Source organism: Carassius gibelio, chromosome B18 (genome assembly GCF_023724105.1).
Source record: "Carassius gibelio isolate Cgi1373 ecotype wild population from Czech Republic chromosome B18, carGib1.2-hapl.c, whole genome shotgun sequence".
Taxonomy (NCBI): Eukaryota; Metazoa; Chordata; class Actinopteri; order Cypriniformes; family Cyprinidae; genus Carassius; species Carassius gibelio.
Window position 1 is genome coordinate 12,108,407 of NC_068413.1, and position 72,089 is coordinate 12,180,495.

At 37.0% G+C, this 72,089-nt stretch overlaps 2 protein-coding genes across 4 annotated transcripts in view; one reads left to right on the plus strand and one right to left on the minus strand.

Moving 5' to 3' along the window:
* Positions 1–9,322: 9,322 nt before the first annotated feature.
* On the minus strand, positions 9,323–48,004 carry LOC127977163 (RNA polymerase II elongation factor ELL2-like). 3 transcript variants are annotated; one of them, XM_052581877.1, is made up of 12 exons: positions 47,819–48,003; positions 43,219–43,266; positions 25,988–26,112; positions 24,091–24,254; positions 19,192–19,433; positions 17,302–17,426; positions 14,972–15,098; positions 14,294–14,714; positions 12,601–12,664; positions 12,106–12,277; positions 11,529–11,573; positions 9,323–11,048 (listed from the first exon to the last, which is right to left on the minus strand). In XM_052581877.1, the coding sequence occupies exons 1-12, from the start codon at positions 47,954–47,956 to the stop codon at positions 10,938–10,940; spliced, it is 1,782 nt and encodes a 593-aa protein (XP_052437837.1). In that variant the 5' UTR covers positions 47,957–48,003; the 3' UTR covers positions 9,323–10,937. The 3 variants fall into 3 exon arrangements, with proteins under 3 accessions (XP_052437837.1, XP_052437836.1, XP_052437838.1); XM_052581876.1 differs by having other exon boundaries at positions 14,282–14,714; positions 47,819–48,002; XM_052581878.1 differs by lacking the exon at positions 43,219–43,266 and having other exon boundaries at positions 14,282–14,714; positions 47,819–48,004.
* A 2,276-nt stretch (positions 48,005–50,280) lies between these two features.
* Positions 50,281–72,089, plus strand: part of fkbp16 (FKBP prolyl isomerase 16) — a 36,838-nt gene continuing 15,029 nt past the window's right edge. Inside the window, exons 1-3 of the mRNA XM_052581880.1 lie at positions 50,281–51,357; positions 53,678–53,847; positions 54,256–54,344. Coding sequence (XP_052437840.1) covers positions 50,766–51,357; positions 53,678–53,847; positions 54,256–54,344 — 851 coding nt within the window. The 5' untranslated portion in view covers positions 50,281–50,765. The remainder of the gene's footprint in view (positions 51,358–53,677; positions 53,848–54,255; positions 54,345–72,089) is intronic.

Below are 72,089 nucleotides of genomic sequence, written 5' to 3' on the forward strand. Positions count from 1 at the left end.
CACCACTAGGGCTGTCGCGGTTAAGAAATTTCCCCTGTGGTTATTATGAGTGGCTCAATAGCGATATATATATATATATATATATATATATATATATATATATATATATATATATATATAATTGGAACTGTAATTATAATTTAGCAATAACATCTAATTATATGTAGTGTTCTTAACACATGCTTATAAGGCCCCGGTTGTACATGATTATTGCGTATGTATGGTATAAGTTGTTCTTGAATCTTTTTGTACATTTAGAATAAATTTTAGTACGAAAATTTTTGATGAATCATGATTTATTCGTGAAAACGTCCGTACGCTCATTTCACGCAAAAATCTGTGCCTACGCATATTTAGTGAATGAGACCCACTGATTGGAAACTTTTCTTCCCTCCATCAGTCTGCTCTTATAATCTATTTAGTATGATAATGTTTTCACCTGACTAGTACTCCTTCACACTTTCACATGTGCTGCTGGTATGATTAGTCAATTGATGTGTTAGCTGGTCATTTTGTCTCAGGATCAAAAAACAGCGACTTCTTTTTTTTTTTTTTGTGTGTGTGTGTGTGTTTGAAAAGTTCATTATTTTGACCAATGAAACTTTTAGCAATTATTTAAAATGCACCTCTGCACAATAATCTAGAAACAATGGCGAATGAACAACACAAAAAGCAGCAAACTTTGCAAAACACAAAATGTATGCCACTGCCAAAACTTCTGGCCATGACTGTAGCCTAACTTGATTGTTTATATCAGTGCAAAATGTGAGCTGTATTATTGTTCAGCTCTAATCTGCTAAATATGACTATACAACATGAACGTATAAGTTATTTCAAACATTAAAATCATGATTTGTTTTTCTAAAGCTGCTTTGAAATAATGTGTATTGTGAAAAGTGCTATACAAATAGAACTGACTTGACTAGACATGTAAGTTGTCAGAATGCCAGTTTTACTAATAAGATTAATAATCAAAGATTAGAATAGTTGTTAGACAAATAGGCTACCAACTACAATTGGGATAGTAGCTAGCATGTGAGGATAATTACATACACTGATTAATTAAATAGATGCTAGTCACTAATGGAATAAAAACAAGTGAAATCGAAAGGATCACAAATGAATACTGGTAGAGTGAAATGTATCAGTGCACTTGTTTACATTACTAGTTTGGGGGATATGTACTTTACATGCGTTGTGTTAAAACTGAATATTTGTACATATACATTTACATTACATAAGGAAATAATGTTTATTTTTTTTTAATTCTCTCTACTACATACATGCCTAGCCAATGTTTGATATAGTGATGTACTTTAAGCAATAACTTTTTACACTCCCGACTTAAAGTTTAGTAGTAACATTTAGTAATTTTATGAACTCAGAAGAAATAAAAAGAATATCATCAGGAATGTATTTGTTTTTCTTTTTGTGTGTGTGTGTGTGTCAGTACTCAGGCTTGGGAACAGTCAACTCGATCCATGCAGCCAAGAGCACTCTTCATATTTCTGACCCCATGCTGCGCTTTTGCCTTACTTTTGCCAACCTCAACCGTGCCTTGTATTTCATCTGTGACAACTTACTGTGGGCCAGAAGTATTGGGCTAATACGTGACCTCGACAAGGAGCGGTTGAGCTTGAACTCCACTCGCTTCTATTTCCTATCATTGTTTATGAATCTCACAAGAGACGTCTATGTGATCATCCAGCTTATGGTGCAGAAGTCTCAGGAACGACACTTCCAGCAAAAAGTTGACCAGCACCTCAATGAAAGCCCGGATGTGGCTTGTGTCATAGTACCTCAGCTTGATGCATTCCTCTTCCTTCTCCTCGAGAGCCTCAGGAATGAACCATCAGTGGCTCTCGATACAGTTAAAAATGTTTGTGATCTTTTCATTCCACTTGACAAACTGGGCATTTACCAAACAAATGCAGGGGTGGTGGGCTTCTGTGGCCTCGTTTCTTCTCTTTTAGGTATATTGTCAGTTTTGAGGCCCAGCCTCAAAATCAAGCCATGATTTAGGGAATGAGGAACATCCAGAATATCTAGAACTTTTCTAACAAATGTTTCAATTTCATTTTAGTGTGGAATTAGGCTAAAATTAAGCTTACTTTTGTAAAGGAATCAACTTAATTGTATAAAGTAGAAAGGAGAACAGCACATAACCATAATGCAACAGTGCACCTGCAGGGCTGTTCTGCACAACATAATAATAATAATAATAATAATAAGCAATAGCATCTTTTAGATAAGATTTTACAGTTTGGGTTTGATCACATGCTGTGTTCACGCTTTCATTAAATAGAGTGCCTTGCTGTGTCTGTTGTTGTATTATGGCAGCCCTGCAGGGCTCCAGACTGCGACCAAATGGTCGCATTTTGCGACCAAATTTTGAGTGTGCGCGACTGAATTTTACATCCAGTCGCACATGTGCTACCAGTAGATTTGCACACGCACGCACGCAAACACACACACACTTGCACACATACTAATGAGACGCGAGCACACACTCGCGTCTCATTAGCCCCTTTCACACTGCACGTCGGACCCACAATATTCCCGTAACATTGCCTGGTCGCCTTCTGTGTGAAAGCAACCACGTCCCGGAATTGATTACCGAATCGAACCCGGGTCGGGGACATAGTAACATTGCGGTAATCGATCCGGAACGAGCGCTGTGTGAACAAAAGCCAGATCTAATTCCGTATCGAAGTGATGACGCGCGTTATCGCGTGACTTTTTTACCGGCTGTTTTGAAGGAAGATCAACATTCGCGACGAAAACATATGTGCAAACTGTAATGAAGCAGAGATCAGTTAGTTCCTCACTTTCCGCGCTGACGCCGAGACCGTTTGCTTGCTTCAGTTAAAGTATAATGTGCCAAGCGTTGTCGACTCGTACATTACACGTCACGCGCTGATGTCACGTGTCGTTACGGGATCTTCAAGGGTTGTGTGTGAAAGCAATCTTCCCCCGCCCATCGAGTGCTTGAAGTGCATCAGAAACAGAGCGCGTGCACGATCAGTTGTAGGTAATTTGTTGTGTAGCGTGCCCGACGCCGCATCCAATGTAGACAGCACTGCTTTTGTTAACACAAAGCTAGTAGAAACGGGCCTGGCAGCTCGCGCCAGTTCTAGACACGGTGAAAGTTTCCTGATTGTGACGCAAGGCCGAATTTACATGACACATTATAAATGAGCATAGTCTGCGATAGATACAGTGCCAAAAAGAAGAGAAGAGGATAAAGACAGAGGTAAAGAGATGTAGTGAAAGAACAATTTATTGCATAGGATTAAGATACTATAATTTCATGGCAGTTATTTTTACCTTAAACTTAATGTTAGCAGTTGTTCTGAGTTCTGAGTCCCCAGACTGTGATTTTGTACAATCATGTCAGTTTTAAGACGCATTTTTTATTATCACTTTTTTTATTAATGTTTTACTCTACAGTTGTGCAGTTTTGGGGGATACTGTACAGGCCAAAAGTTTGGAAACATTACTATTTTTAATGTTTTTGAAAGAAGTTTCTTCTGCTCATCAAGCCTGCATTTATTTGATCAAAAATACAGAAAAAATTTAATATTGTGATATATTATTACAATTTAAAATAATTTGTTTTCAATTTATTATACTTTAAATTATCATTTATTTCTGTGATGCAAAGCTGAATTTTCAGCATCATTACTCCATTCTTCAGTGTCACATGTGACATCCAGTCTATCACATGATTCTTTAGAAATCATTCTAATATGATGATTTATTATGAGTGTTGGAAACAGTTCTGCTGTAATGTGTGTGTGTGTGTGTGTGTGTGTGTGTGTGTGTGTGTGTGTGTATATATATATATATATATATATATATATATATATATATATATATATATATATATATATATATATATATATATATATATATGCTAAATCATGAACACAATGACAGGGTGAAATGGGCTGTGATGCATGGGGCGCCAGGTAAAATCTTGCCTAGGGCAGCAAATTGGTCAGGGCCGGCCCTGGTCCACACTCACCATTTTCGAGAAGACTGGCTGTAAGAATTCAGATGGCTGAGGTACTACAAGCATTAGAACTACCTTTCACCAAATACAAAAGCCAGCTCGACCTTCAAAGGAAGAATGGCTTAAAACTTAACGAAACATACAACAATGATACAGCATGCACACAAACTTTTTTACTAAGCACATTTTTTATTCTGAGTGTATGGAATTTTGTTTACTATTTGTACTGTCATGACAGCGATGGGGCTGTCAGTTTACCTTGTTGTTGCATCTTCAAAAGTGCAGAATAAAATGTGACACTGAATTTGAAACAGCACATTGTAATTTCTGCATCTATTATTAAAGTATTTATTAGTAATACAGTGGAAATTAGTAGATTTGGTTAGCATGTTGATTTACGGTGTGCGCCCCTAAATTTTCTGGTTGTGCCCCTAAAATTTTCAGTTGGGGGCCACTGTGCTCCTAGTGAAAAAATTTAGTCTGGAGCCCTGCCCTGGTGAAATAATACACCTGTATATTATGCAGTATTTTGTAGTTTTAATAGAGATTATATCACTTTGGTACTGACGATATTGAGATGAGGGTACACAAACACATTTTGGAACTTTCTAACAAAAGGATGCTCTCTGTGATGGCAGATGCTCAAATTTCTGAAATATGTGCTTAATATTCAGTCTCTTCTACATGGAAAACCATCTGTGAAATTAGATATTCTATCTACCTCATTCTGACAGATGCCATAGTTGTTATATTTTAGTTACCAGACAGAGTTTTGTCAGTTGTTATTTTCAATTTTGGTTTAGCAGGACAAAATAACTCATAAGATTCTGATTCCACATAATTGGTTGTCAGTACAGAGTGCTTTAAGACCAAACTGTGAACTTTAATAAATTAATTTTAAAATGTTGAAAAGGTTTTTTTTTTTTTTTTTTCTCACTTGTCTTCTAAGATAGAATTTCAACAGTGTGTCCTCACATAACACATTCAAAATGGCATCATTTATTGACACAAACACCCCTTATGAATCCACTACATGGATTTGTGATGGTTTAGTTTTAAACTTACTATGCCACAGGCCTAAACTAGATTTAGAGTAACACATACCTGCAGGAATCGCCATAGACATAACTTGGAGAAGTAGTTCCGGCTAGAATGTTCTTCTGCGGGATGCGTGCAGTTCTCTCAGTTCTCTAGAGTGACAAAATGTACATAGTGTTGCGTTAAGGTGATAAATTAGGTGTGAAACAATTTAGTCTCCAGGGCCATCCTTCTCTTTCAAGCATATGTTTTGGTGTCTCACTATGGGATACACCCCTTCTGCGTATTGCTCAGAAGCAGGCGGGTGGGGCACCATCCTCCCCGCTTATTAGTGTGGATCTGCAGGACATATGCAAACGCGCTGCGGAGAAACTCAATATTCCGTGGCTGTAGTAGCTGAGACTGCAAAGTCGCGCTATGAGGGTAAGAGGTTGCCAAGAGCTAAACGGGCTGCGAGACAACTCCTTCCAATCTTTCCAGAGCTTCTGGAAGAGGTTTCTGTCACCTGGAAGGAGAACCCATTTACTAGTAAAATGCCTGTGCAAGGGGGGGTTTGCGCTCAACGTGGAGGGCATTGCAGCTGTGCATGTCAAGAAAGACGCAGACTGCGCCCCCGCCACCTCCTCGGCAGACTTTTGCGCAGGTTACAGCTCGCCCACCCCCCAGCTTTTGCATTCCTAAGTGGCAGAGTGAATGTGAATGCAACAACAGTTCAGAACGGCGCACCAGAGCAGAAACCCGCCTGGTCCAGGAAAAATTATCCGCCCGCGACCGCTCAGATGGACCAGCCGCCCCCTCACCCTACCCAGGTGAAGAGGAGGAAGAAGGCCATTTGAGGGGGTCTTCCTGAGTGAAGGGGGCTCGCAGCCCCCCATTCGCTAGTCCCCGACTGTCAGTTGTTCAGCGTTCAGCAGAGAACAAGTTCAGATGTTTACAGATGACGAGAGACGATGTAGTGGTGTACTCCCACCCACGAGTCACAAGCACTTTACATACTCAACATTCAATAAAGATTTCACTGTTTCCCCCACAACTGTTGCAAAACATAATGCCCCCCAAAATGTTGCAAAACACTTTATCAGAACACAACGTAACACAACCTCGTAGAGTCATCACTCCGGTGAAGGTGGTGAGCCACGTAAACTCTGACCAAGTGCTAAATATTAGCACATGCGCAGTACAGACCACAAACCTGTTTTTGATTCAGCCATACGATGTTGTGGAACGCTGCAAATAAACTATTGGTGAGAATGCACGCAGTCCCGTTGGGTGCTGAGAAGTGAGAACAGTACAGTACGTTTACAGACTGCAGTTTGCCACTTCTCCACTGCAGTTCATAGGAATACATTTATTCTCGGGTGCGGGGAGCATTAGTACATGTTCTTCAGGACGAGATTACCTCCCTGTTGAACAAAATGGCAAGAGTGACTCCACCCAAAGGAAAGTCGCAGTGAGTTTTACTCTATAGATACTTCCTAGTCCCGAAAAAAGAGACTCAAGCTTTCTGCCCTATATTAGATCTTCGTGCACTGAACAAATACCTAAGGAGGTACAAGTTCAGAATGCTCACCCATTCTACACTTCTGAAACTGGAGCGCCCAGGCGATTGGTTTACATCAATCGACCTGAAGGATGCATATATTCAGATAAGAATACCCCACCCCACAGGAAATTTCTGAGGTTTACATTCCTTGGCATGGCATAGGAATATCTAGTCCTTTCCATTTGGCCTATCTTTCAGTCCAAGAGTATTTGTGAAATGTACAAAAGCGGCCCTAACGAAAGACTTTCGTCTCGCTACTTACATAGAGGACTAGCTGGTGACCGCTCAATCAGAGCACAAAGCTAGAGATCACACAGCCATGCTTCTAGAACATCTACAAAAACTGGGAATAAAATTAAACAATCGAAAAGTGTTTTAGTTTCCAGACAGTCAATAATGTATCTGGGGTTGTTACTGGACTCATTCAGAGCGCGACTGTCAGTGGAAAAAAAATAATACAATTTACGATATAACTGGTCGAATTTCGGAAAGGGAACAATGTTTCTTTTCACACCGCACACATTTGTGAGGTTCTTTAAACTGGATGTTGCAGCTCAAACGTTTGCACATGCCATTTTGAGCGTTGAATCTTAAGTGTTAACCTGCCCAATAATAGTTTCTATGGTTGGCAGGAAACTTCAAGAAAGGTTATCGGACAATACGGGAGTTAGGATATCCCATAGTGAGACACAAATATCCCACAAAAAGCTGCCCGTTTATCCTCCTGTCCTAGTGTCTGACGACGACGTGCTACTTCAGCTTCCTTCACATTTGCAAACCTGATCAGTAGCCTACTTGTACGCCACCCCATTTCATACATTACTTCACACATACCCATGCACGTTAAATTCCCATCCGTGCATTCTGTATGTTTTTAATTTTCATGATTATGCAAATGTTATTTTTGCTCTTTAAGACTGTTGTTTGATATCGTTTCTTAAATCTGAGTTTTATTTAATGTTTTCTCTCTCTCTCTCTCTCTTTGGTCATTATATGACCTACCTGTAGTCTCCAGAAGCTTGTCAGGTTCTCAGAGACGTAGATTCAATAAACCAAAAGTTAACTCCCAAATCTTTTTTTTTTTTTATATACAGTATTGTTCAAAATAATAGCAGTACAATGTGACTAACCAGAATAATCAAGGTTTTTAGTATATTTTTTATTGCTACGTGGCAAACAAGTTACCAGTAGGTTCAGTAGATTGTCAGAAAACAAACAAGACCCAGCATTCATGATATGCACGCTCTTAAGGCTGTGCAATTGGGCAATTAGTTGAAAGGGGTGTGTTCAAAAAAATAGCAGTGTCTACCTTTGACTGTACAAACTCAAAACTATTTTGTACAAACATTTTTTTTTTCTGGGATTTAGCAATCCTGTGAATCACTAAACTAATATTTAGTTGTATGACCACAGTTTTTTAAAACTGCTTGACATCTGTGTGGCATGGAGTCAACCAACTTGTGGCACCTCTCAGCTGTTATTCCACTCCATGATTCTTTAACAACATTCCACAATTCATTCACATTTCTTGGTTTTGCTTCAGAAACAGCATTTTTGATATCACCCCACAAGTTCTCAATTGGATTAAGGTCTGGAGATTGGGCTGGCCACTCCATAACATTAATTTTGTTGGTTTGGAACCAAGACTTTGCCCGTTTACTAGTGTGTTTTGGGTCATTGTCTTGTTGAAACAACCATTTCAAGGGCATGTCCTCTTCAGCATAGGGCAACATGACCTCTTCAAGTATTTTAACATATGCAAACTGATCCATGATCCCTGGTATGCGATAAATAGGCCCAACACCATAGTAGGAGAAACATGCCCATATCATGATGCTTGCACCTCCATGCTTCACTGTCTTCACTGTGTACTGTCGCTTGAATTCAGAGTTTGGGGGTCGTCTCACAAACTGCCTGTGGCCCTTGGACCCAAAAAGAACAATTTTACTCTCATCAGTCCACAAAATGTTCCTCCATTTCTCTTCAGGCCAGTTGATGTGTTCTTTGGCAAATTGTAACCTCTTCTGCACATGCCTTTTTTTTTAACAGAGGGACTTTGCGGGGGATTCTTGAAAATAGATTAGCTTCACACAGACGTCTTCTAACTGTCACAGTACTTACAGGTAACTCCAGACTGTCTTTGATCATCCTGGAGGTGATCATTGGCTGAGCCTTTGCCATTCTGGTTATTCTTCTATCCATTTTGATGGTTGTCTTCCGTTTTCTTCCACGTCTCTCTTTTGCACCTCTTTATAGGTTTTCCCCTCTCTAATCAACTTTTTAATCAAAGTACGCTGTTCTTCTGAACAATGTCTTGAACGACCCATTTTCCTCAGCTTTCAAATGCATGTTCAACAAGTGTTGGCTTCATCCTTAAATAGGGGCCACCTGATTCACACCTGTTTCTTCACAAAATTGATGACCTCAGTGATTGAATGCCACACTGCTATTTTTTTGAACACACCCCTTTCAACTAATTCAACTAATTGCACAATTGCACAGCCTTAAGAGCGTGCATATCATGAATGCTGGGTCTCATTTGTTTTCTGAGAATCTACTGAACCTACTGGTAACTTGTTTGCCACGTAGCAATAAAAAAAATATACGAAAAACCTTGATTATTCTGGTTAGTCACATTGTACTGCTATTATTTTGAACAATACTGTATATAGTTCTAGTTAATAATTTGCTAAAAAACTGTGAAATTAAAGTCAAATCAGAAGACATTTCCTTTGTATTAAGTTAATGTGGTCCAGTTTATTTAAGGCATCTACATCAATACATGAAGTTGCCAAATGAAAGGATGAAACAAACTGTTAACAATATAAAGAGAAATGCTATTTTGGCAAATCTATCAGTTTTTCCAGCCAGATAACAAATCAGGATCAAGGATTAGAGGAACTAACACTGTAGTGACATAAATAACAGATCAGCAGTCTCCACGAGAGAAATGTCAAAGCGCAAAAGTGACACAAAAATACTTCCATAATATACATGAGGCTATGGGCATGAACAGGAATGACATGGACATAGAGGGACTTTGAAAAGACATTGGAAAGACTCTGCTTCTATAGCGTTTGGTGTTTGCATCAGGCCATAATTTAAAACAGAAGACTAGTTAGATCCTCAATCTGTGATCATCAAGTACTACATTCTGGGAAAACAGACATAACTGTATACTTTCATTCACAGAAAACATGACCCAAATGTAAATCAGGATTCAGAGAAAGCCTGACACAGTCTACGAAGGTCTCCTTCATGGGTTAAAGGGAAAGAACGCAGAGTTCAATCAAACGTCAAGAAATTAAACCTCAATAAAACAAATGTCAAATTTCCTGTAACATTTCAAAAAGATCAGCTAAAGATTTTTTTTTTTTCATTAATCAATACATTTTTATTTTAAAAAAGGATACAAGAAATTAAATTTGCTTTAAACGTGATTGTTTCTGCTGTTTAGTGTCCAAATAATAATAATAATAATAATAATAATAATGTTATAAACATCATTATTTTAAGGACACAGTGTGCTGTAGTGGTTTGAGCACTGGACACAAAAATCATGAGAAAATTATCACTTTATCGATTTTGAACTGTCAAGGTTAAGCACCTTTCCTCTCATTCCATGATTGGCTACAGGAAATCAAGATTCAGTTTGCATCCCAGAGCTCATCATGTAGCTACACACAAAAGAGGAAGGTCTCGTCTAATTAAGAGTCTGACGTTCATATGACAGATTGCACCCTCAGAGTTTGGTAGGATCACCTCAGAGTTGAGAAAATTCCAGGTTTCCCTTATTCTATCCAGTGATTAAACACTCTCTTATAGATGTCGAGATCTTACAAGTGTACAAATATACATTCAGTAAAATATCAAAATAGAAACTGTGCTTAAGTTCTCTGATAAATCACTGACAGACCGAACACAGTACAGATAATCATCTCTCATCCAGGCTTTATGATTGTACCATAAAAGCAGCCCACGGCCCTGAAAGTCAGAGCTCAGAGCCGAAGTTACAAGATCAAGGGCAACGGTTACACGTATGCTGCATTTGGGAAGGGGGAAAAAAAATTCTTCCATACAACACTTTTTATACACACACACACAAAAAAAAAAAAAACTTTAAAGGGCTTAAGTCACTAGTCGGAGGTCTTGGCCTTTGTGTGATAGTTTGGGCTTAGATCCTCAGCCTCCACATTGTTACCCACAGTTTGTGTGGAGGAAAGACGTGGAAATGCCTCGTCGTGCTCAAGAGAGACATTTGGTCTTGGTTTATTTCCACTGAGGAGTCGTTTGGTCCATGCGAGCGGACTGGGAAGGAGGAGGAGAGTGGAACGGCTGGCACTAGGAGGGCGCTTGTGTGCGGTCATAGTCCAGAATCAGGCCTTTGATGTGTGATAGTTTCTGGTGGAGATACTCGCAGCGCTTCTTTTCTTCCCTGTAGCCTGGAAACTTCTGCGGGGACAAAACCAAAATCCGCACATTAGAGGTGGGTATTAGTTCTGATTTCTCACTTTAGGTGCAGTTTTTTATCTGTAACTGAAATTTTACTAGTTGTCAAAAATGGCGACACCTGCTGGATGGAAGGTTTACTACAAATCATGTTTACTATTCACATAGTCAGAGAATGAAAGGTTCAGTGTTATTGTTAACGAAAATGATTAAGAATTATTAAAACAGCTTTCATGTTTTATTATATATTAACATATTTTAACATTCAAATATGAAAAAAAAGCTAATAATAAAAATATAAATACTATAAAAGATAAAACTTAAATAACACTGAAACGTTCATGGGGTTTTACAAATTTATATCAGATTATTTAAATAAGGTTCATGGTAATGCAGAAATGTGATATTTTTACCCAGCCCCTCAGTTCATTGAGTTAAAACACTATCAACACAATACAATTAGCAACAATACAATTCTCTTACCTTCTTATACTTTCTGTACTTCTCCATTATTTGATCCTCCATTACCTAGCATAAATCAAAATAATGATTAAAACAAATCAAACCTATTAATCTAAAAGAACCTCTGACATCATGTATTATGTAACTGTTATATAAGGTGTGCTAAAGCTTTATCTTGTAAAACAAAGACGCATTGTTCCACATGTAACCTTAAAGCCATTACGCCAGTCTTCAGTGTCACATGACCCTTCAGAAATCACTGTAATTTGATGCTCAATGAGATCTCTATCTATCTGTCTATCTATCTATCTGTCTATCCATCTATATATCTATCTATTTATCTCTCTATCTCTATCTCTCTATATCTATCTCTGTCAACCAATCAACAGTGATGCACGTTTTTAGTACTATTTAATGCAACAGCATTTTGTATTGGATTTTTTTTTTTTTTTTTTTTTTGTAACATCATAAATGTAAAAATGTCACCTTTGATCAAATTTAATGCATCATTCTTAAATAAAATATTTTTTTCTTAAAAACAAAATGAACAATCTCACTCCAAACATTTAAACAGTAGTGTATATGTCTGTATCCATACCTTATACTTGTGTGTCCCGGGAGACAGCGTCTTTATCTTGGATCCCAGCTGAACAAATATCTCTGTGACTTTACCTATACGTTCATGAAGGTCTCTGTACTCGTCATATTCCGCACAGAAATCCTCTTTGTACCTCTGCCGCTGCTCAGAGTCTGTGATAGTGTTGTATTTTCTGGAAAGAAAAGTTCCTTGAGTGAACCAAACCATGTCTCTAGGCAGAATCCCAAGAGAAACCAGTAGGTGGCACTATATATTAAAATAAATGTGTATTCTCTTTCTTGGGTTGTTTGTCTGTAACTACCATTTCCTTTAAACGCTCAAATAGAGAACATTTTTCTATATTTTAATTTGAATTCTTACATTTTGTTCTGTACATTCTGCTTTAAATGTGCAACTCAATTAAATATCTACTCCCTAATCACCGGCAGACAATCTCCACCCTATAATTACAGAAGAACAAAGCAGTAAAATAAACCGAAATCTGGTCTTACTTACAATAAATAGTCAGGCAGCTCATCGGGAGAGGCACGAGAGACAGGTGTGTTGGGTCGTTCATGGTCTACACAAACACAGACAAGAATGATAAAGTGGGTTTATGTAATCTCACTACGCAAACATATCAAAGCCCCATGCTGCCTGGGTTGATGGAGTCATTTATCAAATCTTGTGATAAGGGACGTGGACGGCGGTGGTCGCTGACAAAGGATGCCTGACGAGATGTCAAGCTTGAGGCGATGGTCAAAGTGGGCTCTGCACGTTTTACAGTGGGTCAGCCAGCTGTTATTTAAGTTAATCATCCACCCTGGCGCTAGGGAAGGGCGCAGACGAGCAGTCACCTCGCACGCACATGTCTGTGAACTCGCACACAAACACAGGAATATTTCCTGACTAGCTGGGGCAAGTCCAAACCTGTTCTGCCATCATTTCACTTGAAATGAAAGTGTCTCACAGTGAGCCACTTCTGAGATGAATTACAGCAGCAGAGCTGAAACAGGATGTTTTGTTTAAAAATTTATATATATATATATATATAATTTAATTATATATTTTTTTAACCGAACAAGTTATTCAGTATCAAAAACATCTAGTGATTTTGTGTTGTTGTTGTTGTTGTTGCTGCTTTTTTTATGTTGTAAATATGTAAATAGGCCAACAATTAGAATGTTTTTTTTTTTTAATTGTCACAAGCAAATCATTTAACATTCCCAGTTATATACACTACTGTTCAAAAGTTTTTTTTATTGTTTGGAATTAAAAGAAAAAAAAAATGCTTATATGCTGACCAATGCTACATTTATTTAATTAAAAACTGAAATAGTAGTTAAACTTAAAATAAATGTTTTGTCTTTTGCAACATTTTAAATAAATGTCTTTACAGTCCCTTTTTATAAATGTTTTATGCATTCTTGCTGAATAGAAGTATTCATTTTAGAAACAAATGGTGTTAACGGCTGCGTGTTGTTTATTTCTTTATTTTTATTGTTTTACTTTTAAATGTTGTTTAAAATTTGAGAATGTGCATGTCTCATTTAGATGGTTGTTTGCAATAAAAAAAAAAACTAATAAACTATAGATCATGAATATATTCCTTAAAAAAATAAAGAGGAAGAAAAAAAAAAGAAAAGAAAAAAAAACGTACTGACTTAAACCACTTTTAACAGTAAACTTACAAACTTTTAAACAGTAGTCTGTATATTACTTTCCTTTGCAAATAATTTATTGACCACAAATATATGTGACCCTGGACCACAAAACCAGTCATAAAAGGGTCATTTAAAAAAGTGTGAGAGAGATCTAAAAGTTGAATAAATAAGCTTTCCATTGCTGTATGGTTTGTTAGGATAGGACAATATCTGTCCAAGATACAACTATTTGAAAATCTGGAATCTGAGGGTGCATAAAAATCTAAATATCGAGAAATTGGCCTTTAAAGTTGTCCAAATTAAGTTCTTAGCGATGCATATTACTAATCAAAAATTAATTTTTGATATATTAATGGTAGGAATTTTACAAAATATCTTCATAGATAACATGGCATAAAGAAAAAAATCACAAATTTTGACCCATTAAATGTATCTTTGGCTATTGCTACAAATATACTGTGTGACTTTTGACTGGTTTGTGACCCAAGGTCACATATTGCACCTCTACATCAAAATTTCACCTTTTTTTATACCTTTTAACCCACCACTGATATTTTCCTGGTTCTGTTTAAGGTCCGGGCTGGTCTCGACCCACTCAGGTTTTAAGCGCTCCCTCTCTTTTTCTTTATGCTTCTTGGACTTCTTTTTGTGCTGGCCGTTTGCTAGCTGCTGGTCAGTGCAGATTTCTGGTTCTGTTCTCGGGCGTTTGGGGCTGGACGATGGCTGCTGTGCTGCTTCTGGCTGTTCTGGTTTGGGCACGCTGTTGGACTCGCCGAGTTTGTGCCGCTGGTAATGAGCATCAGGGCTCTGCTGAGCCATACTGCTACCCCTCTGCAAACTTGAGTTTCCATGAGCGGAAGAGCTACGGCTCATGGAGGAGCTGAGAGGCAAGGGCATGTTCTGGTCTAATAAACGTTGCTTTTTCGGCATCTGACTTTCTGGATGGTCGGAAGGCACTGGGCGTTTCTGGGAGCAAAGAAAATGAAGGAGATTTCACAAACTTTGCAGATGGAAAACATTGGCTCCTGCAAACAGCAGTGACTGAAGCGCCTCCATAAATAAAGATTATTCTCATCTCTGGTATATCACTCATACATTCAATCACAAACCTGCTTCAGTGCACACAAGAAACTGGTAGTCCATTGCACAGATACTACAGCATGCCACAGCTCGATAATGAGACGAAGGAAAAGTAGCACTTCTTTTTATAGGTACATATTTACCATGGAGAGATTCTTGACTGGGCTGAGCTGGGATGGAGAATCCTCTGAGGGTTTGTGGAATGAATGGCTGGACTGGAGGCTTTTCAACTGGCTACTGCTGCTGCTGCTGCTGAGAGGCTGGAGTTTTCTGGAATATCAGAGAGCGAGACACCGTCAAATGTCACTCCGTTCATGCCTGCCATCAGGCGACCTTTGAAACAAATCTGTGAACTATCCAAAGTGGAGATCGACCTCCCAGTTCCTGAAAGCTGTTGTGCTTACAGGAAATGGAGGAGCTAAACAGGAAGACATTTAAAGCTCAGGATCAAGATCTAGGATTTGCACGAGTGTTAATCAGGTTTGGAGTGTAAAAACATTACACTCTTGCACAGCAATCGTTCGGTCAGAGCGCCGGGGATGTTAGTCTACTTTAGCATTTCCGGATAGCTGATAACATCTGCAGTGGGACTGGCAAAAGCCTTGCTCATGTCCAGTGACGAGAACAATGGTGCCAGAGACATTCCTTCTCTGCTGGAACTTTCCTCTGGCAATCTGCTTCCTACAGCTCTTTCCTCTCAAAGAGCTGCTTCATAAGCGTCTGCATCGATCCCCTCATAAACCTGATGTACTAAACTATTCTACACTATATACTGTTGTAAAACATAAAGTAAAACTAATATAAAATACAGAATAACATCTACATACAATATAGATTTATTTATAAATAAATAGTAAATACAAATACTAAATATAAATATTAGAAATATTTAGTAAATATCTAAATATTACATAAGTAATAATAAAATGATAATTTAAAAATGTTTTGTTGTTGTTGACAATGAACTCACTAAATGAAAAACTACCATTGAAAAGTTAGATTTTTTCACTTAAAAAAAAAAAAACTTTTATTTGAGCAAGATATTTTTTATTCAGCAAATATCCATTAAATTGATCAGGAGTGACACTTACATTGTACAAAATATTTCTATCTAAAAGAAATGCTGCTCTTTTAAACGTTCTATTCAAAGAGTCATTAAAATGCATTATGACTTCAACAAAAATATTAGAACAGTTTTCAACATTGATTACAATGTGAAATGTTTCTGATTATAATTATTTCTGAAGGATCACGCAGCATTGAATACTGGAATAATTCAGCTTCGCCATCTCATAAACTGGCAGTTATTTTACATCATAATTTCACAATATTAATTTGTTTGCTGTATTTTTTATTAAAATAAATGCAGCCTTGGTGAGCATAAGACACTTTGAAGAGTGTATAATTTCTTTCTGGCCCCAAAAGTATGAATGGTAGCAGTTCATGGATCATTCTGCAAACATGCGGTGTTATGTAAGTCCCGTTCTGGGGTTTATTGCGAGATCATTTCGATCTGTCCCATTAGGATACTTTAGACTGGCAGTGCACATAAAAATTGAGAGGCAGAGGTGAAGGCAGAGGAGAAACTCAAGCACGCAGTCAGTTAGGCGGAGTGTGGAAAACCTCCCAAAGACAGGACTGCCAAGAGCGTATTTGGCAGGATGGCTGCCGTTTATTCTCCTATTGTTCCGGGACTGAATGCGGCTGCACAGAAGCTTTCAGCATAATTCCACTCAACAGCACAGTGAATCGCACGGCTTCCTGCTCAGACAGGCCTATTAACCACATCATCTGTGCTAAAACGCGTACTTAATAAGGCCTCCAAAACACATCATCTCAGCAGACTGCGGGGGCAAGGCCTGGATGACAATACTGTACCAAACGTCACCAGCATTCTTAGTCAAAGGAAGTTGGGAAATAATACGGTTATGAAAGTTTTAGCATGTCTCCAAGTAGGGTTATTACTGTATAGTAAAATAAAATATTAATAGCAATCTAAAAAATAAAAAAAAACTACTAAAAACGACAAACAATTTTAATGAAAATAAATGACTACTTAAAATATAAAATAAGTTCACTGAAAATATCAATACACTTTTTATTAGTATTTTCAATTAACCTTTATTTTATATTTTTCCATTTAGAACTATATCACTATATAAATAATACTAAAATAACACTAATAATACTGTAATAATGACTTTAATTACTTCAAAAAAATTTAGCCTGTATAATATTTTAAAATGAAAAAAGGAGCATATTTTTGGTTTGGTTTTGATAAAGGGGTACTTGAACCTTACAAATGGGCCTGTGCAAGACAAAAAAAGGTTGGAAGCAAAACAGAGCAAAGTGAAGTATTGTAAGGCAAAAGTATAGAAGATTATGATCTGACACACTACGTAAAACAGCAATACATATTTATGAAGAGATACTGTACAAGTGGTTTTGTGAGCATTGAGAATATTTGATGTACCTTGCCAACACCCTTTGAATGAGTTGCCGCTCTTCCTCGACATAGCCGGGCCAGTCCCTCCGCACATGTCTGTAGAAATCATCCCTTAAAGTAAAGCTGTGGTCTTTGGGATTGAGTTTAGCCACCTGAAAGGAACCATACAGAACAACAGAATTATTCTCCTAATGAGAAACTGCCCTCCATTCACAAAAGCGCTTAAGTAAACAACATTTCAACAGTGACTTGAACCATCGAGCGTTACTGGAGTCAGCATCTTTTTGAAGCAATATGACACTTTAGAATGTTTTATGAGAGAGAGAAATAATGTACGACAGGCCTTTTAAGGACATGTTTAAATACATCCAGAGGACAATAATTCAATTCAGACCTTGCAAATGAAAAACAGAAAGCATAAATGTGTTGCAGCACACAACGTTTTGTAGAGCACTTTACGAATGGGATATGAACCCAGCACAACCCTCCCTCTGTCAAATCACGATCCATTCTCCAAATATCATTACGGCAGAAGACTAATTGCTAGTGCTAGCACCACAACCTCCCCTTGTTGACTGTGCAGGAACTCCTGAATATAAACGCAGCAGGAAACATTCAGCAAATAAACCTACTGACAAAATCAGCCAGAACCATCTCGTCTGCCCAAATGCAATAGAGAAGCAGCTCTGGACATAAACTACATTATCTGGACAGGCTGAGTACTGAACTGGGTTTTCTTAAGTAGGGCTGATGGGAGAGAGATAAAAAAAAAAAAAAACCTTGGCACTGATGCAGATTGAAACGCTGACTGAGAGTTTTAATCAACAACATATTTTACAGGGCTCCAGACTATGACTAGAACGGTCACACAAACGAAAATGTGCAACAATTTAAACTCTAGCTTCCATGAGCAACAGTCATAGTTAATACATAGTTTAGTCAGTTATCATTTTGGAGGGCCTTATGACTTCAGAGAGCCCGCAAGTGTATGATGCATGCAATAACAAAAGCGAGTCATGACGCTGATTCACATACAAATGACTCTTATGAACTGCTTCTTTTTATTGAGTCAGTCAAAACAACTCATTAAACAATCTTTACCTTTCTTGAGACTAATATAATATAATATAATATACTTTATAAAAATGTTGATGTCAGTAATTTTTGTATTTAGCAAGAATGCATTAAATTGGTAAAAACATTTGTGTGTTTGTTTGTAACCATGTACGAGCATTTACTCTTTCAAATGAATGCCGTTCTGAACTGTCTATTCCACAAAAATCCTAAACAAAATGCATTGTGGTTTCCATGAAAATATATAAGCAGCACAACCGTTTTCAACATTGATAATTATAAGGAATGCTTCCTGAGCATTAAATCAGCATATCAGAAAGATTTCTGAAGGATCATGTGCCACTGAAGACTGGATTAATGATGCTGCAAATTCAGCTTTGGCAAAAAGGATAAACAATACATTTTAAATACTTAAAAATATAAAGCGGTTATTTGAAATTGTAATACATACATGTGTATACATATATAGACAAATACATACACAATGAAAAAAAAAGTATATATGTATTTATGTCTATATATGTATATACACATTACAATTTCGAATAACGGCTTTATTGTTTATCCTTTTTGCCAAAGCTGAATTTTCAAAAATAAAAACAGTAGTATTGTAATTACAAAAAAAAAAAATATTCTTTTTTTTGGAAATTTACAATACTACTGTTTTTATTTTTCAACAAATAAAAAAGAAACTTCTTTCAAAAGAAAAACATTTGAATAGAAGAAACAGAATTAAAAAAAGATTCCAACTGAGGTTTGGAAACAACTTTCCATTTAAGTAGATTATCAATATTTAGTTTGTTGTGCATTTGCGCTGTAGGATGCTGTGCACTTGTGTTTTACCTCATCCAGCACAGCGTTTAAGTCGGCCTTGTCCTTGGGGCTGGCCTTCTCCCTCTCCAGCCAGAGCAGTAGTTCTGGCTTGCTGTAGGGCTTTAAGGCCAGAACATGAATGACACGTTCTTTCAAGGACCTGTGGGCCACCAAGCTAGGTGTACTGTTCCTCTTGTTGCTGGGTGAATGTTTATTAGTGTTGTCAAAGCTGGTCGGCAGGCCCTGTTTCTTCTGAATCTTCACACATTTACCTGAGAAGAGAAAAACACCAAAAAATAAATAAATAAAAATAAAAACCATAAGAGTCACTAATGATTTCTATGACTTGGTCAGTAAAACAAAAGCATTCACCTTACATTATGTTTACATATTTAAATGTCTTCAAAATAAGCTCCGAATCTGCCAAGTGACATAAAACGGGGCTGAAAGATTATTGCCTAACTCGACTGCCTCTTCATCACTGAAAATAAACCAAGAGCTCTGCAAATAGCACAGAACTTCTGGGGCCACTCAAATCCCCAAGCTCTCGTTACGCAAAACAAAACCGAGCCGCCCTGAGGTGAAATTAGACACACACATAACAGAGAAGGGGTGAGCGCTGGGGCCGTAACAAATGACTGTCACACATACAGTGGTGTAAACAGCAAGCGCTGGACCACTTTAGGAAATACAGCTTTGAGTAAACATGATGGCCCCCATAGCACTCGCATGACCCGTTCTCCGGATGTGCACTCTGAATTTGGCATGCACCGAGTGGGATGGAGAGTGTGAAAGAGCTGGCGGTAAATGTTGCTCTCTCCTGTGCAAATATCTAAGCCGTGGAAACGAAAGCACCTCAAATAGAGCCGTTTTTTCTGTTTTGCATCTTCCCACCAGTGTGCTATTTCACCTGGAGCCAGCAGGACACAGGAGTGCTAATAGATATCAAGCATGCCTAATCTTATTAGAAGTTTAAGCTGTACTTTGAAGGTTGCAATAGGACAAAGTGAAGCATAAGCTGTTCATACAGCGAGTGCTACGCTCCTGTGCTCATCCAGTTTTACATAACATTCAGGCTTCCATTTAGACCGCTTTAGGGCTTTGTTATTGCTGCAAAAACACACTACGCTGTTGTCTTGAGTTAAATTCAAATGGATTGGGTGAAATCAAATTACTCAGTCATTTGAAGCAATCTTCACATTAACTCTCAAGGAAAGTTCATCCAAAAATGAACTGTCTGTTATCATTTTTTCACCCTCATATGACATACGGTCTTCTGTGGAACACACACACACACAAAAAAAAATGTACCGCCCGCATGTTGTTCTAAACCTGTATGACTGACTTTTTTCAGTGGAAGACAAAAAACGATATTCTTAAGGATGTTGGTGGCCAAACGGTTTTGGTGACCATTTACATTTCTCAATCTTTTGTCAGAAGAGAAAGTCATGAGAACAACATGAGAGTGAGAAATTGATGACAGAATTTTCCTTTTTTACGGGTGAATATCTCTGAATAACCTTCCTGCTGTATTTGGGTCAGTTTTGACTTGGCAGAGGTACATAAAAATGTATGGGGGTAAAATGTTTATGAGAACACACATTATGTAATTTTATTATTATTTTGGTGAAATTATTATGATAAAGTCTTCTACAGCACTGAACGCTTTGTGTGAGAAACAGACACAAATCTGAAGTCGCTGGAAACTTCCTCCAGTCAGCACTTAACTCAAAAATGTCTGCTCAAATTGGAGTCAGTGGGTTGATTTGAGAGAGAAAAGAAAAGAAATAATTCAGGCTGGTTTTGTAATACAGATCAATTAATTCACTGAAGGCATCGGACTCAAAAGAATGATTCATTCAAGAATCATTCTTGAATTAAACAAGCCAATTTTCTCATACAGAGCTATCATATAAGACTCTAAAAATAGCAAGACGAGTCATATAAGCACTTTTGTGGTAATGTATGCCATTTTCAGACCCCATTTATTCTTACAGTATGGAAAAAAACAAGTGACCCGTACATTATTCAGAAGTTCTTTAGAAACTTTGACTTATGTCATTTAGAATGACATAACTGTCAATAAATGACACATTTAGAAACCCATATAGTTTGCCTCAACAACAAGGGTCCGTTTTCCTTTCTCACAAATGTCTCTGTTCTAAGTTCTGCAATCGTACATGCTGGCACACTTTATTATACTTAAAAGAGCTGACTTTATATTTCAACAGTTACGTTAACTGCATGATATACTGCAATAACCGCAGAACTGTGAGAACAATGATCCCATTTATGAGGAATGTTTGACTATAACACAGTCCAACACTGGCAAACAAGAGCGAGAAAAACACAACAGTACTGAATTCCTCTTGACGCCTAAACATGTCGCGCTTTGCAAAAAGTGCTGAATTAAACACTCTCTTTCTCCAAAACCATTCGAGACACTTTACTGTATTTTGGGGCAATAATACTGTATGAACTGTAGACAGATGTCATAAGACTCAAACACAAAACATTTAATCAAATCTAGCCTTACAGGTCATCTCATCAAATAAAATTCCAAAATCAAATAGTTTTACCCCACAATTCTCAGTAAACATTTAAGTATGTCTGAATGCTCAAAAATACTCAAAAAAACTTACATGACTGTGCTTGAAGTAAATGCTACACTGTATATTTTATCAATATATCTGTATATTCATAAACACAATGAGTGGTTGACTTGACATTGCTCTTATTTGGCATTGTTATTTATTAATTTATTTTATTTTGCCGATAAGTGTTGGAAGAGGGACTTTTATTTTGACAGCGCCGAGAACCCAGCTACCTTCAACTTCATCTTTATTAGTCAAACTTTACTTGCTTATTATTTTTGTTTTTTAACTTTTATTTGTGAAAACTCTTTATTTGTGAAAAGATACTATAATTGGATCTCATAACAAAGAAATTAACACTGTAAATGCGGGTAAGTGAGCAGATAAATGGGGGAATGTCCTACTTTACCTAAAGTCTATTTTACGGATTTATTTATTTTTCTTATCAAGTAGATTTTTTTTTAATTGATTAATTTCCAAATAATGTGTTTAAATATAATGAATATAGTGCTGTCAAATGATTAAATCGCACCCAAAATATGTTTTTGTTTACATAATATATGTGTACTGTGTATATTTATTAATTCATGCATGTATACATTTAAGAAAAATAAGTCATGTTTATATTTTAAATATATTATATATACATAATTAAATTATATGAATATAAATTCATACATGTAAATATTTTATATTCTATATACTATATATAAATATACACAGTACACACACAGAAATATGTATAAAAAAAAAACTACTTTTATTTTGGATGCGATTAATCACGATTAATCGTTAGACAGCATTAAGTACAATGAATACAGTTATTTCTGTAAAATCTAAAATGTAAAATAAATGTAAATTTAATCACAGAAATTGTTATGCATATGTTCTTTACTATGTTTAAATTAAATCACATGATGTCATAAGTCTACACTTCGGTTTAACATCAGCAAGTGGCCACCCTGCTCACTATGATATCAGCATCAACCATAAAAAAAAAAAAAAAAAAAAAAAAATCCATATCAGTTGACCACTAATGACGACTGCACTCATCTTGATCACTAAAGTTATGAGAACCAAAATCATCAAACAGTAAGTACATACTACATTTTTTATGATGCACTTCTGCCCGCCCCTTACCAGTGTACAAAGTTAGAGTGACCTTAAAATACCTCTGCTCTTTATAATTAAACGTCCGCTGAAATACCTGCCATACATTTCAAAGCCTCTGCAAACTATGAGAGCTATGAGGGCAAAGCAGTATTTAGAAGCGCCAACATGATAAGTGTACCATTACTTCACCACAGAAATACAGTGTGCCACCACAAGAGGTTTCTCCGCTCGACTACAGAGATGGGAAAAAAGTTGGAGGCTGTTTTATTTTCGTTTCAGCCAAACAAATGTATCTGCCAAGCACTAAATTGTGCACGGACATGGCTCAGTTTCTACCACCATATGGTTAAAAATACACATGGAGACAGTATTACTTTTTTTTGTTCTTTTGTCTGTGACGGAATTAAAAGCTAAAGCAAATACTATAAACTCACCCAAACACACCTATTATATGAAATCTGAATGTTGCAACATCAAATCATCCCACTTTGGTCCTCCTATATTGTCCGTCTCTAAATTATACCCCTTAGCAAGCAGTGCAGCCCAAATGTGTTTACATTACAAGGCAAACTGAGACATACTGACGAAAAAGAGGATACTGCACAGCTCTGTCTGAAAGGGAACTATTTGCTTTCCTTAGTGAAAGCGCTTCAGAGATTTTAATTGCCCTGAATCAAACAGACCTTATTTTCTCTAACCACTCAAGTGCTATCTTTCAGCTTTCTTAGACGCGAGAGGCCAGCGCGACGTGTGTCCTTCTCTCTAGTCGTCGCTTGGGGAATTGCAGACTTCTCTTCAGAGAGAGAGACCCCATGTATAATTCAGTATTTCTGCAGATGAAAACCTAATTGATCCCCAGCCATGATAATTAAAATCCTAGGCTAAACTTCATCCACCCAGCATGAGACTTGTTAGTGCATACTTCTGGCAGTCAGGTCTGTGGCTTCGTGCCTGTGTCATCTGCAGATAAATGCTTGGGAAAGAGGGACTGGGGGAAGGAAAATGCATCTTTACACGACTCATCTAATACACAACCACCCCTTGATCAAAAACATCCTGGTTTATCCACCATTATTAACATGATATCATACTACCAGGCTAACATATTACTTGATTTTGGGAGAAATGAACATGTTATTTGATATAAGACATGTTTTAATGAGAACTAATTGTGTCTTTGCATACGGAGTTGGTCCTTTGTGCGCATGAGCTGGATTCTTACTTGGACGTGTGGATCCAGGTTTGATCTCGATGGCTGAGCGACTCCAGATGTCCTTTTCCACTTGAGACATGCGCTCGCGGGTCATCTGGTAGGAATCGTCGGTGGCACACACCGTGATTTTGTCCTGAATACTGCCCTGACTTTCCAGATGCTCCCTGCCATCTCTAAGCAAAAACAGGCAACACACAGTGAGTGCTCATGCTGGAAAATAAACGTGGATTTGTTGAAATTCCAGGGAATGGATTTACAGTCTTGAATGCATCAGTTAGAACTGTTTGGAAATTACAAACATTTAAGTGATGTGTCACCTTACGACACAATTTACAAGGGTATTTATGAATTTATATCTGAGGGCAGTTCCAACTTTGCAAGGACAGTCTGGTGCTATTGACTCACAGCCTGAAAGTACATCTTTTTTATATTTAAAAAATTTGCCACTGATTATTCAAACACAAGTTTCTCCGATCACAAATGCAGACATGGTTTCATGTTTACACCGTGCAATACGCAACGCAACACGTAAAAACACAGTACAAGTCATTATAATCCATAATTTTTGGAGTTTTATTGGTTTTGTCTCGTCGTGCCGGGAGACGGCATTACAGTATGTTAAGGGGAGTAACATTTCTGTCACATGCTTGAGGCATTCAGCCAATCACAATGCACTGGATAGCTGGCCAATCAGATCACACCTCGATTTTCAGACCGATGAGCTTTGTAAAAATCAATCCGTTTCAGAAGGGAGGGGCATAGAGGAGCAACAATAATGTACATTATAGGGATATGCCGGTATCAAAATTTCATGCTGCGATTTTATCACGGTATTGAAATTTAGTTTTAAAAAGTGCTCAAAATATAGTATAATAGGTTAAATAACTTTTTTTCTAATAAGAAAAATAACTGAACATTTTAAGAAATACAGAAAAATATATAAAGTTAAAGTTTTGCATTCATAAAATGCATACTAAATTCTGAATAATTTGTAATATATAATTATTTGCGGTATTTATAAGTGTCCTCGATAACAATATTGTGCATATTCATTGCCGTGATATGTCGCATTACCGAATACCTGCACATGTCTAGTACATTATGTGGAAAATAGTGTGATTTTTTTGCATTAAACATCATAAACACATTGCATTACACCAAAAACACAGCATAATGTTCTTTTTAGCCACATTATATGACCCCTTTAAAAGAACACAATGTGAATAAAACGCTACATCTAAATTAGTGTAAACATCACTACAGAAATTTCCTTGAAAGCTCTGAGAATCAGCCTGCTATGTAAAGACTGACATGTTTAACGCCTCGCTCCCCATTGCTAAGTGTTACAGCTGCTCCTTTGTCCACAAAGCAGCCGGAAAGTCAGTGACTAATTTATGACTAATGGCCTTAACCGGTTTTTGTGGAATTGCTTTGCATCCTCTTTCCCACAAACCTATCTAATGCTATTCTTCAGCGAGACAAGCAGAGTATTGTGAGACTACAAGTCTCTTTTGAGCTGGAAAGCGAACAGATCAGTGCCAACCCGATCAAGAGACAGCAACTTCACAACTGACCATGACGCCAAATACTGTAATGGAACTCGGGTTCAAAGGTCAAAGAAAATGTTGAGCCTAACAAACAACAACCTACGCTCAACACACTGATTTAACATTCAAGACACATAATAACTAAGACAATTTATTATTTAAATAATATATTATTACTTTTTCTTTTTTTTTGGACAGAAGAAATTTTGTGGTAAATCTGTCAGTCAAGATAACAGGATGTCATTTTTATACAATTTTAATAATTATAATAATATTTATTTTATTTTTTTATTATTATTTATTTTATTAATTTATATTATTATTGTTAAATTTATATATTTTTTTCTTCTTTGTCTTACCCAGAAACAAACTGGTGAATACAGTCGAAGCTGGCCTGAGGTTTGTCTTTACTGTCACTGGACAGGTAGAAGGAGAAGACACGGAATGCATCAGGAGAATCCAAGGAAGCAGGAATCTTGATATACTGGAAGATGAAAAGAGATAGACTTGTGTCAATAAAGTCTCATTTCATTCTAAATATACACTTTTAAATACATAGCTGCCCACTATAAATGCACACACGCAAACAGTGCAATTATGAGAGCGGATGTTTGTTTATACCCTCATGCTTCAGATCTATTAAATGGCTATTTTAAGCAATGGAAAAACTCTTGTGTAAAAAAAATAAATAAATAGATGAATGACATCAAGAATTAACTTTCATTATATGGCAAAAAACAAATAATTATAATAATAATACAAAGAGTCAAGGATCTCCTTCCCCTGCCTAAAACACAGACTTTTGTTTATCAAGAAGAGCACTTCAACATTCTTTCAATAAACCAGTCAAAGGGACTCCTCCCAGAGACGTCTCCGTTTGTATGTAAAATGTTAAGCAGCATGTCCTCGTAAAGCAATTAAGTTATTACTTCCCTAGAAAAGGCACTTGCTGTACCAAAACCAGTTTCATGATAGAACATTTTGTACTCGCCTATTTCTGAAAAAAAAAAAAATAATAATAATAATATCATATTTGCTAATTATATGAGTTTAATGTGGGTTTGTAGGAAGCATCCTATTGCACAACACACTGAGGCTAAACGTATAAGACTTTCAGGCTTCTTGTAGTAGAAACATCTTTATTTGTCATTCATATACGTGTTTTTATGCCTTTCGAGCAAAAACATTAATCCCCATGGTAAAGTTTTCTAATTGATAGGGACAGAAGAGGTTTTGAAAAATTGTTGGAATGTCTTAAAAGCACCAGTTTGAATAGGTTTAAAAATAAATTACATAAAAATAGGCCGACATTTTCCAGCAAAAGTGTGAATTTCATGGTGTTATATAACTGTAGAGTTTCCAGCTGTTTATTAACATTTTTCCCCTAAAAATTTCCAGTCTAATAATAATAATAATATAATAACAATTCAAATCTGATATAATAATAATTCCAGTCCCTATAATATCTTTTCCCCCAGTGTAAAGGGTATCTGCTAGAACAGAAATATATAATTCCTGACACATCGCAAAACATGTAGCTAAAAATAAAAGGTAGCATTTTTTAGCAGTGAAAATGTTGGCACGTTAAATATAAATATGAACTCCAAAAGCTTCTTATTGTATTAAAATAATATACGAATATAATTAAAGTGCTTAAAAAAATTGACAACTTAATTTGAGACAGTTGTTCATATGTTCTTGTTTTGTAATATTTGTGATCCCTATGGGAGCTTTTTGGAGGCATGAATAAGCAAGTGAGCCAAATAAACCTTTCCCTTTTCAGAGCACAAGCAAACTTTTGAATAATGTGCAGAATTCCTTTTAAAACAGCAAAAGCATTGAACAATGAAACAATGAAATGCAAAAACAATAAACTAACAAAAAAGACCACCTACTGAAACTATTGTCTATTTATCTATGTAGTATAACTAATTATAATATGGGAAAAAGTGTTTTCTTTTATCCATAAAAGTAAGGTACAACCACTTCTACCAGTGCTATAAAACTTTTCAGCTAGATGAACAGCAAACCTACACTTTGATGGGTTCTGACTGATTCGTGCCAGATCGACTGCATCTCTGAGTTTGAGGCAACACAAGGGTAACTGAGTCGGTCACGTAATTCTCGCAGTCATCTGAGGGCGATCAAAACAAATGCTACCCTGAACAAGTAATATCGACGGCGTGACCTCACTACCTGTTCAAAGTCCTGCGAAAAGGAATCAATAAGATTGCTGGACAGCTCTGCATGCACAAAGCCAAAAAAGCAGTGCTTCAAGACTGCCAAACACATGGTGAGGGAGCGCGGGGAGTCTGAGCTAGAGCCATAAGTAGAATCAACCCTGCGGCACTCTCAACTCTCCTTCATGCGGTGGCTTCTATAAAATATAACTTCATGCAAGCTATTTCTGATAGTAAAAGACCAGCTATATTCTTAAGGGGAGGCCTAGAAACCTACTTTCACTAATACAAAAAGGCAATCCAAAATACAAACTCATTAAGCAACAGGTATTGCGGTGTCATTAAAAACAGCTTTTCCTTTCAAACAGCCTCCAGCTGAAAATGATGGATGTTTTAGTTGAGGCAGTGTCCTAGATTTGAGGAAAATGGCTAGGTAGAGTCCGCATAATTTAAATACTTTATTTTCGTTCGGGAGACAGCAGTCTGTCATTTGTGCTCGAGCGTGTCCAAAAGTGAGGTGGAAAATGGCAATGACTAACTATGGACCCAAAAAGTCACTTTAACAAATCGTTTAAAACTGTTTTCAGGTGTGTGGTTTTCCATCAGTGAAATGACGGGGAATAAATAACACGGCACTTTTAATTCCATCTGTCAAAGAGAGCCATGGGGTATTTTTTCAAATATGTAGGTTTATGCTGTGTGAGCATGTTTGGTTAAAGACTGGTTTAAAGAATGCATCTGTCCTAGGGCATGAAAGCGCTCTAAAGCGTAGTGCAACCTTTGGCCACAGAAAATGAACAATGTTCCTCTATAGAAGGTTTTTTTTTAACTCGGACTAGTAAAAACAAAACACGACCAAACCAAACCAAAAGACAAAACAAAACCTATAAAAAAGGCTTTTGCACAAGGACCTAATTATACTAATTATAGTATGGGTCTTAATACATGAAAATATACACTTGCCTTTATATTTTAGAAAGGGAGTCGCTCAAAAAGAGAGCTTTATATTTTGAGATCCCTGGCATCAGAGAAAGCTTAACGGTGTTTGTGAACATACAGGTTAATCATTTGAACTTTTCGTGAAACTGCATATTTCATATTTCAATGTTTTAGAAAACACAAACACTAACCTCTTCATTTTTAGAAGCACACTGGACTCGTTTCAGCTGTGTTTAATGAAGTGCATAAATACCCTAGCAAGCAATTTACCGTCCTACAGATCTATAAACAGCACGTACAGGCACGGCAGAAAAGGGTTTTGGCTGTCAAAAATGCCCGGTCACGCAGTACAACCATAAGCACTGTCGGCCACATGGAGCCAATAAAAAGCAACCAGTCTCACAAACACACATTCAGCTTCACAACCCCCACAGAACGAACCCTGCCCCCATCATTATCTGTTAGTTTTCCTTGCAACAAAACAAGCACTCACGAGCAGTCACAACATACTAGCAAACAGTAGCCCGCTACGACGATGGACGCTCATGGGGTCTGAATCGGGGAAAACGCTGGTAATGACCCAGATATGTCCTCGTCTTCAAAAAAACGAGGCAGTATACGACATGATCAGACTAATGCTACTTTTTCTGTGACAAACCAAAAAAAGCATAATGGTCAGCCAACAGCTAGTCCTACAGCTGCTGCTGGAAGCCCCTGCCAAAAGTACTAGCCTTCTTCGCCCCAAATTCAACAAGTAATTTCAAGGAGGTCCCAGATGTAGGCCACAGCAATGCTGTGAAGGAATGAATAATCATTTGCGTTTCAAATGGCCACACCGACCGAACAAAAGCCAGTCACCTCTGAGGCATCACCAGAGCCATGGATTTACAGTCTTTACCCCCCTTAAAGTCCCCTTTTCTCAAAGCATCACATCCCCCATCCCTTTCCCTCCAGGAGACAAGCACTGCTCACACCCCCATCCCTTTCACGTGGTACATTCACTTGTCGACCCCTGGCTCAACCACCATGCACACTTCATATTCTGATTATAATCAATGTCATGCCGGTCAGTTCATTCTGTGGGCTTCCCTCTTTTTCCATTCCCAGTTACCTCCTCGATCTTCATAACCATATGTCATTTACCCCTTTGGTTCCCAGCTTCTGTCTCCAGGGAGAACGTGGTTTTTCATGGCGGCAGGATCACACTCAGGCCACTTAGATCGGAGTAAGAGAGATTTAAGGTCTATAAGCAATAAGTCTGGGAATCAACAGAGGCCATTATTATTGCGATTTTAAAATTTTCTGTAGTATTTTGACAACATACATTGCAATATATAATGTTAACAAATCCTTCAAGGTATACAAATTGGGACACAAAATTATGTAATTGGTCTATTTTTTGTTGCCAATTTGACTTCAAACTGATTTTTATTTTTATGGGGCATTTTCGCCTTTCCTTTATGATAGGACAGATTAGAACTGACAGGAAGGGAATTGGAAGAGCGATAGAGGTAAGTTCCCTTGAGTTGAGATTCGAACTTGAGACAACCATAGAGCAACGGTGCTGTATATTGGCGCGTTGCCCACAGGGCTATCAGCACTGACCAGCTGTGATATATATATATATATATATATATATATATATATATATATATATATATATATATATATATATATATATATATATATATATATATATATATATATATATATATATATATAAATTATATATAAATAAAAAGAAAACATTTAGCAATAATGTGACAGGTGAGCAGTGCTTATGAATGAGCAGCATACTGTCAGTGTAGACATGTCATTATGTAAACAGCTTCTTTGATTGAACTGCGTGCTTAAATGAAAGTATGTTGCATCCCAGTGCACAACTGGCTTGAAGTGGTGTGACAGCATAAGTGTGTTGAAATAACACACATATTTAGCCTTCTGTAACGTGCTTCAAGATCAGATATATGCAAGAACAAGCTTTCTTTACAGAGAGAGAGAGAGAGAGCGAGAGAGAGAGAGAGACAATGATACGGTATCGACGATTCATTTGCACTGTTTATGAAATTAAAAAGATTTCAAAGTTGATCTGGTTTTCGTGCATTACAATTATTTGTATTATCTACCTGCAATCTCAATCTGAAATTCAAACTCTGGTAAAAGATTGAAACTTAGTCTCGGTACAATATCGTCATGCAAAATATTGCCATACTACACCATAACGATTTCCCCCCCACCCCCATAAAGAAAAAGATGCTCTAGAAAAATGAAAAGTAGGAAATTCACATATGGGGAAAATGTGAACTTGTTGGTGTTCACATCTCAATCAATGAATTGAAAGAGTAAAACATAAAGGCTTTTACGCAAAGTTCATTATCTATGTTGCGAAGTTGACTGTTAATACATTTGCCTTTTGCTCCTTTCTGTGTTTATTCCTCCAGTGAAAGCCAACGCCCAACTTGGCAGGTGAGACTTTATCAGCTTTTAGATCAGTACATTAGGTAGTATACCACCAAGGTTAAAATGCAAATACAGACTGCTTCGAGGTTTGCTACTGAAACATTATCTCTCTCTCTCCCTGAGCTGTGTGCATTTATGATGATTATGATCCAAGCTCTTTGTGTCATTCACCTTGTTTTCTCACAGTGAATGACTGTTCTACTCATTCACAGACTATACTGTACATAAAATCTTTTGGCCAAATGAATAGTGCAGAAATCAAAGTTTCATTCATGAGTGATTTAAAAATTAAAATAAATATTACATTTTAAAATATCCGGTTACTGTTCTAATGTATTTTATAATGCAGCTTATTCCTGTGATGGCAAAGATGAATTTTCAGCATTCATTACTCCAGTCTTCAGTGTCACACGATCCTTCAGAAATAATTTTAATATGCTGATTTTTGTACTAAACAAATCTTTTTTCCACTGTTTTAGTTTGGTTGGTGAACAACCAAAGTATACTGATACCATCAAATACAAAATAATTACGCAATTATTAGTGAAGCAGACCCTGTGTTCTTACAATCAGTAAGCAGTTCAGTAAAATAACTATGCCCAGCAACAGTACTGTTGTTCAAACATTTTCCATTGTCAATAATATTAACACATACACAGGTGGGTTTCATCCACGTCATAACCTCCAAATGGCATCAGATTGACAGGATTCCTAAATAAGCCACAAGGGAGCAGAAAGCCCATCCTCTGCAGCCCATCTTCTGCCACATCTGCCGCACGATGCCATGTGTGTTTGGAGATGTCAAATACTTTCAGTCTGCTGTAAGGTGTGAACTGGGCTGGAACAGAACGACTTAGCGGGGGCCATGGCCAATGGGGACGAGACAAAGGCTGTGCTTTGTAGCAACCACGGAAAAAACAACCCTGCTTCTTTCGAAGAACATTATAATGTTTTTATGAGGTGGCGAGATGCACTGCACCCCAGAATTAAAATACTCGAAACATTCTGCTCATGAGATTTTATGACTTTAAACGCTTGTGTTTTGTTCCTACAAAGCGTGCATCTGTTTGGAAAGAAGAGAAGCTAGTGTGTTGTTTCAGGTGGTGTTTTCTTTTCTCTTTCTTAAGCCGTGTTGGGTCAGTGTACGTAAGAGACGAAACAGAACATCTCGTCCTCACACTTGGCATTATTTTTTCAAGCCAAGGCCTGAAACTGACAGCCACCTAGTAAACAATAACCTCTGCCAGATTACTTATTGTTAAACCATCCCTATGTGTCAGAAAAGATGGAAAGTTTCTAGCCATGCAAAATCGTGCAGCTTTTATCTCTGCTACAGCAATTACCGTTCTAGCTATGACTCTTTGACTTTGACCAGTCACGTAATGAGCACCTTCCACTTCTGAGCTTAGTTTTCTTTGGCCTGGTTAAATTAGTTCTGCTGGTTCCATCTACTCTACAGTCAGCCTTCATCGCGATCATCGCCATTGTTCTCTTCACGCAGCACGCTTGTCTACGGCTCCTGTGAGGCGCTCGTCTTTTGTTCCCGACACATGCGATGGCATGGAATTCGGCCTATTTTATTCATAAGCAGCAGAAACGTGTGGCCTATTGGAAGGGGATGGGGGAAGGGTGGGGTTTGGGGCATCCCTGCCCAGGACGGACAAACGGGACTACATGACCCCCTGATCCGAAACGGACAGAGCCAGTCATCCGAAAAAACAAAAACAAAAAGAGGGGTGGGGGATAGGGACGAAAGAAAAACAGAGAGAGAGTGACGGGAGAGGAGAGAGATACAGCTGGAGATTACAGTGCTAATGGTAACTACATTGAGGGCAAGAGAAAGGAATTATGGGAACTGTGAATTATGAACTGGGCAAATGTTGCTCTTAAATCCACAGTCAAAATATCTAACCGTTCAAATGTTTAGGGTCAGTCTTATGCTCACCATGGCAGCATTTATTTTTATTTTTGTATTATTCCTGTGACGGAAAAGCTTGATTTTTAGCAGCTATTACTCAAGTCTTCAGTGTCACATGATCCTTCAGAAATCATTCTAGTATAATAATTTTCTGCTTAAGAAACATTACGGATTATGAATAAACAAGTTCAAAAGAACAGCATTTATTCGAAAAAGAAATCTTTTGTAACATCTAAAATTCCTTACGGTCACTTTTGACAAAGAGATAGTTCACCCAAAAATGAAAATTCTGTTATTGATTACTCCCCCTCATGTCATTCTATTGCCATAAGATATTCAATCATCTTCAGAACTCAAATTAAGATTTATTTTGATGGAATCAGAGCTTTCTGACCCAGATAGTTAGTAAATAAATCATTAAAATAATCCATCTGACATCAGTGGTTCAACCGTAATGTAATGTAAAGAAATTGTTGAATAACTTTAGTTTTTCTTTTCTTTGTTCACGAATAGTATTCTAGTAGCTTCATAAATTTACGATTAAACCACTGATGTAACATGGACTATTTTAACAATGTCCTTACTACCTTTCTGGGTCTTGAACGTGTCAGTTGAGTTGCTGTCTATGCAGAGCCAGAAAGCTCTCTGATTTCATCTAAAATATCTCAACTTGTGTTCAGAAGATGAACAAAGGTCTTGTGGGTTTGGAAGGACATGAACGTGAGCAATTAATGACAATATTTTCATTTTTGCATGAACTATCCCTTTAAAGCATCTTTGGTGAATAAAAGTCTAAAATTGTTACAGAGCCCGAACATGGGTAGTGTACTATAAATCAGACGGTGTTTAAGGCAACATGGGTAACTTCTGCATAACTTGCCCTCTTCTTTCACTCTTACAGTTTAATTGGCTGTTTCTCCCCGCCGCTCTCTCCCTAGTCAGAACATATGTGCACCTGACATGTGGTCGGCCAGATTTCAAACCAATAAACTTTAGCATGTCACAAGTGTGCAAATGTGCTACGAGTTAGCAAACCAGGCTTTTTGTTGCAGACTAGTTCCATATTTAAAAAAAAAAAAAAGAAAGGTTGATGAGTCTCACTCACATTTCACTGCTGGTTATATATGCTATATATAATTGTGTATGTGACGAATAAAAATCATGAATCTTGAATCTTGTCTTGTAGTGTGCGCTTGACTCCAGAGATGAACTAATAATAGTGCTAACAAGTGGCATTTAAAAGGAAACACAGAATGCATGCCGCCTCATGGGAAACCCTGTTATAATTCTTTAAATATCTGGGCTTCTCATTCACACTATTTGTGATATCACTGACGAGCGTGCGATGAGTCACGGATTGTAAATGCAGAGCATGAGTCCGCCTCTGTCTTTCGCATTAAATCCCTCTGTGTCGTGGTACCGGCTTGAAGTCCGTTACATTTCAATGGGGAGGAATCCGAGGGGGTGGATGTGGATGTCTGTTGATGCATGGGGGTTGGTTTAAGGATAAAGGGGGTTGGCGATGAGAAGTTGTGGAGCTGAAAGAGGGGTGGTGGAGGGGGTTGTGGTGGCTGCTTCATCCCCTGAGGAACTGCCTCGGATGCCAAGCAAAATCTGTCTCTCTCTCCTCTCTAGCACCTGAGGGCTAATCTGTCAAGCTCAGTAAGCACTGGGCGACCTGACTCCATAACCATCCCTGTGTGTGTGTGTGTGTGTTTGGGAATGGGGGAGGAGAGCACCCCACATGCTGCTTTCATATGCACCCCATTCACAAAGCAGCCAGAAGCCATCCTCCACTTGCCTATCAGTTACTATAGTGACGAGTCTGCGCAAATTAAGTAGAGGCAGGTCTATGGGGGCGTCCACAGCCTCACTGGCCTCTGAGATTACAATAGTGGAACAGTTCTCTATGTTTTGATTGGTTGACGCCGCACATTTCAAAAATTCATACATAACGCCAGCTTTGAAAGGCTCAAGGCTGGCTTCTCGCTCAGCATGTGTAGTATTTGTATTTTTATACACTTGCGAGAGAATTGGTGTGAAAATGCAGGGAGATCAGATACACTTCCATGGAGCATTTAGAAATTAAGCATTGTATCAAATCTGGACACACTCAAATTTAAAGCACACACACACACACACACAAATCATTTCTTCAAATAATGTTTACAATAGCAGGTTCTTGAAGCCTTTTCCTGCCTCAGTGTAAAAAAAGACAACTTTGAGAAAGTTTAAAATATTGTGGTAACATTTACATTATGTAAAAAGAAAACATTAGTTCATGCATTAACTGATATTAACAAGACAATTGCTACAGTATTTATTAATCTCTGTTAACATTAATAAAAAGTAAAAATATTATTTAGAATGCTGTTCATCCTTAGCTGAAGTTAGCTCAGGTCCATTAAATAAATTATATTTACAGATATAACTTTAAATTGTAAAATATTAAATGCCTTTTTATTGTTAGTTCATGTTAAATTGTGTTTTAAACGGTGTTAAATAAAATCTTACTGTATAGCATTACACATTATTTATTTGTGCAATTGAGAGTTTTAAAGTTGCATCTGTAAAATATGATATAACAATTGAGAAATATAAAATAATTTCACAATTATGAGAAAAAAAGCTGCGAGACAGGGAGTCACGATTGTAAGATTAAAAGGCACAATTACAAGAAAAAAATTGCAATTCTGAAACAAGATGCAATTGTGCGATATTGAGTTCCAATAATCAGATACGGAGGTTTGCAATTGAGGTGAACAGTCACAACTGTAGGAAATAAAGCTGCAATTATAACTTTTTTCCTCTCTAAGGCTTCCTCAGGTTCTTCTTTTTTAAGCCTGTCGTACAAAGGGCTTCATTCAAAGCTTCAGAATAAAAACAGGGCAAAACAACTTGTTCCTAAAATGCAGAATGTTCTCAAGCCAATGTTTATTTACAAGACCGTTCCCCGAGCAGTCACACTCTAGTCTGCCGGATGGCCATGACAGACAATCTACACGAACAAAAACAAACCTGAAAGAGGTTTCCTTTTCTAAATACATCCACGTGACGGCTAGACGTGGCCATGAATGCTCTTCAAATAAGATTTAAACAACTCAATGTGACTAAAAACTACTATAAACTATTAGAAGCAGTGCATCCTGCTGGGCCGAGCCAAAGCCCCCTGCTGCAGGCACAGAATCAATGGATCTACTCATGTAACTGAAAAATGCCATAACCATCCCCATCAACGACAACAGGATGGCAGAGAAGCTTAAGAAAAAAAAAAGTAAAGTTAAATAAGATAATATCGTGATGTTTTAAGCATCAAATAAGGAGTGTGTTATGGATTCAAAGAAAGATGCTACACAGACAAAGTCTGAGAGGTACGGACTGTTAATACACACAGAGCCACAGAGCTTTCAGAAGTTGGTCCAGGCACATCAGAACTATGAGCGTGCCTTGTGTGTGTTTGTGCATGAAAGGCCTGAAGTGTCTGTGATCTTCCCTTGCGATTCTTGGCTCCACTCAGCCATTTAAAAGCTGTGAGATGTGCAGCACAACATTTTTGGAAGAGTTTCATATACACACACCACACGCTTTCCACATCAATCACATTTTATCTTTACAGGAAGACACTTATGAAACCAAAAATGCTTTACTTGGGGATCTTGGTATGCACAAAAATGAACCAACTCTGAGCACTCAATGGGAAGAATGCTAAAATCAGGGCTTAAAGGCAGGGTAGGTAAAACATTTATAAACAACTTTCTTCCAAATTCGTTTAAACTTTCTATATATATATCAATGCATAATTAAAATGTAAGTACTCTGATAAAAAGAGTATAAAAATCGAGTGACTCTAGACCGTTTAATCTGTATTAAACACAGCTCATTATTTCCATTCGGGACGAAACATAGGATTGGCTTAGGCGACTGTCACTCTCTCGCAACCATGGCAACCACACTTTTGCCACACATGACCTGCCCACTTGCGCGCGTACGTTTGATTTGAGGAATTCAAGAGGCACGGATCCTAGGAATACCAAAACAATTGTAGAGAAACAGCAAGCAAAATTCACAGTACCGGCCTATGCAGTTAGTGAAGGCAAACCAGGCAAAAAAAAAGGAAGACAGTAACAGTACAAGAAAAGGCAATGAACAAAAAGTCTTTGGATAAACAAAGAAATAAAACGTGAGTTAATATCGGCGTGGCTTTCCAGCGATGCGAGAACTGAGGGAACTCGAGGGGCTGAAAAGTGACTCCTTGATGGCTTTATTTCTGCTGGACAGGTAAATCTTTATTTTTGTATTTTGATCATACATATTTTTTTGTTTATTTTTTCATGAAGCATGTGTCATTAGCACACGTAGCTGCATAATATAGCTAACATAACATTACTTAGCGAGCCGTAGTAGAGACGATAAATAATCTATAGGCCTAGCTCAAGATGATAGCTATAGCGTGGCTTTGGAAGGAGCCCAGAAGGGAGGGGGTGGAGTGAATGGAAATAATGAGCTGTCTTTAAAACAGTCGTGAGAGGTCTACAGACACTCGATTTTTAAACTTTCTTTTTCAGAGTACTTACATTTTAATTATGTATTGATATATAAATAAAGTTTAAACAAATTTGGAAAAAAAGTTTTTTAATATATTTTTTACCTACCCTGCCTTTAAGTTTGCATGAAACTACTGTTTTTGCATTATGAATCCATTTTTGTCCCCATGACAAATGAAGTTTCAGTTTAATATTTGCATGTTTCTGACATGTAACGCAGGTAATTTTGCCAGGCTCTTGTTAAACCTGAACCTGTCATAAAGCATCAAAATGTATAACATTTATAATTTGCTCCTCATGTTTTTGCTTGAACAGCACAAAGTGATTCACCTTCAAAGCACAAATGAAGACATTTTTTAAGAAATCTAGCAAATGCATATACTTGTTTAATGCTTGAGAACAAACCTGACTGATGCTTGTAACGTGCTTGCATGATGTGAAAATAGCCCTCATTGGTTCTCTCATATTGAGCAATATAAAGAGACTGTGCCATCAGTCATATAAAATGATTGTGTTTCTTCAGAAGACAATTCTGATTCATTTGTATTATGAGCTTGAAGCCTTGAACTTTTTAAAAGCCAAAGTTTTTTGGAATGGACATGTAATGGGAACACAGAAATCTCTTGGGTTTAAAATATATATTTTTTGTGTTTCAAAGATGAATCAAATATGGATTTGGATTGCTGAGTTTTGTAAGGTTGCAACATAGGCTCATTGGAAACACGTGCATCTGCATTTCTGCAAACTCTCTGAAAGACTGTTTACTTTAGCCGCATTCATCGTAAAACTTGCTAATTAGAACATTATTATGAAAGGCGATTTGTGAAGATTCATTAAAAAACCTTATACTCCCTTCTTCTGTAGGTGAAGCTGGATCACGAATGATTTGCGTGTACATAAACGCATTTATGTAGATCGGGGCGCATTTCCTAATAAATTTAGGTCAACACTTCTGTCAATCAAACTAATGTGGGAGGGACCTGTCTGTGTGACATCACATAGACAGGAGTCTGAGATCGGTTTGATTTGATAAAAGGGTAAAGATTTTTGTAGATAAAAAAAAAAAAAAATCATATCATTGTAGGGTGGTTGTGTACTAGAGCTGTCACTTTTGAGAAAAATCTAATTAGAATGGATATCGAATATCATGCAATGTATTCGAATATATTCGAATATCTACGATTACGGATATTTCATGTCATGTTCGAATGCATATTCGAATATCGAATAAAAAGTGACAGCCCTATTGTGTACACACAGCCAACACACGTTTCAGTTCAAACAACTTGTAAAAATTCATCGGATGACCCCTTTTTAACATAAGAACCACCGCAATGCATAGCTGAAGCAACATAACACAAACACAGCAAAATGTACCTATATCAACGTAACAAACATGTGCCAGGGTCATGCATTGAACACTGATTTTAGCGCCAATCACTGGATGCTTTACTTTGAAACTGCAACGAAATATTTAGGAAGGTACGTAATTACGGTGTTGCAGAAATATATTTAGAGGCACATATGTCAAGTGAGCCTGGGTTGCAAGATATATATTGCAGTAAGTAACCAGCCAACTGGCAACAAACTCCTTTTATGCACTTGCCAAAGCAACATTTTACATTTGGCACCGAGCAAGTTTTGGGCCCTGGCTAAGAGAAAAAAAGAAAAAGAAAAAAGACATTAAAAAGAAGATCCTCCCTGCTTTTGGAAGGACATTGTCAAAGATGGCCTGGCAAGAGCGTGCAGAAAACAGCAAACAGCTATGCCAGTCAAAACACTGGGCCCCCCACGGGTCTCTGTGCTCGCTGGCGAGTACGTCACATCTGGATGAAAGAATCGGCGTGTGCCCTTTCATTCACACGTGGGACAGCTCCCCCCACATCGCCTCTGCTGCAAGAGACTCTCTGCGTTCTACGCTCATTCCTCTTATTGTCATTCTAATTAGCTTTCATGAAGTAAAAAAAGCCAAGCTTCGAACGTGTGCGCACACACACATACACACACACACACACACATGCAGAGGCCCTGCCTTAGACAAGCATAGAAACGAAAAGACACACAAACAGAAATGACCACACATAAAAAAAAATCACTGGTCCCGAGCCAAATTTTTGCATGGGGTGCTCCCTTGTCCTTGTATCCAGTGAGTTATACCATTGAGGACCTTGTGAATACATACTAATGTACTCTAATACACACTCTCTTAGACACCATCACACTTTCACGTACACACACTCATCGTAGGTGTGAGATAGAGAACTGATGAATCCCAGTGAGAGAAAAGAGAGGATCAGGTTGAGACAATCACAGCGATGAAGAGAGGGACAGACGGGTGGGGGAAGCTAAACCTTCACACACATTTACTATGAGAACATCTCAGAGAGAAACGTTTTACCCCCGCCTCCCATTACAAACTAAGGGCCTGTTTGCATGACAACGTTTTCAGTCAAAAATGGCAAACTTTTTATGCGTTTTGACTGTTCGTTTTCACAACAACGGTATTTTGGGGTCTGAAAACATATTTTTGAAAACGGGTGAAAATGGCATCGTTATCGTTTTCGTGTAAACACCCAATACGGGAATCTTGGAAAACGATGACGTCATGCACATGTCAATTTAAAAGGCTAGTGCGAAAAAACATACACAACAATGGCGGAGTATATGGTACTGTTGTTACTGCTTATGAGTTTGCTAATGCATACTCACATAACAATTTTATATATATCTTGTTTTGACATTGTTAGTTCTGGCTTTTAAATGCATCAAATTAAACATGGTGTCACCCTGAATATGGTCTATTTATTATGCAAGAAAAATTACTTCTTATTTGATTGCTACAGCACTTAACATTTTTAGATTAACCAATACATAGCCATAAGTGAGGGAGCATATTAAATACAGAACATATTATTTTGCAAAACCGTGTAGAAGTTTCATTATGAAAAATAGCACAAAACATTTCCAAAAAAACATATCATACCAACATGAATACAAAAACCACATTTAAGAACATGGCAAATGTGTTTTTAACTAGATTTCCGAAAGCGTCCTCTTTTTCATCACAGACATCCATCATTCTAAGACATACTAATCTGTCACTGACCCATAAAAGAATTATGAAAATTGTGCAATGCAACATACAGTGCACCATTCTGCATAACAATATGCTCTCATAATTTAATATGTTCTCTCACTAATGCCCATGTTTTAGTTTCTTGATTAATATAAGATCATAAAAATATATGTATAATACAACCACAGAAAAAAAAAAATATGATATAGCTTGTCAAACTGCAGGACACTGCCGTTATTCCTTCATATTTTACTCTGTTAGAACCGTTTCTGTTTATTGAGACAGACATCTATATTTGTAGCCTCTGGATAACTAATTTTATGCAGCAAAAATCCAATTATCAAAAGAAATGAGACTGCATGATGTGAAATCCCAGTCTTTGAGAATCCGAACTGAACCCGAACATCCCTAGTGATGCCATCAAAGGCATTCAGATTCCATAAATCCTCCAGAAATGGGGATCAATTCCTTCAATATGAAAGGCATTTTACTACTCTAAACATCTTTTCTTGTGTTATTTCTCGCCAGTTGCATCATCCTCCTCAACAGATGGAGAGAACAGAGCAAAACTGAAGCTCCCCATCTGTAAAAACCCAATGATGGCTAAATTATTTGTTAACTGCCACATGAGCGTGCATTATCAAGCGACTGTCAGTTGGACAGTCTACCACAAATTGAAAATTCTGTCAGCGTTTTAATCACCCTCGTGTCATTCAAAATCTGTTCACATTTCTTTCTTCTGTGGAGCACAAAAGATATTTTGGGGAATGCCAAACAATTTCAGATCTAGAGAAGTCAATGAAACCCAAAACAGTATGGTTACCAACATTTTTCAAAATAATTCAAAATTCTTTTATATTCCACAGCAGAAAGAAAGTGATACAGAGGTTGGAGCGACATGAGAAGTAAATGATGACAGTACTTTCCTTTAGTTCTTGGATGTTCGATCTCTTCATGTTAGGGGAAAATGGCAGCTGACATCCTCAGCAGGGCACTTCCTGACTTTTTTCTACGTTGCACCTTAAAGATCTGGAGACAAGCCAGGACAAGGTTTATGGGAATTCCCTGGTATGGGGCAGCCCTCCTCCAGGTGGAAGAAAATTGCCTGGCTAAGTAGGAGCAGAAATGGGAACGTGTATCTCCCAAGTGCTGTTCAAAGATATCCATCTGTTGTAAAACTATGATACCCCATATTATATCAAACCTGAGTGAAGAGAAAGCATCCTGAGGTTATGGCTAATAGAATGACTGATAGCGTGGTTTCAGTAGCGTGGACTTAACATCACTCCCTACTCCCAGCTGTAATAGCTTAATTTGTCACCCTGACACACATGCAAACACACATGTGCACACGCACACACACACTCGGCTCAAACATCTCATTAATGCCCAGCAGCCCATTATCTGAGGAGGAGGGGATGAACGCTTAAATTCAGTGCAGACAATTTGAATATGTAATGGGCTAAAGATCACTAAATCTAATTTGACAATTAGAACAGATTCCAGTTTTACACCCTCGACACAACTACCCTACTCCAATTTTAAAGGGGAAAGAAACTTCATTAGATCAGATATTCCTTCACTACATGTAACAGCATTTTGCATACTATAATTGTGGAATTTGTGGGGGTTGAACGGTGCTTTAGGAGACACGGTGGCCATGGTTATCCCCCTCCTTGTCGCAGATCTTTCATGTCTGCACTGAGACAACAGGCATAGAGACACAAGAGGCTCCCTTGGGTTAACCAACACCCCCACCTCTTCCCAGAGATCTTGAAAAAGCCTTTCCAGTCGTCAGTCTGACCCAGTAACCTGGTGAGCAGCTCGGGGGTGTTGAGTGGCCTCTCCCGGGCTTCCGACCGCGAGCACAGTCCACCGTTTGTGTCCGGAGCGAGTCCCTTTCCTGTCCCGCTTCTGGATATGTTTTAGACGGGGCTGATTGTGGCAAGCAGGCACTGATGGGGAGGTGTGCTACGGCTGAATGTGCTAATCCAGTTAGACACAGGCATCTTTCTTTACAGCCATTGCACTGGAATGCACCCCCTACCAAAAATCCATCTAGGTCGTACAGTGTGACCGCACGCCACTGCCAATTTTTACTAGCTGTAAATAACAATACTCTCATAAAAACCCAACTGCTGGCCTGCAAATGTTACGAAACCCAGGAATCGCATCCAAACAATGACACTTTGCTAATTTACGACCCATAATTGTGCTTATGAACATACGTGCCGCTATAATTATATAAATGCTCCCAATATATTTGGGCAGGCCCTAAGGGTGGCGTCACTTCAGACTGAAGTTCCTTCTCCATTTCAGCCGATGGTTTAGGAGCTCATGAAATATTGAGGGAGTATGCAGGCGGATGAGGGGTGCCATGAGTTTTTTGCTGCACTGCTCGACAATCAGGTCTAATTAAAGCATTGCAATTTTTAGGCGTCAGGAGGGGTGAGGAAAAACACATTCATCTTACCCCCTGGTTCCCCTTGAAGCAAATTGCCGGCTGATTTGGTAAGGACCCCTGGGGACAGAAGAAAAAAAGGTAGTAAAGGTTGGTTAGCATCTACGGTACTATTATTATATAAAGGATTAGAAACCAAAGATGAAATCTTAGAAATGAATGATCTCCGGTTGAATTTCTAGGCTGGAACCCTCATAACACTTTAGGTAATTTATGACTCGAAAAACATACATTATTTTTCATTTTTATTTATTTATTATTTTATTTTATTTGGTATGGGAATCAAGTGCACCATGACTATCAATTCATATAGGATGCAAAATTTTCCTAAAATCTATATTTTTTTTAATGAATAAAAAGGCCGTAATGCAGTAATAACATGGTAATACTATTAATAGCATAATATTCAGTAATATGACATTTTTGTGCATTCACTGATTAATGGGAAGTTACTGATCCAATACAATATGGTTTAAGTTATGAATGTTTTATAAGCTCACATTTCACCAAGTTCATGCAAAAGCAAAGATGGATTTTGAATGCATTATGAGGGTTAACAAAAACAATGCAAATGTTTTGTACCAGCCTTACATTGAAGCAAAAGGCAAAACTGAAAAATCATTTACTCCACCTGTGTGCCTTTCTTCTATGAACCAAAAAATTACACATTCTGAAGAAATGTTTAAAGAAAAGAAAAGAAAAAGAAAGAAAAAACATAGTTTTTACTAAATAATTTTGGCAGCTGTGGTTGACAATAATTTTGTAAAAAAAAATACAGAAAAAGTGTACACATTTACAGCCAAAAACTGTACATTTTACAAACAAGATTTGAATTTGAATGTAAACCAGTAAATTCAACAAAGCACATTGCTATTAAAATCTATTTTGTACCTTTAACATATTGACAACCACCATAATAATGCAGCTGGTAAAAGAGAAAGCCACATGAAGAATCAAAGCTCATCACAAGTAGAAGTATGTCATTAAGTCATTAATGCAAACAAAAAACACCATCATGGTACACATGATACTTAAATAATGCAATAAACTTTCATTAAACAAATGTACAGAACTAAAAACTATTAAAAAAAAAAACATAATTATTTAAATAAAAAAGGGAATTCTGGGAATATCGGTTTACAGTTTTTGACTGTAAATTATACATTGATTAGTTCTTTTTTACTTCTAAAAACTTTACAATTAACAGCATTTTACTGTAAAACTGCAATGTCAACATAGATCTTTAACAGTTTTTCCCTTAATATAGTATGGAATTTACTGTTTACCTATTAACAGTTTTCCCTTAGCGATTTGACAAAATTTTACAGTTAAAATTACACTTATGTTTTTACAGTGATAAAAGTCAACGGAGCCCAAATCAACACAATTAACTTTCATTGTATGGCCAAAAACATTTTTTTTCCAATTGTCTTGCTCCACAAAAGTAAGTCATACAGGTTTGGAACGACATGAGGGTTTTCTTAATTGTTTACCCACAATGCCAGCATTTCCACAACCCCTGTTTAGGTACTAACTTCAGTCAAATATCATGCCTACCTATTAGCCTCCCTTCACAGTAATTACAGTCTCCTCTTACTTGCTTGCCCCCGTTGACAGAGGCACAGATCTCTCCTGTATTAATTCATGCAGACTGTGAGTGAGGGGGGTGGTTTCTGAGAGAATGAAAGGCTGGCTGTCACTGGCCTCTCGGCAGTGTCATGGCTCTGCTTGTGCGAGCCTAAAGATCAAGGCCTGGCTTTGCTAATCTGCACTGGAATGCGTCCGATTAATAAATCTCAACTTGAAAGACCTTACATGAGTCAATCAAATGTTATTGTGTGAGGCGTGGATGAGTGTGAGGCTGTTGAGTGTGTGAAGACTTGTAGAAGAAGTGGGGGTGGGACAGGGCAAACATCATGGGAAAAGCTTTTAGCCACCAAATGATGAACTGAGTACTTAGCACTAATTAGGACTAAAGGTAAGTTACAAAAGCATTTCATCTTTTTTTTTTTTTTTTTTTCTGAAGGTGCATCAAACAAAATCAAGCAAGCCTGGACATTATCTGCCCTGTGGTGTTTGTCCACCACACAAAGTGTGTACAAATAGACCTTTTATATAACCACCTCCTGCTTAGCTTTAAACACTTAGCTGGGTCCAATGTCCAAGAGCATTAACGCATATATACAAAACAAGACTCATTCGCATCACTAATGTAAATTGCTGAGAAAAAAGGATAGCAAAAAAACGGAGGCTTCGCCAGCATAGCTCGAAACCATTAAGCAAAGTCAAAAGATAGCGCTTATTATCTTCAAGGTACAGCTGTAGCTTTAGTCAACAAGCATGTTTATCTATTATGGATGTTACAGGGAGAGGCCGTCATGTCACTCCACACATACAGTGCGGCTCAAGTTGCTTATTAAAAAATACAGGCTTATTGGTTCTGCGTCTGCTGTCATGTGGTCGGATTAGTGGCTAAACATTACTGAAGGGGGTGGTGGTGCTGCTGTAGCTAACTTGAACTTTGTTTTTGTTTTTTTGTTTTTTATTCTGGTGCCGTGAAAGCTTCTAAGAACATAATGAGCACAGTTCAGAGGAGGACAGTGAAGTATCTAATGACCTGATTTGACCGTGTCTTTGGTTTTAATATGAGAAATCATATGTGATTGTTGTTTTCTTTCTGTTGACCTCATTTGTAATTAATAAATATACTAATACGCAAAACAAAACCCGGGTCATCATATGTCAGACTGACCACAAAGCAATGGGACCTGTCTACTGTCAATGCTGATAGCTGATTACTTCTTACCTATCAAATTAAACAAACTTCAATTTACATTTTATGCAATAATGTGAATAACTAGGCTTGGAACTGAATATTATGAAGTATAACGCAAATGAGAAACAGATGAAATCATAGTAGAGGGCATTTTTTATGTCACTTAATTTTGAATTTTAGTGCATTTATACCACAAGTGCCCCAAATTCCTTACACTGACAGAATGCCAGCAGCATTATTGTGATTGAAAGTTATTAAAAACGTTCTGGTGTATCAAAATGGGGCAGTTATAAAAATTTAACAAAAGACTGACTAACATATTTACTTCTACTTTTCACTCCTTCTACTAGGTCACATTTGATGACAATAGAACATTCATTATCGAGCTCCTGTTGCAAGCGCGAGGAAGTCTTCTCGTATTCTGATTGGGTCAAACGACATTCTACACCGCCTGACTGACCAATGAGCGATGACATCGGGACGGCGTCCAAGCGTTTAAAGGACTAACAACAATACGGATAGAGCACGCCAACAAAAATACACCTTTATCGTCCAATCATCTACGAGAAGCGCTTGACTTGAGATAAGGCTGACTGGCCAAGTGCCCTGTCCAGCTGGCGTAGCCTACACGTTTTAACGCTGAGGTATTGATATTACTGGAATCTGTGCTGTCGAGCCGACGGTTACAATAGTGTATTGATTACTAAACTGCGTTTAACTTGACGGCTTGCGAGGAATTATCTTTACCTGAGGCAAAAATTAAATTTAAAGGGATAGCTCACATAAAATAAATTATGTTAGCTCATCCGCATGCCGTTTAGACTTTCTTTCTATTACTGCACAGAAGGAAATGTTAGTGACTGACAGCCTCAAGTCCACATTCACTTACATTGGAAGGTGTTTTTTTTTCTTCATACAATGAAAGTGAATGAGGACCGAGGCTGTCATTCTATAGAACACCTTCCTTTTGTGTTCTGCGGAAGAAACAAAATCATAGAGGGTTGTAACAACATGATTTAAAAACAACATTTGGATTTAATTGACTATGTCGAGCCATTTCCATATGCCTATTTAAGTTAATCATTCAAGAAGCAATTATAAACTTAATACCACCTATAGAGACAATACGAGGTTATATGCGCTTTTATTTTTGTGGATAGTTCATTAAACCTTCGCAGTAAAATGAAAGGTTACTCTCGAATATGAGTCAAATTAAATATTTGATAGGGAAATGAAAAGGCAGCAATCTCAAAAGCTATTTAAATGACTAAATGGTACTCAAGGTTTATAGTTCATAAGATCGAGCTTGAGCCTTGAGCCCCTCTCAGACCGTAAGATCCCGTCAACGTTAAGAGTAAAAGAAACAATAATCATCTTCGGATTGAAATAATCACAGTTGCAATAAGTAATGCAGTGTTTAGCATTAAGACAGTGTCATGTAACATTTCGTATCATTTGTCAGAAGGAATAAAGCAGGCGACTTTGAACCGTAAGTGAAAAACAGAAGTCGTAAAGTCAATTCCAACTGGCTTAGCGAGAGAAAATAATAATAATAATTGTAACAGCTTACAAAATAAATAAACAAAACTAACGTTAAATAAAACGAACTTCAACGGAACAGTAACAACTGGATGTGTCCCATTTCCTCCTGTAACTATCTGTCCGTGGTAAGACAGCATATGGCACTTAAAGCGACGGACTCTGGTTAAAAAACAATCAACACTTTACAGACAACTAACGGGGGGAAATGTTTTGAAGTTCTGAGTTCTGAACTTTCTTTCTGTCCCACTGAGGTCAGTGCAGCATATAAACACGTAATAAAACTAAATGCGTTACCTTGAGATTCTTATAAGCTTCCAGCGTCCGGATGGCCGTGTCGGTTAGCTTGACGTGAAAGATGGTTTTATTGGGAATGCTTTTGTTAATCTTTCCACAGGAGAGCCCATACCGATGCTCCTGTCTCAACGCTGCCATGTCTGGAACTGAGGTGTGCTGGCGACATTCTGGTCCAAGCGTCACTCTCGCTGGGCGGGGTTACGAGAGAGCGTTGTGGGGACGTCATAGACACACGCACACGCACACACACACACAAACACACACACACACACACACACACACACACGTAAGCAAAAACTATAATCATATGTATTTCAGAATTAGACATAGTAGTCTAACTCAGTTTATTAGAATGATTAAGTTATATTAAGTTTATTTGACAAGGAATGTAATAATGAAGAAAAAAATAAATAAATCCTTGTTCTACTGGAAAGCCTGTACTGAGAATATTAAACTTGACTTTTACTCATAAGTTGTGGCAATAAAAAAATAAAAAAATTGCAATAAATAAATAAATAAATAGTTAAGAAATTTAACTGACAAAATTATTTGACAAAAAAGCAAACTACAGCTTATCGTGGAAGATGAGTTTTATTTTACTATGCAAAAAAAACCTAAATTAAATTATTATTATTATTATTATTATTATTATTATTATTATTATTAAATATCATAATAAATTGAAATATATTTGTTTCATTGCAATATTACAAATAAAACAATTATGCATATACATTAGTTTTACACTCCAAGAACAACTTCACGGAATGCTTACAACATGTTTTATAATAAAATGTTTGAACAGAGGGCAAAGATGTATATTTATCTGGGCCGGACTTTATTTTTGGCCACTACTGTATACAGAGAAATTCTTCATGGCCCACTCAACCCCACTTATTAATTGAAATAGACTAACTTAAATACCTGTGAAAGTACACAGTCTTCTTATATTCAATAAATGTACATTGTAAATAAATTACAGTATAGAAATATTACCAGAATTAAATTATAGCTGGGCATTGAAGTCATCCAAAAAAAATCTAAATGTCATGTATGAACAACACTCTGCGTGTTAAATCAGCTTTTCCGCCTGCAAACCTAGTAAAATATTCTCTTGAAACCAGTCAGTTGGAAAACAACAGTTATCAGTCAAAGATAAAACAAACAAATATGGGTATGTCTGAGAGAAATTCATTGTAGCGGCAAATACAAATCTTGGGAATTACATGGTATTAAAGAAATGTTCTGTGAACAAAATGATGAGGAAAAGCTCAGACTGTCATTTTAAACTAGATTAAAATGTGCATACAGAAAAATGATTCACTTAATGTAGCCAGGCAATCATCTGCACTTTTTAATCTTACAAACAGATGAGGTGAAATGGACAGTGAAGGGAAAAATACTGAATTTAGGTTAATTGGAAAGACATAATCCCCAACAGACAAGGTGCTTGGGCCTTTGGATTAAGGAGCTCTCGTAGTCTCTAATGGAAACTCTACTTGCCATATGGCTGTCTGAGATACAGGGACATCTGAAGCCGGCTGGACAAACAATATATATTACCTCGGATTGTGGCTTATAAAAAAAAGCCGCTGACTATCTGATTGCTTTGGAATATTATTCCATGAGCTTCAATGTTCCATGTAAATCTACATTAAATACACAGATGTGTACAAGCACTTGGCAAACAGATCCATACTTTAAGTGTCGGAGTCTTAGGAATGGGTCTAAGTAGAGATTAATTCACTGGTGTCAGGTTGCACTTTAAATGAGATAAGCAACTTACAGAAAAAAAGTCAACACATTGTAAATCCAGGATAATGCATAACATATTACTTTAAACTTACTATATAACCTCATTTTGCATTTACCAGGACTTGATTTGTAATGAGTTTGTTCTCTGAAACTCCCTTAATTTCCACCTGCTTTTCTCATAAATGTTTGGGGATTTTACATTTGGCATTTGCAGAGAATCTAGTTACCTAGATTCTGCAGTTGTAAGGTTTGAGTTAGCCAAGCTGATAAACAAACATTAGTCTTTTTTTTACATAAACATTCTCTTCATGAGAATATGGCAAAGGCTTTTCTCTGTACTTCTGATCAGTAGCTAGACAAATATCATTTTAAATTTAGTTCTGCTAATAGAATTAAATTAGGATTAGAATACACAACAAATGTGGGGGTCAGTAAGATTTCTGAAGGATCATGTTACACTGAAGACTGAAAATTCAGGTTGACATGACAGGAATAAATTACATTTTAAAATATACTAAAATAATGGTAATAATAATAAAAAAGAAAACAGCCATAATATACAGTATAACATTATTATATTGTATTTCTGATCAAACAAATGCAGCCTTAGGGAGCATAATAAAAAATCTTACCAAATCCAAACTTTAGTGTAATATAGTGTAATATTATTTATATAAAGAAATATTTCTACATTCTATTATAAATAAAAAAAAAAAAAACAATCCCTGAAGTCCTCTTATTGGTGGATGCATTCATGGGAACTGCATTATGGGACGACGTGATGAAGTCATTAAGAAGCTTACAGACGTTGGGGCAGATTAGATTCTGCTCTTCTAATCCAACAGATTATCACTGAACACAACTCTACTGACCAGTAGGGCTTTACATTTCAACACAATTCTCATGCATTGATCATTTACTGCGTTCTTCACTGCAAAACATTTCAAAGAGGACCCTTTTACAAAATCTGCAGGAGATGGACTGACCACAGATGGGATTTATGTCATGTGGCGATGCATTTCCATGATAATTCTAATAAGAGTACATGTGGATGCCGTGCTTCAGATAATACTACGTACTGTCACTAATGGATATAGGTGCTCATCGGTTTGGCAGTTGAGCAGCAGCAACATCATTTTCTACTAACCTGGTGTGTGCTTGGAAGACATTCAGTACTTTTAAGAAGAGATAAATGGTATCCTTAGCACCGTGTGGGGACATGGAACCAGAAGTTGAAGAAGCAGAGGAGACAACGTTGAAGTCTGAGATGTTTGTAAAGACAGTTTGTGACGAACAGGAGGTGAAAGGTGAAGAACCTATTTGGCAGCCATGGCAGGTGTTTGAAGAACCAATCAAGGAGCTGCAGAGAAAGAATATCACAGAAATAGAGGATGGGGAGAAAGCAGCAGAAGACAACAAGAATGAAGAAGGAAGTGAGATGAAAAATGAAATGGATAATGAAGTGGCAGAAGAGATGAAGTATGCTGAAAACTTAAGCAACATACCAACAGATGCTAATGACTCAAGCGGTGACCCAACCAATGAGCCTATCTGCTCAAATTCTCACACCAGCCCACCTGAGACCAATGAATCAGACATAGAACACATCAGAAAACTGATAAAGACTCCCAGCTTTGGGAAAACAGTTCGTTTTATGGAAATTGAAGTAGTGGAAGAAAGGGACAGCTCAGTGGACTCTCTTTTTCCAGACTTTGAGACAGTAGAATGGACCACCACCAGTTTTGAGGAGCTGTTTCTGGCAGATGACTGGAAGGACATTGCAGGTAAGATGTCCACAATTACATATTTGTTAAGTCTTAGTTCCAAAATGATTTTTTACAGTGATGCAATATTAGAAACATTTTGGGCTCAAAAAGGATCTTTTCAGTGAACGTTTCAGTGCAGTCACATTTAGTGTTGTTTGCCAAATTCACACAATTGGGAATTTAATATGAGGACAAAAGATTTCCCAATGCAGATTTTGCAAAGTTTTCCAGTTGGTCACAGGGATCCACCATAATGACCAACAGAAAGCTGCTTGGTTTTAAAGTAAGTTCTGTGGGGCTATAGGCCCTACGTTCATCGCTACACTATTGACAATAAACAATGAAGCTTTTTGGCCAAAGAAAATTCTCCAAAGCGGAACTATATTCAGTGCAAAGAACTTTTTAAAGGTGTCATATGATGTTGCTAAAAAAAACATAATTTTGCGTATTTGGTTTAATAAAATGAGTTTATGCCATTTAAGGTTAAAAAAACACATAGTTTTCCACATATTGTACATTATTGTTTCTCCTCTATGCCCCAAGTTTCTGAAGCGTGTCATTTTTCGGTCTGAAAAGTGAGGTTTGTTCTGATTGGCTAGCTATCCGGTGCATTGTGATTGACCGAATGCCTCAAGTGTGTAACGGAAATGTTATGCCCCTTGCCATACATTGATGCGTGTCCTGGTGAGAACACCAGTGCGACAAGACAAAAACAATAAAACCCATTACAAACAATCCACTTGTTGCATCCAGTGGGGACATAATTACGGATTATAATGGCTCATACTGTGTTTTTACACATTGCATTGTGCCATGTAAACATAAAACCATGTCTGCATTTGTGATCGGAAAAATGACAAAAAACTAGCGCTATTCTACACCAGCGGTTCTTAATTCCAATCCTCGCGCCCCACAGCTCTGCATATTTTGCATGTCTCTCTTTGTTAACACACCTAATTCAGATAATCATCTCATTAGAAGTGAGCTCCGTGCATGAACTGTGTTCCCATTGACATAATCCTTACATAGTGTTCATTGCCCCCTACTCCCTGAGCAGGGGAAATCTGTTGAAGTTACCTCACTTGAGTACATTCATTCATGGATTTGCGCTGCACAATGTCTTCACACATGGACAAGTGTGACATCATATACCTCTGTAGATAAATAGAAATTAAATTCATTCCTCGCACACTTCAGTGCACTTTAAATGGAAAACATGTACATTCCCTTCAAACTGGAATCATGGGGGAATACCCTGTGATGTCCACTTCGCAGGGCACTTACGTTCGAATAGAACAAACATCTGAAGCCATAAGAGAAACATGCAAAATGTGCAGAGCAGGGGGCGCGAGGAACGCGAGGAGCAGGGGGCATGTTCAAAACGCGTGTTCGAGTCATCAGTGGCAAATCCTTTAAATATCTAAACATACTTACAGACTGTGAGTCATAACAGCCGGCATTGTTGTCTACTCTGTTCTGGAGCAGTGTTGTAAATACAACTTAACCACTATTTTCTAGTTGTGCCCTCTTTTGGAAGGCCAAACAAAGTATTTTCGCTTTCACAACGAAACAGCGTCTCCACAACTTGGCGCCGGCAACAATAGCGACAATCAAAGGTTAAGGCTTCCTTCTTTGCGTGAACATTTGGGCGGCGTAATACAAATCTTACTTCATCATGACGTAGACATGTGGGGGCAAGTTTAAACTAGGCGTTTTAGGAGGACATGAGCAAGTCTTAACTTTTATAAAGAATATCTCTTTGGGTTTGAAACTTATTATTTGCAACATTACCGATCTTCTTTATGTACCAAAGTACTTGTAACTCTCCAAAAAGAAAGGAAAACTTGAAATCGCATGATATGACCCCTTTAATAATCTGAAGAACCTTGTTTTACTATAAAGAGTTTTTTGTTCCATGGAAATGTTCCATGTATGTTTAAACATTCTTCATGGACCCATCTACAGAATGTTATGCTAATGTCCCCAAAAACTTCTTATTCACCCTCACGTCTTGTTTTTCACATAAACAATTAAAATCAATAAAGTTTGATGTAGTTTTTTGACCCATAAGATTTTCATTACTTGGATAGAAACAGCTGAAACATTCTTTAAAATATATTATTTTGATTTTCACAGTGGTAAGAAAGTCATATAGTTTTGGAATGACATGACAGAATTTTCATTTTGGGGGGAACAATTCCTTTAACTTGCTTAACCAGAAATACGTCTTTGGTCAATCAGCTTCACTAACACCACCCTAAGAACATCCTCAAGTTTGACACTATTGCTTTAGGGTCTTGTTGATTTCTTTCCCCTCCACCACCCTAACCGCCTGTAGATAACCGTCTGCTAAGGAAGAAGGTGTTACAGGCCAGCCCAGAGAATGTCCTGTCCCCGGCTTGGGGTCAAGAGGTCACACTGAAAATGCAGGGTGTGCTGGAGGATAGGACTGTGGTGGAGAAAGACTGCAAGCTGGTCTTCATTATCGGAGAGGGAGATGTCAACCAGGTGAGACACCTCACAGGCAGAGGAGGGGCAGCCGCACACACACACACACAAACACACACACTCAAAAGAAGCCTTGGAACACCTGCCTGCTTCTTGTCTATCACCCCGCACCTGCTGCCTGCTGAGTTTTCCATAGGGATTAACCTGTGTTTTCACATGTTGAGTTCTGTATGTGTTTACCCAAGGTTGGGAAATAGTAACCTCCTTGCTGATTCACTTTTCAGTGAAAAGTTAGTATGGTCAGTTTTGTTTGCCAACATTTTTAGACGCTTCTAACTGCATAAAAGCCTTAAAAGTCTGCGAATAAGCATTGCTTCATTTAATTTAACTTGTTGAGACTAAATCAAAGTACAGTATGGTAAAATCTATATGTGTTACCTGAAGTTTAAAACTGTCTTGCATGCATAGGCCCTGGAAGAGTGCACCATTTCAATGACGCAAGGGGAGATCGCTTTACTTCTTGCAGATTCACAATACACCTATGGACACCTGGGAAGGTAAGAAGGAAAAAATAATGGTATTATTTGTCCAATAACATACACACTGACTGAGTTTTATGCTTAAATGCAAGCAGGTTTGGTGAATTTAGGTTCTTTCACATTCTGTTATAAGTTCGAAATTCAAGAAGGAAATAAAGGAGGGTGGAGGACACTGTTGAACAAGTCTCTTGTGACATCAGTTTGAAAAAATCAAGTGGCTTCTATTCTCACTGGCTGGGACAGAATCCTTTTATACCTGTTGCTCTCAGGGCAAACGGCCTGTCCCCAGTAGCTTATTTAATGAACCATGAACAGGAGCAGATGGCCTTCCCAAAACACCATTCAGGAACTCCTCCCCTCCCCTATCCTCTCAGTTCTTTAACTAAAGGCAATAATTTTGTTTAACCACTTGCTTTACTCATTTTTATTTTCTTTTTTACACCATGAAGGTGAAAACTCATTAAAATGTAAATTCAGTGCTTACATTGTTGATGTGTATCTTTTCAGAAGTAAAAAGACAAAAACAGTTGTCTGAATCAGCACATTCTCCGGAATGTGTGACATTTATCAGATGATGGCAAAACTGACTCATTATCAGGCAACCCCCATGCACATGGTGATATACAGATAAAGAGGAAGTACTGTACATAATGCTATAAATGTATTAGTGAGCTTTTTAATGTTTTTGATAGAAGACTTGTGTGCTCACTAAGGCTGCATTTATTTGATTATGAAAAATTGTCAAATTGTAATTTTCATTCCATTACTCCAGTCTTCAGTGACACGTGATTCTTCAGAAATCATTCTAATATGCTGATTTGGTGCTGAAGAAAGAAACAGAGCTTATTACCAATGCTGAAAACAGATTTTTTTTTTCTTCAGAATTCACTGATGAATAGAAAGTTCAAAAGAACTGCATTGATTTGAAATTGTTTTTTAAAATATTTTAAAATATTAAAGTTTTGACCAATTTAAGGCACCCTTGCTGAATAAAAATGTAAATTACTTTAATAAATAAATAAATAAATAATCTATTACTGAGCGCAAACTTTTGAATGTAGTCTGATATGTGCACACATGTATACTGTATATTAAATATTTTGGTAACTCTTTACTTTAAACCTTTATTTATAATGCATTATAAAAGAAGTTTTAATGCATTAATTATGCCTTGTAATGCACCTTTTAATTCATTGTACAATCACATAACTGTAACCACAGTTAATACAACACTGTATCAGTTCATTGTTCCACTAAGAATTTTAAATATGGTTATAATTATTTACGCAATATATGATGTATTACAATACACATTATGAATAATTAGAAAGCATTATACCTTTTAATAACCATTTATAACACATTATACACAAAGGCTATAAGTTAAGTGTTACCAATATTTTTATCTTGTTTTTAATGTATTTTAAAACAATTTAGTAAATCAAATAGGCTAGTACTGATATAAATAGCTATTTCATTTTCAATGCGTTTATATTCATACGTTTACTGAGTAAATACATGCATCTAGATAAGCAGTAACCGGTCATGTGTTTTTGAGAAGATGTTCCACAGTTCATGATTTTCCTTTGTGAATTGCCTTTAAATCAATTGCACTGGTAGCCATGTGCTCTTCCCAGTTCAAAGTGCCTTTAGTCCACTGCAATGTGACTTCTGTGGATCTGTCTTCAGATTTGTTATTAGTTCAGTTGACATGCAGCTGCATTTACTGAATTTGCGGATCCCTGTCTGTAATTCACAGGGTATTTTAGGCATGAATTTACTTATTACTGAGTTACCATTTAAGCACGAAATGACCAGAGATTACTCAGATCAGGATCAGAGATCCTGGGGGAATGTGAGTCGGGTCATGTTGTTCTCATATCAAGATTGTGGTCTTGAGATTTGGTCTGTTTGCATGCTATCTACACAAGTGCACATGGGTGTATATATGCGCGCTTGTGTATGTGTGTGCACATCAAGGGCTCAGGAGTGATCGTTAGTTTTGGCTTGTAGCAGTGCAGACACATGGGCTGAAGGGACATGCTCCTGTGTGATTCTCTCTCTTTGGCCCTGTTATGTGTGTTGTCCGCTGGGAGCTGGCAGTCGTGAGAGGCAGACTGATCCGCCGTTAATGGTTGTTTTGATGCTACTGATGAGGACTGTGAGCGGCAAACTTAAATTTAGCCCTGGCCCTAAGGTGGACCTCACAGGCTTCTTGCCAGCAGTTAAAAGGAAGACAGCAAAGCCACTGTGACAACATCTCATCCCATGGCACTGAATAGGTACAAGGCACACACACATATGCATACACACGCACTTACACACTCACATTGCTTCCCTTAAAAGCAGCTGTGTTTAGCCGAGGTGCTAAAAGCAAACCAATGAGTATGGTTCAGCTTCACAATACACTCCTACTAATATGAACAGCCCTGTTAGATATTCGAGAACTGAGCCTGATAAAGGCTTATTTGACAAGGAACTCAAAAAAACATCACCTCCAACATGTTTTCCTTATTTGACAACTGTGACGGCTTGTCAAAGTGGCAGTACGGCAGATGGAGGGGGTGGAAAGCGGCTGAGAGGAAGCTACTGATGGAAGAAGGGAGGGAGGAAGAGAGAAAAAAGGAAGAGTTAAAAGGAGCCCCGAGAGAAAATCTCATTTAGCTTCTCTCCAGCGGTTGTGTCATGTATTGACTGAGCCCTGTCAGTAGCCTGTTACAGACAGCACTGTCTCCACCAAGAGCACTTCACAGCTTTTTGTTGGAGCCGACTGCAGACAGACTGATTCAACTGACTGTGATTTTTTTTTTTTTTTTGTTTCTAATGCATGTATCAGTGGCTTATTAGTAATGGAACAGCAGGTGACTATACTTTATTTTCGTTAATAGAGGAAGATCAAGGTTAAAGCACATTCATCTAAAAAAAACAGTGACTCTAACCACCATCTCAGTGTTGTACTTGTCAAGATCAAAATACTGCTAATAGTTTCCAAGTGTGAGAAGATAGACGGACCCTGGCCTGTATAGGCATACAAATAAAAAGTTTTTGTGAAAAAATATCATATCACTATTAAGATCAAGAATATTATGCACAAAAACAGTATTGTTAATAATAACAAAATAATTTATTACAAATCATTTTCAGTATTTAAAATACATTTGAATTAAAATTAAGTATAGACCATATATATATATATATATATATATATATATATGTGTATATATATATATATATATATATATATATATATTAATGTAAACTAATTATAAAAAGTAAACATTAATTTAAAATGTTAATAAATACATTAAAATAGTACATAAATAATACTAAAATAACACTAGTTAGAGTACATTTACATTACAGTTTCATAAGCAGGGCTCAAAAATAAGGATTTTTATTTTATTTATTTATTTATTTATTTATTTTAGGGCAAGTAGTTTTTACTTGCCCACTCAACTTATTTATTTGTTTATTTATTTTTTGGAACTGATTAATTTATTTTATATATATATATATATATATATATATATATATATATATATATATATATATATATATATATATATATATATATATATATATATATATATATATATATATATATATATATATATATATATATATATATATATATATATATTAAATAAATTAATCAGTTCCAAAAAATAAATAAACATATATATATATATATATATATTTATATTTATATATATATATATATTTTTTTTTTTTGTACATAATGGTACTTCCTAAATTCAATAAAAAAAACTACCAGCTACAAGCCAAGTAATGCCATGGTATCCTGCAAATTCCTGTTTATTGTTTTATACAGGGGGGGATACTGTTGCCATTCTGGTGCAGATAGCAGAAAAGATTATGTTTACCCCTTACAGCTAAGAAAAATGCTGCTAGTGTTTAGCTCATTTTGACTCACCACCACCATTTAATTTATGTTTGGCATTTGCATAGAATATGCCAAAGACAATGATGATACAGAAAGCTTTTAAAAATGCTCCTAATGTAAATGACTCATCCATTTTGCTGGAAAACACTATAGCAGATCACCGCTCACCCACTCACCCTCCATCACACAAACACACACTGTTGCTTTCTCAATGACACACACTAAAAACACACATAGATAGACAAACACACTCTCACTGTGAACCCCGTGCTCCTCTTTTCTCTCTCACAAGCTTTTATCTGTATACTTGCCGCTGGAATCCAACACCCCCGACAGATAAACATGTTGGACAAGAGCAAATAACAAATTAGTGTGTGAGCAGAGTACAAAAGTTCTCAAGCCAAACAGTCCGGTGTGCGTGTGTTATGTATGTTATGGCAGAAACACGATGCTGTTTTTTTTCCAGCATGTGCACAGAGCAGGACCGAATCCCTGTTGGTCTTGGCACCGAGACTCAATGACCCGTGCAAGAAAGGAAAGAGTATATTTACTCGGACATCGAGACATGTCGTAAAATTTAATGAACAAACCCCAGATGGCCTGGGATGAACTGAAGTGGATCACTAACAAGAATATCAAGCTGAAATCGTCTCATAAAAACTGGTTGCGTTCATCTTAAAAGCAAAACTCAGTCCCTAAATGACCCCTAACAAGGCCCAGTGCTCACTAGTGTGAAATCTACTGAGCAAAGCAAATATGCAGACATAGTGGATATCTGAGTTTCAACATAAGGAGAACCAAAGGTCACTGGACACCTCACCCATTATGGGGTTTTCTGGGAAAAGCTGTAGTTAACCACATAAAACACAAAACAAATCCTATCCATATGTCATGAGGTGGTAAATTGCGAGTTAACGGTAACTTTAACGTGCAGCTCACTCATCTAGAGTTTAAGCAATATTCTAGGTTCAACAGTTAAAGTGATACTCAACCTAAACATTAAAATTCTCTCAACATGACGTGCCAGATGTATATGAATTTCTTTCTTCAGATCAACACAAATAGATTTTTAGAGAGACGATCCATCTTTGTGAGTCTGTATAATGCAACTGAATGGGCTCCTTAAAGTTGACGCTTCAAAAACTCACATGACAGTAATCCATATGACCTCATTTGAAGAATCATTGTCTTCTGAAATGATAGGCGTGTAAGAAAAATACTAATACTTTAGACTTGTGTTGTTGACACGTGTGTTGACAGAAACAGCAGCATGTTGAGTGCATCGCTTCTTGTGCAAGTTTTACAAAATGCTTACATTTTTAAAACAAATATTAAAATAAGACTCCTCCGTCACGATGCATGCACATGAATGCAAGTACTTCTATTGTAAGTGTCTCACTAGCCAGATTTCTGTTACAGATTTGTGCAAAAGTTTTGTGATATTTCATGAATGCAGATTTAAAAACCTATTGCGGATTGATGGCTTTTGCAATAACCAATGTTTTGAAACTAAAAAAAAAAATTCACGATGGCAAGTCAAGGCGACGGATGTTGGTAGGTTTATGTATGTTGCAGCTACTGTACTAGCCATTATTTTTAATTAAAAGAGTTGTATGCCTGAAAAGATGCATTGCCTAAAAAACCACCTTGTATCAACATAAAAAAAAGAGATATGTTGGAGTTTTTCCAAAATGTACGTGATTCCATTAGGTGTATTTTCAGTTCGATATTTCAATTTGTGCAATTGCAAGGGTAATGGAAATGTGCTGTAACCTTGATATTTGATTTTTTTTTCTTCTTCTTTTTGTGGTAATCAACATTACAACACAAATTATGCTTTCATTGAGCTTAAAGGTATAGTTCACCCAAAAATAATGATGATTTTCATTTTTGGCTGAAATATCCCTTTAACTTGTATTAAACCTAAAAAAAAAAAATCCTTTCAATTCAAAAGCTGATTGTTTAAATCTAGACAGTCTGTTGTTTTACTGTCAGAAACGTGTTGACTTTGACCTGACGGAACCTGACAGATAATGCCAAGATCACAGCATTTGTATTGATTCTTCTTGATTTTTCATTTAGCTGTTAGCATAGGCTAACTGGTTGGATTTTATAAAACTCAGTCAACCATGACATTTGTGACATTTCTGACAAAGGCGAAATATCATCATACAGTAATTCATAGTGAAGTTCTTCCACTCTCACAACTAAACACTGACATTCTCATGAAATAATCTTCAAATTTTGTTTACCCAAATTCATACAATGCCAGAATGAAAGAAGCATCAAGAGAGGTGCAAATAGATTGAGGCTTTAAGCAAACATGGTGTGAGTTGTGTAGGTGTGTGAAATGATGAGATGTCTCTCCTCTCATCTGAATGTCACATTGTGTGATGATGATTTTGTGAGTGTACTGTATGTGCCATTGATAAAATCTTCCGGCTGCACTGACATATGACACATTCATCACACTCACTCGTACCCGCGCAGCCAAGTGATGAGTCTGTTCACAGCATGGTTTTTAAATCAACACACACAGTTCTAGGTTCTGGTGACTGTTTGTGAGCCAAGACTTGAGAAAGAGCAGAAGAAAAGAACTGGCAGTAGCTTCTATGTATCTCACTCAGGAAAAATGACTCGACAATTTAAACGGACAGTCAAAAATCTGCAAGTATAAAACATCTGTTTTAGCACAACCACACTTGTGCAGCAAGCAAAAAGACACTATGGAAATGCATCCAGTAATACAATGGCGTACCAAGACAGTTTGGTTATCAGCTATGTTTGAAATTAATATTAAAGGGATAGATCACCAACAGAAACCCACCAAATCAAACAAATAGTAGATATTTTCAAGAATGTTGTCAACCAACATTCAATTATTGCTATTATTATTATTATGCAATTGCTACTTATCATATCACAGTGACTATAAATTTAACAATTTGAATGTATGTCTTATTTAATTATTATTGTTATTATTATTGTTATAATGTTTTATTTTGAACTCATCTGGAACTCAACTCAAGGTGGAATATACTCATCTGAATGCATGTGCATTAATTGGTTAATAAGTGAGCTGTGGGAATGTGACACTATTTTACTAATGCATCAGAGTATGTGTGTGCGTGTGTGTGTCAGAGAAAGAACTTGTGTGGATGCATGACTCATGGTGAGTGACCAATCACTGTTGACGTGCAACCCAGGAGCTAAATTCTATTGTTATGAAGAGCTTTTTGTCACGAGAATACAGTCAGGAAGCCTATTGGCCAAACCTTGATATGTAAATCTGTGTTTCTTTCTTAGCTTGACTAATTTGCATCAATTAGCTTCTATAGTTTACAAGCAATTCTTCAGCCAATCAAGTTTTCCTGCATGCATGCCCTCATATCATAGACAGACAACCAAAGATATGATATATGGTTAAAATGCATGCAAATATGAGAGGAAATGCTGTGACTTGGTATCATGTGCTGTTATGGGAACATTCCCACAGCAGGTTCACAATAAGAGCTATAGCAGTCATGTGATTTCAGAGATTAAGACTCTTGTAGGAAAGTGAATCAGAGCCACTCCCAGCTGTCATGCTGCAGAGTCAAGCCAGACACACACACGCACACACACACACACACACACACACACACACACACACACACACACACACACACACACACACACACACACACACACACACACACAAGCCAAGGTAGAAATGTTCATACATGTTTGAAAACACACCCACAAACAGTTAAATTGGTTTCATTGAAACTTGGGTGGTGGTCAGTGAAGCATTGCTAAGATCATTAAGCTTCAAATTAATAAGTATTCACTTACATCAGTCTTTCCAACAAAAATATATATATTTGGGCCAAAAAAGCGAAACCCAAATCTCCAAAACCCCCCCCAAAAATTTTTCAAGAATGTTGCAATCATAGAGCAGCACATTAACATGAGTTCCTCACTAGTTTACGACTAGGAGTACAGTCATGCCTGTTCATCTTACAAAGCCATGCTTTTCACTATCAGCATAAAATTTGTTCTAGCTTGCAACATACTCTGGTCTATAATTGGCCACCTACACAGGAAAGGTCTGTCTTGCTGACATGAAACAAGACCAATCACTGTTAGTTAAGTTTTAATTTTTAAACAGTAAAAACAACCTTGTTCATGATTCATGTTTACCTAATGTCTTGTCTATCAATTTAAAAAAATTACATTGTACTATTAATCCTTTGACAGGCAACAATTAAGCGCATGACTCGTAAGATCATAAAAACAAACTCGATCCCACCCAAATCTCAACCTGTTTTCTCAAAACTACAGAGTCTTACACGTGAACTGGACAGCATGCACACACACCGACGCAGACACCCACATGCAGATACAATCTCACCGCTGATAACAGAGACCTGTTCATTCCTCATATTGTGCGCTGACACACGTCAGAGTAAAACTTTCATTTCAGAAAGAACCTGGGGATGTTTGGCTGCAGTCTGACAGCAAACGTTCTGCATAACATGCTTTTTTTGTTCTTTGCGAGACTAAATATTTGGCTAGAGCGATCTTGAGCAGTTGGCCTTCTGTTTGACCCGTGCATGTGCAGCCCTTAATGTTCCTTCTCCCTTCTGTTTATTTGCTTGTACTTGACCTATTCTTGGTAACCTCTGCATTATCATCACATCAACTCAGCATTCACAGGAACATAACAGAACTATTTTGTATAGTTAGTTAACTATTGGTTTTTTTCTGAATCCTCTTATATAATTCGTAGGTATTAACCTTTTGACACTGATGGAGGAACAACACACCCATCCCATAAGCCTACTCTTATTTTATGATTTATTATTTTTATGGTGCGAAACTGGTCATGTACATGCTGCACATTTTTGGGAGTGACAACTATGAGTAAAAAAAAAAAAAAAAAGAAAGACCAGTAAAGAAAATGTGGTTGTCATTAACCTGACTTTTTAGTGTGTGAATTAAGTTTAAATATGATTGTGCTATTGTTCTTACCCAAACTCTGTGTGTAAACCATGTGTTTAAGAGGAGTGACAACTGTACGTGAATGAATGGTCTGCTGGCTGAATTAGGGCTCTATCTCTAATCTAATCATAGGATGTGCAGAGTACTTACTGTAACAGCATTTGCATGCAGTGTGTGATGACAGGATGGCGACAGACTGAGAGACAAACTCTCAGTTATTCAAGACAGAAGTTCCTTTAGCTTGTTCATAATCGCTCTTTCAAGGACCTTTTAAAGTCTTGTTATTCATAAAATGTTATTCATGCGAGAAAGGCCAACCTATACCAAGTAAAAACACACTTTGCAATATATATTATTTTGTTATATTATTTGGTATAGTTCATCTAAAAATTTCAATTCTGTCATTCATTACTCACCCTCGTGTCGATCGAAACCCATAAGACCTTCGTTGATCATGTTACTGTCATGAACACATTGTGATCCTCTTCCACACACGTCGAAGACTGACACGGAAGAGAAGAAATTGTTGAATAAAGTCATAACACTGCTACAACATTCATAACATTGCTGGTTGAACCACTGATGTCACATGGACTATATTAATAATGTCTTTACTACCTTTCTGGAACTTGAACTCGTCGGTTGCGTTGTTGCCTATGCATGTTCAAAAAACTCTCTGGGTTTTCATCAGAAATATCTTGATTTGAGTTCTGAAGATGAACGAAGCTATTGCATGTTTGGTATAAAATGAGGGAGTAAATAATCACAGAATTTTCATTTTGGGGCGAAATATCCCTATAAAATACATATTTAATGACTAATTCAGGTTTTCATGGATTTCCTCTTCACTCTATTTTATTTACAGTAGACTATTTGGTAAAAGCTTTACTAAAAGATAGATGCCAACCATGGCAATCAATCAATCGAAGTTTTTTGCATATACAATACTGGTCAAACATTTGGAATGATGGCGATTTCTAATGAGAGATGTCTTTTATGCTCAATAGGGCTGCATCTTTAAAATCCAAAATGCAAAACATTTCAAATATTTTTCAAATTTAATTGGCGCCAGTAGCCTTGTGGGCAGTGTGCCAACATACAGTGTTGTTGCAGTATGGGTGTCCCACGTTTGAATCCCAACTTGAGGACTTGATTCTACTCTTCTCTCTCTTTCTCTCTCTCTCTCTCTCTCTCTCTCTCTCTCTCTCTCCCTCTATGCTTCTGATCTGTATATATATATATATATATTTATAGAGGCTGATAATAAGCATTTTCATTTTTACCATCAATTCAATAGGACAGATCAGAAGCATAGAGGGAGAGAGAGAGAGAGGAGAGTAGAATCAAGTCCTCAAGTTGGGATTCAAACACGGGACACCCATACTGCAACAACAATCTTTAGAGTTGAGTGGATTCTGACGGGCTATCAAAGTTTTTTATTGTTCATTTGATTCCAACGATATCATTACTCTGTGTTGTTACCGGTATGTAGACTTCACTATTTTCCTAGAATTAGAATGATTATTACAAATATATAATTAAAGATGATTGCTGATTTGATGTTCAAGAAACATTTCTTTCTTGATGCTTAAGATTTTTATGAACACTGTGATGTGATAAGTAAGAAAAAATAAAGAAAGAAAGAAAGAAATTTATACTTTTATTTAGCTGCATTTAAATTGAATTAAAGTGATAGAAATGTATAATGTTCCAAAAGATTTATATTTCAAATAAATACTGTTCTTCTAAACTATCTATTTATCAAAAAATCCTGAAATTAAAATGTATCACATTTCCCCCAAAAAAATATGAAGCAAGAAAATTGAGCTTTTTTGGCCTAACTGATGTGCAATCTTGGAGTGTTTTTTGTTCAACACTGATAATAAGAACTATTATTAATAATTAAGCACCAATAATAACTGAACACCAAATCAGCATATTAGAATGATATCTAAAGGTTTGTGTGACAATGAAGATTAAAGTTACTATTTCAGATACAATTTCACATAAAAAAATGCTAAAATGCTATCAGTTGCTTTATATTTCAGTCAGATGCTTTATTCCTTTCTGACTGGCCAAAATAAATGACAAAGCTGATCCGACCAAGTCAAAACCCTGGCTATGTGAGACTAGGTGTTGGTAGAATCTGCCTTGGTCAAGCGGATGTAAAGTGTGTTATCAGAAGGCTCAGGAGAGAATTGTCTTTGTGAGATGACATAAATGAGATACCATCTGCACCATGGCATGATATGTGTGAGAACAATACACGTCAGAATAAACGTCAGAGCCCCTGACCCCTCGCCGCTTCCAAGCCCTTCTCACAAAAGATAAAGCGAATAGATCAGCAAAACAAAATAACGCAGACTGATGGGGCACGTGTGGTGGCCCTGGAATCTCTCTGGAACTCTGCCAAGGTAACAGAGAGAATCATCTCTCTCTCTCTCTCTCTCTCTCTCTCTCTCTCTCTCTCTCTCTCTCTCTCTCTCTCTCTCTCTCTCTCTCTCTCTCTCTCTCTCTCTCCCTATCTCTCCCCAGGCTTAATGGCACATTTGAGAGCTTAAATGTACAGAGATTACAGGTTAGAACAGCAGGTCTGTATAGCTAATAAATGGCTTCTCTATGCATGTGCACACATGCAAAACAACACTTTACTGAACAAAAAAGCATAATCATTGTTTTTAGGGTCTGTTTACGCATACAGTATTGTGTTTCAGCATGTAAGAACAACTTTTTTAATTGGCCATATTGATTTTTTTTTTTATTAATCATTTGAATGTTGCTGATGTTGAAGCAATGAAAGGCTGTATACGTGTAATGGCAAAAAAATAAAATAAAAAACTTGACGTGTCATGATTTAGCAATTCACAAGCAAATTACTTATAAGCAGTGCCATTGCTGTATACTACAACTTAAACTATTAAGCTGAAATAAAATAAAATATGAAAATATTACATTGTATATAAATAATACTAAAATAGTACTGCTTATAAGCAAGTCTTTTAAAGTGTATCAAAAACATACAGCTTAGCCATTGTAGACCGATACACAAATAAATTCCTTTTATCAATTGTGACTTTTCATTTCATCAGAATTTGAATATCTGTATGTACTGTACTGTATTCTCAGCCCTCACGGATGCATGTGCTAGAAGGATTTCTTTGGTTGTGGCTGTAACATATTCAGTTATTTTTGTCTTAGTTTCATTTTCATTGACTTGTCTGTTTCTGTTTAGTTTCCTCATTCCTCTGTTCTATAGTTCTCGCCAGTGTTTAGTTGTCATGTTAGCTGATTTGATTGAGCTAGTCTTCAGCTGTGTTCACCTCATTACTGTTTCTATATAAGATCATGTTTGTTCTCCTTTAGTTTGTTTGGTCTCATCTATTGTATGTTATGGTTGTGTTTACTCCTGTACCCGTTTCTGGACTTATCTTTGGTATTTATTATGTTATCTTGACCTTCGTCTTCATGTGATTACCACCACCAATTGTGACAGTGACGTTGCACCTCAATGTTTTTTTTTTTTTTTTTTTTCAGGAAATCACATGATTAGTGGTGCTTTTGAGGATGTCTAGTCAACTTAAAAAGACAAAATCTAATAGTCTGCATTTACACTGGCTCAAAAAAATTCTGATATTTTGCTCACATCTGACACATCAGAATTTGTTGCACAGATGTAAACACAAAAATCAGTTTCACATTCGATCTGAGCAACTTCCAAATGTGGTTTTAAATGAGATACATTTCTGATATCTACATCTAAACACACATATCCTATGCTAGTAACATATTTTCCTTTATGTATCAGTTCGGGTAGTGTTCTCTGAACATTAAAAAACAAATAGTAACGTTTAAAAAATGTTATGTGAATGTCCATCCGTTCCATGAACAATGTATAATGTATTTGTGCTAACATCGAAAGAAGATTCTATTTCTATTAGTGTTACTGGAAAAATGTTTGTTCAGAACTTTAATAGAACTTTCCCAAAATGTTAGCCAAAGTTCTGAAAACATTCCCTGTTAGCTTGGACCACCAGGTTTAATTATTGGCTACAGAACATTGTTTTCTTGAGCTGCTTGATGTTTTTCTCAGGCTTCAAATCGAGCAAAAGCTTGGGCTCCAATGTGGACAGAAAGCGAATGCTGTCCTGGCCTGTGTTTTCATAGCTGGTCTCAATACTTCCTTGTGTTTCACATGTGCAAGCTTTGTTTGACTGAGGCTCACCGTCTCAAGGCCACCCAGCTTACTACTTCATATGCATAATTATGTGCAGCTTCAAAACAAAAGCGGGAAAAAAAGCAATCTGTTGGACCATGCAGATCCTCTCAGAGACACCGATGCACAAACATGCACACATGCAAATGCATTTAATGATCTCTGAGAGCATGCAGAAATGGCCACAAGAGAAGCCGTAGCTTGTCCGCTCCCTTGTGTGAATATGTGTGACGTCCAGTCTGGCGAGTGCGTCACACAACTGTCTTTCTTTGAGAGCACAGCAGTCTGGTGGATCGTCTGAAGTCACTGAGCTGAGAGAGCGGACTCACGGCAGAATACATAATGCCACGAGGCGCATCCTCATCTTACACACTCACACGCACATGCACAGACACACTCGACGGCAGTGAGTCAGACTGAGACGTCAGATCACCGTCACTGGCCCTCAGCATCAGCACACATCCATTACAAGCAAGCATCTGATTACCACACACACACACACACACTAATGGAATGCTTTGCAACATTTTCAGATTAATTAGATTTTATTTAAATGCTCGCTAGTGACAAATTTAAAAAATATAAAAGTGATTAAAACTTTTTAAATATTTTTTCATTTTTATATACTATTATAGTATTTATTAATATATTGGATTGAACCTTTATTGTATATTTTGAGTTTTCAGCTGAATTTTAGTTTCATTTCTAGTCAGTTTGTTTGGTGTATTTAGTTTGTTTGTTTAGTTTTATATGTATATATATATATATATATATATATATATATATATATATATATACATATATATATATATATATATATATATATATATATATATATATATATATATATATATATATATATATATATATATATATATATATAGTTTTAGTTAACAACAAAATAAACAAATAAATCAACTTTTTGATGATATTTCAATAATATGACCAGCACCCTGTAAATTATTGAAGGAATAAACAAAAAAAATTTATATATATATTTATATATATATAAATATATATATATATAAAACGGTTGTGTTTATTCCTTCAAAAATTTACAGGGACCAAATAATAACCATCTCATTATGGCATGAATGCACTGAATTACAATGGTGGTTTTATTGTCCAAAAACTAAAGAAAAATAAAGTCTAGCCACTTATCTAAATAATTATTTGCTTAAATAACCTAAATAATACATTATTTGTAAATGCTAGTAGATACTTAATGGCTGCATCAACATTAAAATCAAACAATATTCTAGTGACCACCATTCCTGGTCTTTCAACACAATCTCAAAAGCCTTAGGTGCTCGCTTGCTAGTGAAAGTTGCTCTCTGGAGATCATGGCAATAAATGCAACCTGCCAACTTGTGAGTGACCAGCTGTCAAGTTCAGTCAGATCCTGGCTATTGGAGCTTTTAAAAATCAAGCCTTGCAGGACCCATCCTTCCTACAGCGATCAGAGGAGGAAGAATGTTGAGGGTCAGACTAATAAGGCTGCTATAATTAGCCTCCCAGATGTGGAGAGTTCCTCCTTGACAACCCCTGACACATCCCCCTCATTAGCAGCAAAGTGTGGCATGGGCACATGGCTCAACCTCATATAAGAGCTATTTACAAGCAATTCAACGGTTAGGTGGAAGACATTGCTAGGAACAGAAGCCTAACCATATATTTGACCAAAAATACCTTTCGTTTTAGTGTAGTCTAAAGGTAAAAACTTCAGATGTTTTCACAGGGGATTGTTCAGAAGCAGGATTTACCATTCCCACTGGTTTAATTATTTTTCATAATGATATGTGTGGCATTTCTTTGATCGTCATTTTCCAGACACATTTCTTATCTTTTCATCCGATTTCATAAGTTGCAGCAACGAGCAAGTGGTTGGGCTTTTTAAAAGAAAGGAAATTAATTTTTGATGAATATGGGTTTCAATGACATGCGTTTCCTTGTCAGAGTATCATACATTAAAGGCAGATCTGCTGGAAGCAAGCTGTGCTTAACTGTCACAAGGATTTTCAATCGTCTTTTGGCGGAATGAGAAAATACCGGAAAGCCTTTTTCCCCAGACACTGCGCGAGATGAACAGAGAGATACAAAGAGACAGTTGACAGAAGACGAGGGACAGGTTGTAGTTTTACTGTGAGACAGACTATTTCTGAAGAAGGGATGATTCGTTTCATTTAGAGGCATAATACTCATCTGTCTGAATTGTCTTTCTTTTTTTTTCCACCACTTGAACATCATTGCACAGAACGTCTCCCTCTTAAATGTTCATTTTCTAAAGAAGTCTGGAGACAGTCTGGGTACATAGTTGAAATCTTTCAGATCTGATTTAACGGCACATTGCTTTGAATCTTAATAATCATGATGAGTCAGGATGCACATTCATTTAAATATTAAACATTACTTTGAGCAATCAGTTGAATAAAACAATAAAGCCTTTGTTTAGAATTGTATTTCAGGCAAGCCAGATATAATATTTAACATTTATACAGCTAGTAAGAAACTCTCCATGGTTAATCCTGACTAAAACACCCTTTATTGCTTTAAGCATGCATACTATTTTCAGTCTGTCATCAAGGCATCATTATTTAATCAAAGGATTATGAGCTACATAATTTACTTTATCTATGTATTACTTTACATGAACCCTTTGAACTAGTTCCCATATTCACATTTCCAAACATGTTTTACGTTTATTGCGTCAGATAATTGAAAGGCAAATACAGTAATGACCTGTAATCAGATCTCAAAGGATAGAGTGAATCTTACATTATGATGATTTCAGATAATGTCTTTAAAGGTGAAGTATGCCATTTTTGTGCCACTAGTGGAGCCAAATTGTAAAAGCTGCATCCAAAATCACGTACTGTCAAGTTTATGTGCTGCATGCATTTAATAAAGAACCTACTTCTAATCTGTTAATAAAATATGTTCTTGAAGTGTGCATACAGATGCAGACTTACTACTTACTGGATCTGTCACATTGTATATATATGACGACTGTTCTCTTATTTATGAATGATGACTACCCATCTGATGGCCTCATGGGATAGTAAGTGTCCCTTGGATGCACAATTCAGATTCTCAGCAGAAGTAGATCATCTGAACAGTTTTTGCCTATTGCTTTATAAATGCTGCATATTCAGTCAAAATACTCATCTGACCTACTGCTTATTAGAAAGTAAGCATATTCAGATTCAGAATGAGTATTATTTTAAACTAAAACGGAAACTAATAAAATGTTTAACTTAAAATAAAAACATGTGATGGAAAAACATTAAATAAGAAATGTTGCACGAGCAGCTTTCTGAAAACTACAATAAAAGCTAAATAAAAAGCTAAATAAAAATAAATAAAAAACCTGAATACAAAATAACAAAAGCACAGCAAAATTACTAATGAATATAAAACACTTTTAGAATTACCTATCTAAAATATGAGTAAATTATGCACAGAATCTGCATTCGAAATTTAATAATGTATAGTAGGTACAGCATTTCAAGTTTGAATCTTGCTTTGTGACCATTAAAAAAAAAAGAATAGTATGAATGTTAGTAGTATAATTTGTATTTGTTATATCAGCCATGTTGTCACTGTCCTGTGACCAGCATCAGTCACATCGCTTCCCTGCCATTCACAAATCCTATTCCCTGGCTTCATGGGACAGTAAATTGTCCATAAGATGCACACAACAGAATTTCGCAGAAAGAAGTAGGTCATCTGGATACTTTTGGCCTACTGTTAATGAAAATGATACATTTTACCTAATGAATTACCTTATATACCTTATGAACTGTTTTTTGCTTACCATTTATTTTGGAAGTAGGCATCCCATGGCTGCTGGTTTGAGCCCCTGCTCAGGACCAGCACATGACCAGCTAAAGACCATCTTAAACCAGCACAAACCAGCAGCCATGCTTCAAAACATACCTTAACCTGCATATGCTGGATTTTTCACCAGGGATATTCAGATGAAGGGATTGTTTTCAAACAGGTTTCTCTGAACACTCGCCTATTCTGCCATTGGTTGGTTAAAAATACAGCTCCACCCTAAAATCACCTCATTGGTTGAGCTGTTGCTGTGTCAGGTTAGTCAAACAAACAGAGCAATGTTTTGATATCACCACAAAGCCAGAGTGTTTACACTTTCAACTTACAAACAACTTACTTAAAGTTGTCTCTTTGCATATTTGACTGTATAAAAGGAAGAAAATTGTATTGCAGAAGTGCAGCAGTGAAAAGCAGCTTTGTACAACAAGGCAGCCTGGTTTGTTGTTGTTCTTTGTCGTGGTTTGAACTCCATTTGGTCACACATCACCATGAAATTTGACAGCTATATATTTAAAGCCCCCATCATACATCCATGTCCCTATTCTATGATTACTATGTTATCAGCCCTCAAAGAAACCTTTACGAGTGGCAGTATACACACACGCACACACAAATACACCAGTAAAGGCCTATAAAACAGGCAGTGGAGCTGGCGCCGGTGGCCGCAGGGTTGAAATTGGGTTGGTTTTAAAGAGCTGAAGAAGCCTGCTCCACATTATGAGCACTTCAGAAGAGCTCTCCCTCAGGCATTGCGCACTTTGCTGCCTTGATTCCTGCTGTTTACATCCTTACTGCCCGGACAGGAGGAGGAAATAAAAACAAACAG

Bases quoted from the DNA above. Each gene is read 5' to 3' on its own strand.
- LOC127977163 (XM_052581876.1), bottom strand. From the start codon at position 47,956: ATGGCAGCGTTGAGACAGGAGCATCGGTATGGGCTCTCCTGTGGAAAG. The intron at 19,434-24,090 runs GTAAGAATCCAG...TTCTCTTCTCAG, and splicing joins ACCTGGATCCACACGTCCAA to GTAAATGTGTGAAGATTCAG. The intron at 17,427-19,191 runs GTAAAACACAAG...GGTTCCTTTCAG, and splicing joins TAAACGCTGTGCTGGATGAG to GTGGCTAAACTCAATCCCAA.